The sequence below is a fragment of the Grammomys surdaster genome, unplaced genomic scaffold (assembly GCF_004785775.1).
Source record: "Grammomys surdaster isolate TR1022 unplaced genomic scaffold, NIH_TR_1.0 251, whole genome shotgun sequence".
Lineage (NCBI taxonomy): Eukaryota > Metazoa > Chordata > Mammalia > Rodentia > Muridae > Grammomys > Grammomys surdaster.
This window is the reverse complement of record NW_021604692.1, coordinates 1,577,214-1,646,999: the sequence shown is the minus strand read 5'-3', so window position 1 is coordinate 1,646,999 and position 69,786 is coordinate 1,577,214. Positions and strand designations below refer to the sequence as shown.

Here is a 69,786-nt window from a genome sequence, read left to right as displayed (position 1 = left end):
ACTCTATAGACAGCCAAGAATGACCTTGAACCTCTGATCTTCCTACGCCCAGGTGCTAGAATTCCAGTACTTCACTATAACTGTTTCCTCCGTCCCTCCGTCCGTCCCTCCCTCCTTCCCTCTCCTTCCCCTTCCTTCCTTGGGCAGCGTTTCATGCATCCAGGCTGGCTTCTAAGTTGATATACAGCTCCTCATTCTCCTGCCTTAGCCTGCTGAGTGCTGAGGTTACAGGGAATGTGCCATCATGCTCAGCTTGTGAAAGGTGGAAGCTCTGACCTTGAACTTAACTGCTGTTTGTAGAACATTCCTCACAATCGACAACACAAGGCTTTGTGCCAGGAGCTCCTGGAGAGGGGCACGTAACAGACAGGAGGCAGAGCTGATACAGGTCGCCCCCTGGTGTTCTTCTGGTGGAATCGCAGCTGCTCTGTAGGCTTTCCTACCTGGGAGGGAAGCTCTTTGTTCCTCAGGGAAGTCCTTCCTTCCCAGAAAAGCCAGCCAGAACAGAGAGGTGGGTTTTGTTTTGTGTTTTCCTTCTCTTTCTTTTAAAAAGCATTTATCCCTAGTACTGGGAAATGAATATAGACCTCAGGTATGCTGGGCAAACGCTGTACCACTGAGTCACGCCTGAGCTTTGCTTTGCCTGTTTAAATCAGTAACCGGAGCTCTGAACCAACACCCCACCTGCAAGCTGGCCCCTCCCACCAACGTCGTAAATCCAGGGGACTAAATTATGTCAGAGAAACACCTCTAACTCATCCCCAGTCCAAATAGAAAGGTTCATTTCTGTGAACGTGACTGGCTGGGAGCCAAGGAGCAAGAAAGCCAAGCTGGCAAAGGTAGGGAAGTTGGAGGGGGGGAGGGGAAAAGGGTGGGGGAGTCCAACACTGAAAGAGACAGAAACGAACAACAGGCTTTTCTCCCAAATCTTCCGTCTAGGGCCTGTGAGAATAAGCCAGGGTTAGATGCCATGTGAGGCTAGGGCATGTCTCAACCTCTCTGAACCCCATTTCATTTTTTTAATTAAAATGTTATTTTATATGTGTGTGCATGGGTGCCCACAGAAGCCAGAGAGAATGTTGAATCTCTGAAGCTGGAGTTATTCAATACCTGACACTGCACTCAGGTCCTCTGGAAGAGATCAGCTGTCAGTCTTCACCACTGAGCCGTCTCTCTATCCTCCTTATCTTATTTTCTGACAATAGCCTTGTTAAGTAGTTCAGGCTGGTTTGGGTCTCCATCCTCCTGCCCCTGAGTGCTGAGATTAAAGGCCTGCGCCCCCATGCCTGGCTGGGTGCACAATATTTTGCTGTTGATTTTGTTTTAGTTTTTCCTCTAAAAGAAGGACAAGGACCCTGAATCCTTCAGATTGTTTGGAAACCTGTTGAGTCTGGCACCTGAACCAATAAATGTAAGCTATTATGGAAAGCAAAAACCAAGCCACACAGACTAGAACTAGATGTGACACAGACAGAAGCCTGCCCTCCAGGGACTCGCAGTCTAGAGGGATGTCCTGTCCTGCCAACAGGACAACGGACTAGGCAATAGACCAAGGTAAACATTGTAAGGGATGATATAGTGTCATATCACAGGGGACAAACAGGGAGATTCAGAAAGCACGTGGGCTGGGGAATACAGCTACCTGGTAGAATGCTTACCCAGCGAATGCAGAGCCTTGGGTTGGATCCCCAGTACCGCGTAGGCGAAGTGAGGCTCATCTGTAATCCCAGTACTTGAGAGGTAGAAGCTGGAGGATCAGAAGTTCAAGGTCATTCCTGGATACACAGTGAGTTTGAGACCAACCTGGCATTTGAGAGAGAGAGAGAAAGAGAGAGAGACAGAGACAGAGACATAGAGACAGAGACAGACAAAGATCTGTGAGTTCAGGGCCAGTCATGGCTACATAGTGACACTCTGTCTTAGAAATAACCAATAATAGTGACATATACAACACCTGACTAGGTTAGGTTTTGTCCTCCGGAGCTTCTAGAGGTTTTTGTACATCTGTAGATCTGAAGGTGGTTACCACTGTCTCCAGCTCACAGAAAATGGAGCATAGTATATGTGCATCTAAGCAGCCTGCCTAAGATTGATCAGCTAGTGGGCTTGAAACTTGAATAAAACCCATGCAAGTCCAGAATGTTCCATGCCTCCAGCACCTACAGTACAGAAACTTACCAACCTGCCTGGGGTGGGAATCTTGCTCTCGAACACCACCCTGCCCAGGCCCACAGATAGAGGCAGCATGCCTGTCTACTTCGATGAACATCATCTCCTGCCCCTTACACATGCTCAGAGAACCTCTGAGTGTCACCGTGGAATGGTGTGCATTGTTGGAGGTGAACAGTAGCTCCATTTAAACTCCTAGACACACATGGATGGATGTAAATCAGATATAAGTTCAGTAAGCATGTTACATCCAGGATGCTCTTTGGTGTGCACTCACATGCACCTCACGTATTAGGATGAGGTCTGAGATACACTGACAGACTCCCTGTGCATTTAGTCTTTCTCTGTTACTGTTTTATTTGTTGTTTGTTTGTTTCCTAGTAGTTACACTGATAGAGCTGTATGAAAGTGAAGTGGCTTGGCCGATGCCACCCAGTCGGCTGGGGACCGGAGCCTGGCTTCTATCCATAGTCTCTACTGCTTTGCCTGTGTACCTGAGTGAACAAGTGTGTCGAAGTTGGGTTTCCATACTGACATTCCTTGTGGCCTTGGATGTCACATGTTCCTGTGAGCTCATGTTCACAGGTGCACTCCACGGTCACTCGTGGTGATAGGACCAGTGCCTCTACTTCCTCACATGTGTCAGGCAGGGTTGTTGTCAGCACAGTTGGGAGTTTCCTGTCCCAGCCTCGCCAAAGCCAAGCTCTGGGCAGCAGGCCACCAGGGACCTGTGAGGGAAGAACACAGAGGATTTCATAAGCATCCGATCTGGGACATGTGCTTAGGGCTGAGAGAGGCAAAAGAGAAAAACAGGATGTCCTTTGGGGCAAACACCTGGGCAGGGGCCAGACCTGATCTGGTTTGTCAGGGGAGGAGCTGCCAGGCATGGCTTCTGACTGTGTATGCACCAAGTAGATGTGTGAATGCGGGTGGAGGAGGGGTTTACAGGGAGGGAGCACTACACTGACCCCAGGAGGCCAGCTAACAAGGCAGGCCAGTGGGAAAGGCCAGAGGAAAGACTGGGGGAAGCATGGATTCATTTCCTTTCACAAGTCTTTCGTTGATGCTGGTGCTGTTTTAAGAGATGAGGTCATCTTTATGTTTGTTGCTCAGGCTGATCTGGAGCCTGGCGATCCTGCCTCACCTTCTGAGAGGCTGGAAATATAGGTGTGAGAGTTACCACACGAGGTAGCCTTTTTAGAGATCATAAGTGATCGAGCATTATAGACCAGCCCTTTAACTTAACCCAGCACTCTGGAGATGGAGGCAGGTAGATCTCTACAAGTTCAAAGCCAGTCTGGTTTACACAGTGAGTTCCGGGGCAGTCAAGGCTACAATAGTGAAACTCTCTCAACACACACACACATTTGGCTATCTGAAGTGGCTCTGGATGGGTGCTGTGGGTGCTGGGTGTACAGTATTGACATGACCCTGCCCACTGCCTGGTGACTAAGAGGACTCCAGAAACATGGAATGACCCAAGCCCTTTGGCCTTACTGTGACTTATCTAGAGGGACAGGTGGTGTGTATGTGTGCACGTGTGCCTGCACAGCCAGCTGTCTGCCACTGCATGTGCCCCGAGAACACAGCCTGGGCATCTCCCTCCCAGGCTTCCACCTCTGCCCGGCCCAGCAGCAACGAGGCCTGACCCATGTGAGGCCCAGCACCCATGCAAAGCTTCCTCCAGCTACAGGGCAAAGGTCTCCTCAGCATAGACTCCAGGACTCTTCCCAGCTCAGAGATCCCTGACCCCGTCAGCATGGACTTCTCCATTAGAAGACACAGACATGGGAGAAACATACATAGCCAGAGGCTACTCTTCTGGTCCGTGTACATGGGTTGTTCCAGGTATATCCCCAAATTTCTAAGCACTGACAAAGGCCTCAATGGTTCAGACAGATGTGCACATGAAACATTGGTCCCTCAGTCCACAGGTACTATGCTAAGTACTTTCATTTCTGTACACAGACTCTAGTGTAACCCAGGCTGGCCTCACTGTGTAGCCAAGGATAACCTTACATTTCTGACCCTTCTCCTTCTACCTCCTGAGTACTGGGATTACAATCCGACTATATCACACCTTGATGTGTGTTAGCAGCTTTGTGCTTTGGAAGCACAATGATCAACATGGTGGTCTTAATTTTGTCCTCCTCTGAGCCTCAGTTGCTTTTGCTGTTTTTTGTTGTTGTTTGTTTGTTTGTTTTTGTTTTTGTTTTTGTTTTGAGACAGGGTTTCTTTGTGTAGCCCTGGCTGTCTTGGAACTAGATCTGTAGACCAGGCTAGCCTTGAACTCAGATATCCGCCTGCTTCTGCCTCCCAGGTGTTGGAATTAAAGGCGTGTACCACCACTGCCAGGTGAGCCTCAGTTTTTGTTTGTTTGTTTGTTTGTTGTTTTAAAGATTTGTTTCTTTTATATATGTGAGCACACTGTTGCTGTCTTCAGACACACCAGAAGAGGGCATCAGATTCCATTACAGATGGTTGTGAGCCACCATGTGGTTGCTGGGAATTGAACTCAGGACCTCTGAAAAGAGCAGTCAGTTCTCTTAACTGCTGAACCACCTCTCTAGCCCTGAGTCCCAGTTTTTAATCTAAAATTTTTTGTTTTATTTTTATTCATGTGTACGTGTGTGTGTGCCTCTGTGTACATGTATGAGCATGTGGGTACCCACCCACCCATGGAAGAGCATTGGAACCCCCAGTGGGTACCCACCCACCCATGGAAGAGCACTGGAACCCCCAGTGGGTACCCACCCACCCATGGAAGAGCATTGGAACCCCCAGAGCTGGCGTTATAAAGCAACTGTGGGTTACTTGATGTGAAGTCTGGTCCTCGGGAAGAGCAACAGATGGTTATAACCACTGAGTCATCTCTCCTGTCCCTTTTCCTCAAAACCTGAGGCATAACGGCTTTTCGGGGCTGTGATCACTTCATGTGTTGCAACCTTAACCCCCTCCTAATGCACATGATGGTATCTGAAGGTGGGAGCTTCGTTGTAAGGCCCTGTTCCCTTATGAGGATTCTGTCCCCTTAAATGGATTCATCCTGGTGGGGGGATAGGTTCGTGGCTTACAGCAGAGTGGATTGGTTGTAAAAGGTCTCTTGAGTTGCTGCAATGCCCTCTTTAAGTTATGCTGAAACAAAAAAATTATGTTCCAAGCTCCAAGACAGAGCACAGTGACGCACCATGCCCTTGGACCTCACAGGCTCCAAACTTGAATCACACAAAGGTTCATTGTAAACAACTCAGTCTCTATCATTCATCTGGAGCTGTAAAGCCCAACCAACTTTGTTTTGGAAGAAACTCCATTTTGTGCGAGACCAGAAGCTAAACTACTTCCAGAAAGAAAAATCAAAGTCCTCCTGAGCAAGCATCCTATGGCAGCCCCCACTCCCCCTTAGCAACAGCCAGTCAGGCTACGCTAGCAGGGTCAAGGTACACATAGATGACTTAAGACATCCTGCTGAGAATAGGTAACTTAGCCATCCTGTTCAGCAGGTGGTTTTGTCCCCATGTTCAGTTCCTGCAGATTACACCAGAAGTACAGTTCTTAAAATATTAACTTGCTGACCTGTATGGAAATTCCCCAAGCGTACTGTACCTACAATTAATACTCTGTACCACTAGACTCGGGGCTCTCACTCTGACCCACTGCAATGGGGACAGTGAGAGACCTTCCTCAAGAGCTCTTAATAAAGATCCTTATTATTTCCATCAGAATCAGCTCCTCGGTTGTCTTTGAGATACCTGCAATTTGGGCATAACAGTAGCCACCAAAATAGCGGAGGCCTCTTTCCTGCTGCAGCAGCCTGCTCCATCCTCTGCTTCTCCACATTCCTACATAGCACACCACATGAACTAACTTCCCCAGGAACTAACTGCCAGGTGATGCTGTCTCCAGATAGATAACAGATAGATATCAGGGCTTATTTAGTGACAAGCAACAAGGGGAGTTATGGGATTCTCAGAATCCACCAGGCACTGCATTCAGCAGTCCTGGCCCAACACACCTACAGGTCCCAGGCCTGTGCGAGGCTTGAGAAACTCTTTGAGGTCAGGAGGGACAGACAATATTGCATGTAACACCTAAGAGACAGCAGGTCAAAGCATGACAAGTCCTCTGAGTGGGAGACAGAGGGGATGGGGAAGGTGTACACTTTGGGTGTGGGTCCTGGGAGCAGGAAATGACTGGAAAGACAGGACCATGGAGCAAAGGCTCAGAGGCAGGGAGAGCTGGGCAGGTTCAAGGGTGAGAACAAGGCTGTGAAGCAGAGTCTAGAGAGTAGGCTAGACATGGAAGGTGACTCAGCAGGGGTCAGCTCCTTTATCGCTCACTCAACTTAACAGGCAGGGGTCTTGATACTCTTGTATCTTGTGGGGCTGGTCCAGCGTCACATGGATAATTCTAGAGGCTAGAGTTACCATGGAGACACCCACTTCTGCCAGACACACCAGTATTCACATATTGATTCTGCTCCACAACTAAGAAGCTAGAGAGACTGCCTCAGAGTCTGTTCTATTAACCAGTGTCTTGTGATTGTGTGATTTGGACAGAAAGGCAGGGTATCTACCCAGCCCAGACTCCTGGAACCCCAGGGCCAAAGAAAATTACAGGAAGAGAGAGAGGTTTCCTATGGAGGAGAGGGTTTGGGGGGGGGGTGGAGTGCAGGGGTGTGGGGGGGGGTGACAATGTGGAGGTGTGAGAGGCCATGGACATGTGTGGAGGAACAGGGAGTCCTGGCAGAAGAAACAGCAGGCCATGGCCCCTTCCTCACTATGCAGTGTCTCCTCCCAACAAGTGTGCTCCTGTCACCAACATGGGTCCCTGCACATCTGCCTTCAGGGTGGTGGAATACAAAAGTTTCACTCACCCACCAGAACCAGAGAAAGCTCCAGAAAAGCCACACAAAGACGCTTCCATTTTTCCAAGTTGGCAGAGATGAGAAGTTTTGAGAACTGCCTCTGCTGTGGAAATCGTGAGTGAACAGGCAGAGGTGGGACAGAGGAGGGGTCCCTGGGGACAAACCCCATGGAGGAGTCTCTGTGGAAGCACAAGCGAAGGTTGACTTAGAGATGCTGTGTGTGGGTAATTGGCTCCAAGTGTTTGGGCACTGCACCTGCTTGAACACCAGCCTTGCTTGTACAACAGAAGCCTGGACATCCTGTCATATGGGGAGGGCAAATATCTGCATCCCTATTGGGCCATCTATAACTTGCAAGGACTCACAGGAGGGTCTTTCTGAACAAATAGCCAGTTCTCCTCAAGACATCTGGTTAAACCAGAAGGAATCTGGTGTGGTGGTACACACCTGGAATCCAAACACTGAGAGGCTGGCTGCTCGAGGACGTCCTCAGCTACGTCCTGAATTCAAGAACAACCTGGGCTACATGAGACATATGTCTCAAAACCCTAAAAGAGTCTGGAGAGATGGCTCAGCAGTTAAGAGCCCTGGGTCCCTGAGGGCTTGGGTTCAATTCACAGCACCCACATGGCAGCTCATAACAGTTTTTAACTGCAGTTCCAGGGCATCTGATGTCCTTCTCTGGCCTCCATGGGCACCAGCCATACAAATGGCCAACAAAGAGACCCTGCTGCTTCCTCTGCACAGGTTTCACACATCCATGGATGCTCACACCTCCACACAGTCACAACCCCACCCCTCCAGCCTACAAACACAGCTTCTTCTCCTCCATAGGGAGCCACTCCCTCTAACATACATGTAATCAAAACCACACACACACACACACAAATAAATTAACCCTAAAAAAAAAGAAGCCACCTAAAGGGCAATTTGTATGTGTCCGTATGTGTAAAGACAGGAAAACAAACAATTTATGCCAGGCATAGTGGTGCACACCTTTAATCCCAGCAGTTGGGAGGCAAAAGCAGGTGGAGCACTGTGAATTCAAGGCCAGCCTGGTCTACAGAGTGGTACCCTCCTCAAAACCCCCAACCAAACCAAACCAAAGCAAACCAAAGCAAACCAAAGCAAACCAAAGCAAACCAAAGCAAAGCAAAGCAAAGCAAAGCAAAGCAAACCAAACCAAACCAAACTAAACCAAGCCAAACCAGTATTTGTGTCATGAAGGAAACACAAGAAGATGGTTTGTTTCCAAAATGAGTAGCGGATCTGGGGACAGGAATGAGGGGGAGGTCTTACTTAACCTTAGAATTTTACCCAAACTATGAAATTAAAGTACTAATTAATGACTAATACAATGTTACTACCAATATAGTAAACTGCTTTGGAATATGTACTCTTGAAAGTGCCGTAGCCCCACAGGTTGCTTGCCCCCAGCTAAGTAAGCTCTGTTTCCACAGACAGAAATATCCAGGGAAGGGAAAACCGAGGTGGGAATCCAGGTGTGGGTCCTGACTCCATCTCTGGTCTACAGTGACATCACAAGACACCTCCCTTTTTCACTCACATGCTAGAGGACAGCCCCTCCTTCTAGACCTCAGCTTCCATCTACCTCCTTTGAAGCAGAGTCCCTCATTGGCCTGGGGCTCACTAATCAGGTTACAGTGGCTGGCCAGTGAGCCTCGGGGTCCTCTTGTCTCCCTCTCCCCAGCCCAGGGATTACAAGCACATGCCATCACATCCACCATTTTCATGTGCGTTCTGGGGATTGAACTCAGCTCCTCATGCTCATGAAACAAGGAATTTACCAACTGAGCCATCTCCCGCCTCTCTTCTCAGCATTAGGAAAGACTATTTATTTAGTTTAAGTCCTGTGTATGTAGGGGGTGGGGGGATGCGCATGTGAGTGTGTGTGCCTATAGATGCCAGAAGCATCAGATCTGGAGCTGGCACTATAGGCAATTATGAGTTGCCCCATGATATGGGTTCTGGAAACTCCCCTGCTAGAGCATGAAACACTCTCACCTGCTGGGCCGTGTCTCCAGCCCACTTCTTGTCCCTTAACTCAGTCCCTCTAACTAGACCAAACACCGACTGCACATGAGTCTCAGTCCCCCTACTTCTTGCCGTCACATCTGCTCCTGTTTCCCAAGTGCTGGGACTAAAGACCTGCTTTAAAAACTACAGTCTTAAAGATTATCTTTTTTTTTTTTTTTTTTTGGTTTTTCGAGACAGGGTTTCTCTGTGTAGCCCTGGCTGTCCTGGAACTCACTCTGTAGACCAGGCTGGCCTTGAACTCAGAAATCCGCCTGCCTCTGCCTCCCAAGTGCTGGGATTAAAGGTGTGTGCCACCACTGCCTGGCCTTGAAGATTATCTATCAACAATTCCCTCACAAATTTATTCAGCCACCACCCACTATCTATCTGTCTACCTGCTGTTCACTGTAAACCTACCCAGCCATCTTTTCTTCCTCTGTAAGCTAAAAAGTCTGTCATTAAGTCCAGTGGCTCTACCTCCTGTGCCATGGACAGCAAGATAGAAATTGGTACCAGAAGTGGGGTTGCTGCTGTGATAAATCTGACCATGTCATTCTTAGGCCTTTGGAACTAGTTTGTGGGAGGAATGTGGAAGAGTCTGGAACTTCACTGCAGGCCCCAGGTGCCAGACATGGAGCTGCAGGACCCCGTGGTTTCTCTACTGTACTTTGGTCTGATTATTCCTTGCTATGCCTTGATTTTCATTTTACAGTAAGAATGCTTACTTTGTAGCATCGTATATATCAGAAGTGTTGAATGTGATTTTTATATTTTAGGAGTTCACAGTTGAAAGACTTTAGACTTTGAAAGTATTAGAGTTATTAAAGACTTTAGGAACGTTTGAAGTTGAACTGAGTGAGAACACCTTGCGTTATGATACAGTTGTGAACCTTTGAGAACAGAGAGGAAAGTTGTAGCTCTAAAGTGATGGTGTTGGGTGTTAGGTTGACAAGGGATGGATTGTGATGATTCATCTTGGTTGTCACTTGGTTATATCTAAAATCAAGTAATATATATAAACCACTGGGCATATCTGTGGAAGGATTTCCCTGATCAGGTTATTTGAAGTGGGGAGACCTACCCTAAATGGGAGCAGCATATTCTGGTGGGAGACCTTAAGGGAAAACTTCTGCTTTTCTCCGCATCGCCTTCATGACTTGCTGGTGAGTTCACTTACCCGGTTGTTGCTGTTACTGCTGCCACCACTGCTGCTACATTCCTTTGCTGAAATCACAATCCGGCCTTTTCCGGCTTCCGATGTAGACTAAAGACTAGTGACTCTCCAGGAGTTCTCCAGGTGTTCGGCTTCAGGTCAGGATCACAGAAGCATCCAGACTCACGGACTGAGGTGCCCTAGGGCTCTCAGCTTCTCCAGTGTGAAGATAGCCACTCTTGGACTACCCAGACCATATTTGTAAGCCTATCTAATTCATCAAATTTAAAATATATATTCAGTCCGTTGGTTCTCTTCTCACCAAAGAGACTAATACCATTACTTTCAACACTGTTAAAAAGTAATACCCCCTGCTCCTTTTCTCTCGCCTTTGGCAGCCACGCTGCCCACTCTCCTGGTTTCCTCCTTCCCAGCTCACTTTGTTACTCTTCAGTCCTTCCAGTCACAGCAACTAGTCCCATAGCCGAAGTTTCCCCAGGTCTCACATCCGTGACTTTCATCTCTGGACCTTCACCAATGACATCCTGAACTTCAGGCCATCCATCCAAACAGACAGGCTCTGGCTTTCCCCAAACAGCTCGAGCCATCTCATCGAATGGCAAAACTCTGGACTTGCCTTCATTCAGGCCAAGAAGCTGAGGGGTGTTCTTGGTGCCTCTTTTTTTTCTCTTACCCACATTTAAAACCTCAGTAGGACCTGTAATTCCATTGTTCAGAGGCTCAACGGCAGAGCTCACACTTACACGCACAGGACCATGTAGTCACTCCCTAGCTCCAGAAATATAAATAAATAAATAAATAAATAAATAAATAAATAAATGGAAATAAAGCTGCAATCCTCTTGGTGCTCACTTTAAAATACAGCTGACTCTCATACCCAGTACCCTGGAAACAGGCAGAAAGCTCTCTGTGAGTTCCAGGTCAGACTGGTTTATATAGTGACTTCTCCATAATGAACCCTGTCTCAAACAAACAAACAAACAAACAAACAAAACATATGACTAACATACCCCCACCTTATGATGACTCAACTTGTACAGTGGACAAGAAAGGGACACACATTCATGGAAAGGGTCATGAATTCAGTGGAAACTGTGCTCACGATTTGGAATTTTGATTTTTCCCCCCTGAGGTAGTAAAATGTTGGTTGGCAGCAAAAAACTACAGCTCCTATAAGTTAGTGGTCATGATGGCAAGTCAGTGACACACTGTGTGTTTGTGTGTGTGTGTGTGTGTGTGTATGTGTGTGTGTGTGTTGTGTGTATGTGTGTGTGTGTGTATGTGTGTGTGTATGTGTGTGTGTGTATGTGTGTGTGTGTGTATGTGTGTATGTATTGTCTGTGTGTGTGTGTGTATGTGTGTGTGTGTGCTGTCTGTGGAGGTGCATGTGTGTACCATGGTACATGCAGAGGTTACAGGACAACTTTGTGGAGTCGTTTCTCTCCTTTCATTTTATGTGGGTTCCAAGGACAAGACTCTGATCATCGGGGCTTGCATTGTTTGGCCAAGAAGCACTTTTACCTTCTGAGTCCTCACGGAACCTAATAACAAGCTTGTGGAGAAGTAACTCCATCTAAATGGAGGTGCACCAATGTCCGCAGACCCCTTACCTCAGCACACAGCTTGGCTTATCACCGCTTCTGCTCTGTCTGCAGCCGTCCTTACTTCCGGTGGTTCGTTCCGAGCACAGCTCCCTCCAGGAGCCCAATTCATTTATTCAGCTTTAAATGTTTGTAAAAACATTTGTTCATTTATTCTGTGTGTAGAGGTACTTTTTGACTGCATCTATGGCTATGCACCACACACGTGACTGGAGCCCTCAGAGGCCAGAAAAGGGCCATCGGATGCCTGGAACTGGCATTACTGATGATCCTGAATCAGAAGCTGGTCTTCTGCAAGAGCAACATGTGCTCGTGGCCACTCGCCAGCACCCAGGAGCCTACTTTCAAAGTCAGACCATTTCCTTCCTTTGCTTAAAGCCTTCCAAGACCTCACTGTTCCCCAGTCCTTCAAAGGACTCCAAAGATGGTCTGAACTCTCTTCAGACCTCAAGTGCCACAGCCACCCTCTTGCCCTATGCCCACAGCTCTAGGAGTCTTTGCAGCATCTGCCCCAGCCTGTGTGGTTGCCTTCCAGGAGGTCTCCTGGTGTCCTTGCACTGGCCATTCACACCACCCATTCTATCTTTGCTGTCTTCCATTTCCCCACTAGCACTTGCCATGCATATAAGCACTGTTTTTGTTTGTTTGTTTTTTTAAAGATTTAATTATTTTATGGATGTGAGTACACTGTGCAGAAGAGGGCATCAGACCCCATTACAGATGGTTGTGAGCCACCATGTGGTTGTTGGGAATTGAACTCAGGACCTCTGGAAGAGCAGTCAGTGCTTTTAAGCTGAGCCATCTCTCCAGTCCATGTTAGCACTGTTTTTTTGTTTGTTTGCTTGTTTGTTTTTATTTGCTATTCTCTTTACAGCATCACCTACTTTTAGAACAGAACCTGACAAGTGGCAGTCAATGAACATTTAACAAATGAGTAAATGGATACATGGTATCACTGCTGTTGGAAAGCTGGATGGACAGATGCTCGCTGAATGGCATTTGAGCCAGAGGGGGATAGCGACTCTAAGCGAATGACAAAAGTATACATAATCTTGTTTATATAAAGTCTCATCATAAAAGAACAGAAGACTCAGGCTCTAGGAGAGAACAATGTGGTGAGGACTAGGAAATGACCAGCAGTGGGCAGGAACATGGAGGTGAACAGGTCCAAAAGCAGAGGGGAGTGCTTTACTCTTTACAGATCAGGGTAAGTAGGGGGCACAGTGGTGTATATCTAATCCTAGCACTCAGGAAGCAGAGGCAGGAGGATCTCTGTTAGTTCAAGGGCAGCCTAGTCTAAATTGTGAAATCCTGACTCCAAACAACTACAAACCCACAAAACAAAACACAAAACAAACAAACAACAACAAAAAACAAAACCAGAAAAACTTCCAGATGGTTGCACAGAGAAACTTCTAGACCAGGACTCCCCACAGTCTCCCCTAGCTTAGTGCTCCAGGGAGTACTTCCTGTACTGACTCAGCACCTGTCTAGCCATCCCAGAGCCTCTGCCTGACTCCGCTCTTGCTTCACCCTGTCACTTAGTCAGGAGCAGCCAGTATGTCCAATGCATGAGCTGGCTGCACCGTGGGGAGAGGACCAGCACATGGCAGGGTAAGGAGCAAGTGCCTGGCTTTTGGTACCCAGCCCTATGCCCTCTTGGTTGTGAGCAGGATGTCTAGCCCTAGAGTTGGTTTGTCTGAGGCTCAGTCTATAACCAGAGTCAAGAATTAGGGCTCAGTCAATGTCTAAGACACTGGCCTAGTCTCATTTCTCTAGAAAAAAGTTATGGACTGGGCTCTGGCTTTCCTGGGGAGTGTCTTACAGTTACCAGGAAGCCTCGGTCATCTTAACACTTGCCTCAACACCTTGCTCTCCATCACTTCTGAAGAGCTGGGCCTCCCTTGGTCACTCTCTGAAGACCACTTTGTCTTGGGGTCTTCCAAAGGAGCTTACAGTTCTTACTGAGGTCCAAGGGCTGCAGGGTGGGGTAGGGGCTGGAGGCAGGGCTGTCTATCCAGAAGACTGTCTTGTGCAAGGCTTTCTGACGCAACTGGCTGAATAGTTGTTCCCCCTCCCCCAGCTTTTCTCAGAAATAGAAGGGCTGGGCAGTGGCCAGGACTCAACACACAGAATCCTTTTGCTTCTCTGGCCTCTAGACAGGAAGAAAGGCTGAAAAGGGGTCAGGTGACTCAGCAATGAGTTCAGTCCTAGGACGGCAGGTAGTAGATGTGGCTGGAAGGTAAGGGAATTAGGATTCCTGGAAATTTGGAGGTCCCAGCATGTCCCAGCCACACCCACACCCACACCTATACCCACCCTCAACACAAACCACAGAACCAGAATTATACATAATTGTGTACATGAGCCTGGGGAGGAGTTGTCGGTGGCTCAAGGTCACCCCAAGTCAGACAAGGTCAGAGTCAGGACCAGCTCTTCCCTTGCTGTGATCTAGCTCCTCCCACAGGGAAGGAGATCAAAGCCCTTCACTCCTGCGGGAGCTGGAGGCTCCCCCCTACCCCCAATCGTTCCTCCACTTCAGTAGGCTCCTGAAATGGAAAGTGCTTGTGGTTTGGGGACATACAACCCTGGATTCAAGTCTTGGCTGCTTCGTGTGTTTTCCTGGGCATGTCCCTTCTGCTCTCTGCTCCCAGGCTCTCAGGATGGTCGGTGAGGATCATATGAGGATGCAGAGGAAGGGACCAGCAGAGGCCTGCTAGGGTGTGGCCCCGTGCCCCTGGTCTTCCTGCCTCATCCTGGATGCAGGCTGTGCAGGTTGTGGGTGATGACAGATCCGTGGGAAGGTCACAGGAGACTGTAGGAGGTCACAGGGGAGAAAGGGAGAAGTCCAGTCCCTAAGAGAAGGCTCCCTAAGAGGAACACAGGCCAGCTGCAACCCCTGAATCACTCACACACCCGCATCTTCTCTAAACTGTCTTCCCAATGTCCTGTCATGACCTCTCAAGTATTGGGATTATAGGCATGCACCACCCCACCCAGTTTATGTGGTGATGGGAATTAGACCCAGGTTCATGTATGATTTGCAAGCATTATACCAATGTAGCTATATCTCCAACCCTTCAACCTCTTTTTCAGGGCAAATAACAATTTTCAATCTGAAGTGATTTTTAAATGTCCACTTTAGGGCTGGAGAGATGACCCAGTGGTCAATAGTACTTCCTGATCTTACAGAGTGCCTGAATTTGGTTCTCAGAACTCAAACTGAACTGTGCACAACTGTCTGTAACTCTAGCTCTCAGGGATGCAATGCCATCTTCTAGCCTCTGCGGCGCACGCGCACGTGTGTGTGCAGGCACACACATACACAGAGTATACATGCACATACATGCACACACGCACACACACACACACAGAGCATACGTGTGCACACACACAAATAAAAAGATGATAAGGTAGATGTGACAAGAATACCATTGGTCCCAACATTTACAAGGCTCAGCAGGCAGAGCAATGTGAGCTTAAAGCCAGCCTGGTCTACAGAGCCAGACCAGCCAGAATTGTAGTGAGATCCTATTTCAGAAAAACCACTAAAAAAATACAATAAAATAAATGTACTAAAATACATTTTAGGGCCAGTGGAATGGCCTAGCAGCTAAAGGTGTAGCTGCTTTACCTGACACCCTGAATCAAATCCCTGGGACCCACATGGTGGAAGAGACAGACTCCTGTGGGTTGTCACAGTCTGACCTTCACATGGGGTGCTGTGGTACAAGTGTGTGAACACACACATGTAAACTAAAACAAAACAGTATGCACTTAAAAACAAACAAAACGTCCATTTTAAACTAGACTTGGCACACGTGTCTGTAATCCTATCTACTCAAGAGGCTGAGACAGAAGAGTAGCACATTCAAGGTTTGGGTTTGCTTTGTCGATGCAGTTGAGTTAGAGGCCAGCCTGGAAAAGTCAGTGAGATGATGCCTCTAAATTTAAAAACAATTAGGAAGCCAGGTGTTGGTGGCATACAAATTTTATCCCTGTACTTGGGAGGCAGAGGTAGGTGGATTTCTCAGTTCTAAGGTTGGCCTTGTTTACAAAATGAGTTTTAGGATAGCCAGGGCTACATAGAGAAATACTGTCTCAAAACAAACAACAACAACAGAAAAATAGAACAGGAAGACTAGGCATGCAGCTCAGTGGCAGAGTCTGGCCTAGATTCCGCCTCCAATGTCTGGGAAGAGCTCCTAGGCCAGGGTTCAGTGGTTGTGCTCTTGTCTAACAAGTGTAAGGCCCCAATCTGGTCCAAGCACGACAGAGGAAAAAAAGGAAGTAGAAAGCGGTCATCATAAAATTAAATACCAGAAGAGCAAAACAAGATTATGCAATGCCAGTTCAATCCAGTTCTGATTAAAGCCTCTGAGCTGGGCTCTGCTCTCCAGTTCTTAAGAGAGAAGTGTGAAACACACAGAAACTCTGAAGTAAGACTTTCTCCCCAAGGCACTGTTGGAGCAGCAGAGCCTCTTGGGAGGAAAACTTATGCCTCTGCTGGGGTTCAGTTTTCCCACTGCTACCCCAGGACTAGACAGAGATGCTTCCACTGACTTGTTCCAACTTTCTCTTCCAGTTTTCACTTTTTTGGAAAACAATTCACTTGTTTGTATGGTATACACTTACATATCTCTTCTCTGTGATTATGTGTAGGATGTGGAAGCCGGATGAGTTTTCTTCTTTCCTCATGTGGGGTGTGAGCGTCCAACGCACGCTGTCAGCCTGGTGACAGGAGCCCTTTACTTGCAGAGCTATCTTGTCAGCCCACATTTGTTTTGTTTCTTGAGATAAGGACTCTGTAGTCTAGGCTGAATTTATGTCAGTTTCCCTGTCTCACCTCCTAAACACTGGGATTACAAGCATGGCTACCACACCAGACTGAACCAATTATAGCTTAGTTTCCATGATCCTTTGGATTCAAAAGAAATGTCACACATTGGAGTGCCAGGAGTGGTGCCTGGGGCCTGTAATCTCAGCCCTAAGAGAGTTAGATACCAGCCTATGTTACATAGTGAGAAATTTGGATCAGGCCAAGTGTGATGGCATGTTCCCGTAATACCACCATGTGAAAGTTAAAGGCAGAAGGATCAAGAGTTAGAGGCCAGCCTTGGCAGCATTGTGAGTTTGAAGCCAGCCTAGGCTACATAAGATCCTATCTCAAAAAAATAGAAAAGAAGAAAAACTGAGATTGGGAATGTAATCAATTGGGAGTGTTTGCTAGGTACGTATGCACAGTCCCTAGCACCACATCAAACTGACAGTGTGGTACACACTGGCCACCATCACGTCTGAGGTAGAGGCAGGAGGATCAGAAATCCAAGGCCAATTTTGGCTACATACAGTATCTCAACAAAACAACAACGACAACAACATTCAAACCATACAAGATATAAAACAAAAGGAAAAAAACGATTCTAAGGTTATTAGTTTTAGAAGTTTACTGTCATTGGCAATTGTTTGATTATCTGTTGAGATAATATGTTCAGTATGTACTAAATATGATAGATTCATAAAGTGAACTCCTTTTTCATTTTTTTCAACCACAACTAAAAATAATTTTTTGGAACAAAAACCTTTTTTTGAGACAGGATCTTACGTTGACCAGGCTGGCCTCAGACATGCAATGTAGCAGAAGATGTCTTTGAATGGTTACCTCTATTTCCTGAGTACCCAGATTAAAGATGTACACCACCAGGCCTTGCTATTACCCCATTTAAAAATTATTTTTTAAGCTCAGTTTTGTTTATTTGTTTGTTTGTTTGTTTGTTTTGAGACAGGGTTTCTCTGTATAACCCTGGCTGTCCTGGAACTCATTCTGTAGACCAGGCTGGCCTTGAATTTAGAAATCTAATTGCCTCTGCCTTCCCAGTGCTGAGAGCAAAGGCAGCACCACCATGGACCCGAGCTATGACCTACTTTAAATTACTGTAGTTCTTGGTTTTATTTTTCTGATTTATAAAATTTGTGCTGAGAGTGGTCAGGGTGGCTACCTTGAGTCCACAGCATTTGAGCAAGGCCTGGCACAGCCAGTAAACTCTGAGCACTGGCAAGCACCCCTCACTCAGGCCTGGTGTCAGGCGGGTTTCTCACATGGCTGAGGCTCCCATCTGTCCTGCTTTCTGAAAAGAAGCTCATTCATCCCTCCCCAGCTGCCAGGTGGGCCGCATAAGGTTAGATCCCAGAATCCTCTGGGGTGTGTGGGGGTTGGGAGAGGGAGACACAAGAGGGTTGGTCCCCTGGCTTCTAGAACCAGAGAAACAGGTGTGTCATGGCCTTGCCTGTCTCCCTGTAGCTCTTCCTGGAGGAAGTTTGTTTTTGACTTGAATAAACTCAAGTATCAAGATATAAATTAGAGTATCGGAAAAGGCACTGGGCCTTTGGGACTTTGCCAGGGTGGAGGAATGGGGGTAGCTGTCACCACCATGACTAGTCTCACTCTACCTAGCTTCAGCTGTGGCTGGAATCTTGTTCTATCCCTCCACCTGCAGTGTCCAGCGGCTCTGCCCTACTTACTGAGTGCCTATAAGTCCATAGACTACACTTTTTTGTTATTACTGGGGATTGGACTCGCTGCCTACCTATGCTAGGCAAATGTTCTGGGCTGAGCTACAGCCCCCCCCCCGCACCCCCCCCCCCGCTTCAGCCCTTACATTTCTTTTAGATTGATAACAAGGCCTTCAGTCCCAGTACTGGGGGACAGAAGCAGGGACATCTCTGTGAGTTCTAGAGTAGCCTGCTCTACAGAGTGAGTTCCAGGCAAGCCAGAGTTACATCGTCAAACTCATCCTCCTGCCTTAGGCTTCGAGTAACTGAGCTTCTGGGTGTGCATCACACCCAGCTGCTCTAAGAGCTTTGTGCACGCGAACTCACTAATGCTCGCAGCAACCACGCAAAGAGAACAGCATGTTATGGAGCAGGGAACCGAAGCTCTGCTTCCTTTGGTTGTTTTTGGCTTTGTCCTCTCACAGAGCCACACCCCCAGCTAGACAGGGCTAAGTGGCTTTTCTGAGCTACAGCAGAGCTGGGTGCACACTTGAAAGAGTTGCTTTAGGCCAGGTCCCCAGGACGCAGAGCGTGGGGCTTCTAGCCCAGTCTGTAGTGGGGTGTGGAGGCGATATTTGTTTTGTTTGTTTTTTGAGCCAGGGTTTCTCTGGATAGCCCTGGATATCCTGGAACTCACTCTGTAGACTAGGCTGGCCTCTGCCCGACTACGGGGTAGGGAGTGGAAGGGATTGGCGAGATTTTTAAACAGCCTTCGTTCATTCTTTTTACCACTATTCTCATTTCATATATGGGAAATAGGTGTAAAGTACTACAATAAGAAGAGTCGGTGGCTTCAGAGTGCTACTTCAGGAGCTGGGGGTTTGGGGGTGTGTGGCCCCGAAGGTGAGGGCGGAGCTCGCTCGGCAACATGGGCGGGTCATGGATGGTGCAATCCCGGGCCGCTGGGCGTCATCGGCAGATTAGCTCAGGTTTACATCAGCCGGGCGGGGATCCGAGCCCGCGTCCCGGTGCCGCAGCACTTTAGCAGCGGAAGCGGCTACTGCCGAGTACGTGACGGCTAGGGTCTGGCACCGGCGTGCTGGGGACTCCGAGATCAGTTAGGCTGGCGGCGATCCTCCAGCGCGGCTGCGGGCGCAGGCGGCTCTGAGACCCCAGGAGACAAGGTACCCAGTAGGGAGCTGAGAAGGGGGTTTACCCGGGTCTGGCAAGAGGGTCACTGGTAATCCAGGCGTATTCATGAACACTCATATTCTCTCTCTCTCTCTCTCTCTCTCTCTCTCTCTCTCTCTCTCTCTCTCTCTCCCTCCCCCCCCCAACCCGCTCTCGCTTTCTTTGCTCACTCTCACTCTTCTCACTCTCACTCTCTTGCTCCTTTACTCCGCCGTCTGGGGGCGCCCTGAGCCTGAGCCGCTGCCCCCAGTTTATTATGCAGCCCAGGCTGGCCCGGGATTCGCCTCTGTCCCCAGGGTTCTGGCGATGCAGGGGCGCGTCCCTATGCCCAGCTTTCCTTTTTGCAGTATTAAGTCTTTCAGTCGTCGCGGGTGCGTTCCTTTTCTAGCAGTCCTTGCAATTGAGACCGCTATGTCTAGTGAGTTTCGGAAAACCCAGTGTGATGTTTCTCTATCCCGAGGGTCCTAGCAGGGAAGATGGGATACCAAACAGCCTTTCTTCCCTTCTCTCTAGATGCGAGCCACGCCTCTGGCTGCTTCTGCAGATGTTACCTGCAGGAAGAAACCGTTGGAGTTTGATGACAACATTGATGCCGAGTGTCCAGTCCTAAAACGAGTGAGAGATGAGCCCGAGCCTGGACCACCCCTCAGCCTGCTGTCCCCCAGCCCACCTCCCGCCTCAGACTTGTCACTTGCTGTGGCCCCTGCAACCCGGCTGGGGCCCTATATCCTTTTGGAACGAGAGCAAGGCAACTGCACCTATCGGGCCCTGCACTGCCCCACAGGCACAGAGTACATCTGCAAGGTACATTCTACCGGCTCTACCCTCTAGCATCCCAGGACCCTACAAAAAAAAAAAGGCCTGGAATCCAGAGACTTGCAGCTTTTAGCTTTGTAGAGTATCATTGGATTTCTGAACTAACATTACTCCGTGGAAGGCTATATATACAATGCACTTGCTGTGGCCAAAAAACAGACCCAAGCAGGGTATGGTGGCACATGCCTGTAATCCCAGCACTGGAGAGTCTAAAGCAGGAGGGTTGCTCCAAATTTCAGGCAATCCTAGAGTACATACTGAGAACCTGTCTGAAAAATCAAAACAAATCTAGACCCAGGGCTCTTGCTTACACACTTGTAATTCTGCACTGGGAACATGGCGACAGGCAGACAGATCTCTGGAGCCAGAGAGCTGGTCAGCCAGCTAGCCTCTTCATGAGTTTGTCTGGAGGTCAGTGAGAGACTCTATCTCAGGTAGAGAGAAGAGAGAAAGAATTAATAAAGGGGCTGGAGACACTGCTCAGTGATTAAGAGTGCTTGTAACTGTTGCAGAGACCCAAGTTCTGTTCCCAGCATCCACTTGAGGCAGCTAGCTCACCACTGCCTGTGACTCCAGGGCCTCTGACTCCTCAAGCATCTGCACTCGTGTGCACATACCCATACACAGACACAAGACAGACAGACAGACAGACAGACCGAAAACAGACACACACACACACATTCACACAATTAAAAATAAATCCTAAGACAAAGTGTGGGTAGCATCTGAGGACTGACACCAGAGGCTCTCCCCTGCCCTCCGTAAGAACACACACGTGCACACACCAGAAGAGGATAGGCAATGGGGGGCATTATGGAAATGAAACTGGTGTCAGAGGGCAAGGAGAAGCAAGAGAGGAGGAGACACGTAGGGTCGCAGGGGAGCGTAAGGAAGTCTGGGAGGGCCTTGCAGATGATAAAGAACAGTGCATGTCAGAAGCCGAAGGAGGCCTGGGGAGGAGGCTCTGAAGGCAGTGTGTCCCGGCTGCAGGTACAAGAGGCACAAAGGGCCAGCCATAGTGATATCTTTAATGGCAGCACTTGAGAGGACTATCTTTGTAAGTTCGAGGCCAGCCTGGTCTACATAGTGAGTTTTAGGAAAGCCAGGGAGACACAAAGACTTTGTCTCAGAAACCTCACCCCTTTTACCCTACCCCCAAAAGGTCCTGGGACAGGACCAAACTCTGGGGGAGAAAGAAAAAGTAGTCTATTTATTTCCTCTGTGCTACTCTAGCTCTGTCTTTCAAGATCACATGGCTTACATTTTACAGCATGGCTGAGTTTAAAGTCAAAAGCAACAAAGTGCTATATCAACTTTGTGACACTAGTCTCTAGCAGGCCTCGGTGTGGCCTGTCATAGGCCACCTCCTTTTCCCAAACTTCAGTTTCTTCCTCCAGCATACTGGACCCTCCTTTCAGGTGTTTGCACCCACAAACTCTGAGCACATTCCCCTCGTGGCCCACCCAGATGACTCCCTCCCTCCTCATTCTGACCACTGCAAGCTTTGTCTGCAATTTGAAAGCAGGTTGATGTCTTGATTCTTGATTACCTCAGGGCCTTTGCACTGCTTATGCCTCTAATACAGGGGAGCTTTTCATATGGGTACCTTTGGATCATTCAGGTCACTTTTCCTGAGTCAAGTGGGTTCACTCTTTTTTTTTTTTTTTTGAGTCAGAGTCTCACTGTGTAGCTCTGGCTAGCCTGGAACTACTTTGAAGATCAGGCTGGCCTCAAATTCAGAGATCCACCTGGCTCTGCTTCCTGAGTACTGGGATTAGACAAGTGCACTACCATGGCAGGCTTGCACTTTTTAAAATAGATGCTCATTTCTAAAATACCAGCCCACACTTGCCTAGCAAAGACTGGTCCTATGTTTTGTCTCTGAGATGGCAATATAAAATATTCTGGATTCTAGCATCTTTCTCATTTCTTTGGGATATATGGTTTGAGGCTTGCTTGTGCTGCACTGTGGACACCAAGAGGACAGGGGTAATGGCTGTGAGTCCAGTCAGCTGAACGGGGGCTGCAGACAGGCCACTGAGCTGACTGTTCTTAGGCTGGATGTGTGGCAGAAGGGGGGCAATGGTGGTGGTCTGGATCCAGGAGTGGTTTTCTATTTCGGTTACATCCTAGTTTCTGAAGCCAAGTCACACAGAGTGGCAGCTTAGAGCAGAGATGGGTGCACAGATTCTAGTCCCAAATGTGCTACTTGCTAGCCTTTTGGCCCTGGGGTCTCCTGATCTGTGATTTTGCAGAGGATGGGCTAATACCCGGCTATCAGTGACTTGCTAAGCAAGGGCCTCTGTATGTGTAGCTCACAGCTCACAGAGTTGGCTGTTGCTGGGACAGCCTGGCTTGCTAGATCCCTTGTGCTCACTCCTGACTCTGTCCCCAGGTGTACCCTGCCAGCGAGGCCCAGGCGGTGCTGGCACCTTATGCTCGGCTGCCCACCCACCAGCACGTGGCCCGTCCCACAGACGTTCTGCTGGGCTCTCGGCTTCTTTACACCTTTTTCACGAAGACCCACGGAGACTTGCATAGCCTGGTGCGCAGCCGCCGCGGTATCCCTGAGCCCGAGGCTGTTGCGCTTTTCCGACAGATGGCTGGGGCGGTGGCACACTGCCACAAGCACGGGCTAGTCTTGCGCGACCTCAAGTTGCGTCGCTTTGTCTTCAGCAACTGTGAGAGGTAAGTGTGGCCCCAGAGGCACACTCGAGAGGTGGGCCATGGTGGAGAAACTGCGGTCCCGGAGAGCAGAGTATTTAGGAAAAGCTAAGGTACAGCTCAGTAGTAGAGCATGTGCTCAGCATGCGCAAGGCTCTGGATTCCGTCCTCAGCAGCAAAAGAAAAGGCAGGGAAAGAAATCCTCAGCACGGAGTGATAGCTGCCTGTGCTGTGGAATCTGTAGCCCTACCAACTGAGCATGGGGGAGAGGGGGAGACACAGGTGGATCCCCAGAGATCACTGGCCAGCTAGTCTATTCAATTGGTAAGCTACTGGTTTAGTGACAGACCCTGTTTCAAATTAAATAAGGACTAGAGGAATAGCTGTGGGTGGTAGCATACACCTTTAAATCCTGGCTGAGGTAGAGAGAAGTGGATCTCTGTGAACTGGAGGTCAGCCTAGTCCACAGGGTGGGTTCCAGGCCAGTCGGGTCTATGTAGTGAGATCCTTTCTCAAAAAAAAGAAAAAAGTGGGGGATGGGAGAGTTGGACAGATGACTTAGTGGTTAAAGTACTTACTGCTTTTGCAGAGGACCCATGTTCAGGTCCCAGCACCCACGTGGTCTCTGACAACCACCTGTAACTCCAAGTCGAAGGCATCTGACAGACTCTCTGGCCTTCATTGGCACTGCATGCTCATGGTGCCCAAACATACAAGCAGGAAAAACGCCCGTTTGCGTAAAATATAATAAAAATTAATTAAAAAAAGAAAGAAACCAAGTGGTGATGGCTTACTCCTTGGATCCCTGAACTCAGGAGTTAGAGGCAGGCTGATCTCTGAGTTCAAGGCCAGCCTGGTCTACAGAGTGAGTTCTAGGAGAGCCGGGGCTATATAGTGAGACTCTGACCCATCAAAGCCAAAACCAAACCAAACAAAAAACTAACTGAGGCTCAGCATGATGGCCCACACATATAATCCCAGCACTCAGGAGACAGAAGCAGGAGGATAGTAATAAGCCCGGACTAGACAATGTGTAATGTAAGTGGAGAGATGGCTTAATGGCTTTTATTCCAGAGGACTTGAGAGGGATCTGATCTTTCTGTCCATTACCTAGAACGAAGCTGGTGCTGGAGAACCTGGAAGATGCCTGTGTGATGACTGGACCAGATGACTCTCTGTGGGACAAGCATGCGTGCCCTGCCTACGTGGGACCAGAGATACTCAGCTCCCAGCCATCCTACTCCGGCAAAGCGGCTGATATCTGGAGCCTGGGCGTGGCGCTCTTCACCATGCTGGCTGGCCGATACCCGTTCCAGGACTCTGAGCCAGCCCTACTCTTTGGCAAGATCCGTAGAGGGACCTTTGCCCTGCCCGAGGGCCTATCAGCCCCAGCTCGCTGCCTGATTCGCTGTCTCCTCCGCAAGGAGCCTTCAGAGCGACTTGTGGCCCTGGGAATCCTGCTGCATCCCTGGTTGAGGGAGGATCACAGCCAAGTCTCCCCTCCGCAGTCTGACCGAAAGGAGAAGGACCAGGTGGTCCCAGATGGGCCACAGCTGGAGGAGGCTGAGGAAGGGGAGGTAGGGCTGTATGGCTAGGGCCACTTTACTGGCCCCTCAGCTCCAAGGTGTGAGTTGAGTACCTGTGTCTCAGCTTTCTCCTGCCTTTCGGGCCAAGCTAAACCTTATGTGCCTTTCTGGAGGAAGAAACAGCCAGTGTGCCTCATACATCCCTGTACATAGTGGGGTGATGTTTCCCTGGGTGCCAAGCCCTGTTCTAGGTGCTGTGAACAGCAAAGAAAAAGAGGGAGAAATATACCTTGCTGGTCAAGTTGCCACAGTGCCACATGCTCCCAGGCATCTGCCCCTGCCTTGGGTACATTTCATACCAGGGCTGGTCTTCTCTGGGCTGGTCCTAGGTTCATGGGACATTCCCTTTCATCAGTGCCCCAGCTGCCTTCTGTCTTGTGCCTTTAAACAAAGGGAACATCTCTGTGCCAAAGACCAAAGTCCTCATTCAACTTGTGCCTCAGGACCACGCGTCAGGCCAGGCTGCGATTGTGGCCTCTAGGCAGGAGAACCTGCTTGAAGACGGGGCTGCAGGATTCAAGCCAAAAGGACAAGATTCCAATAAGGAAGCATCTGACTCAAGGAATGGTCTGGAATGAGGATCCAGGTCTGTTCACCCTGGTAGCCTCCAGCTGGAGCACCAAAGTTGGAGGGGAAGGACCAGGCAGGGACTGCCCTGTGGCCATACAGAGTCTCAGACCCTGTTCTGGGGACTCTTAGTACCCAGGCCTGCTGTCAGTTTGATGGCTTTGGTTTGGTTGAGGATGTATTTTTACCATGTGCCCAATAAAAGAGAGCTGTGTGGTTCTATATGTGAGAGAGTTCCACCTCCTAACATCCTTGGTGACTTTCCCTGCCTTCAACACTAGCCCCACCATGAAAGCCAGATACAACTCAGCCCCTATCAAGTGGCTTGTGAGAAAATTCTCCCACTGATCTTCCTGTACATACCATTTCTTCTAGAGACCTTGGATCTTTCTAAGCCAAGGGCTGGGATGTACCTCGAGTGTAAGTACATGCCTAACACACTCAGGATTAATGGGTTCTGTCCTTGGAACTTTGTATAAAGACAGGTCAATGAACAGGGTGGTTGCAGGGCAGGTCTGTAACTGCCCATTCTGCCCCACGTTCGGGGGCCACTTTGTAATGGCCCGTTCTGCTGCTCCAGTCCACAGGTCAGGGTCTAGCAAGAGAGAGGAGATGGAAGGGCGAGAGATGCAAAGAATGGAAACAAGACAGGAAGTCTGATCAAGTCTCTTTATTGGAAGGAAATCCTGGGTATTTATACCCTTTACCACGTGCCTTGCCCTCGTGGACAAGCACAGCTGAAGGCACTACGTCATGTGCCTTGCAGCGTGGATATCACGTGCGCCTAGCTAGCAGTGTGGAGACCACGTGCATCTAGCTGCTGGCGGCTCTAAACAGCAAAACAAAATATATGAGAAAAACAAGATGTTTATCAGAGTGTGCTCAGCTGTTGCGGGCTGTTGAAAACAAGTCTCTTGTCAGGGTATATGGCTCGAGATGGCTGTAAAGATGATAGCCACTTTCGGCTAGGAGTCGACTCACAACACAGGTCAAGTCTGGCTCTCCAAGCTGTTGTCAGAATGCCTGCTTTCTTGACTCTTTCAGTCCCTGGCTTTTCTCCATGGAGACAGCTGGCACTTATGTCACATTGCACAAAGAAAAGTGGCATTGTAGCACTTATGAAGCCAGCACTTGAGAGTCAGTCTTTCCCCAAGTATAATCTTTCCAGAACACACCAGTTGTTGGATGGACCCTCAGCAAGTTTCTTAACCATTCTATATCCCAGGCTCTTTATCTGGAAAAGGCAGAGAATAGGACCCAACCTACAAGACACCTATGGGTTCCTTTTTCCTTTTCCATATCATGTGTGTGTGCAAGTGCGTGCACGTGTGTGCGAATGTGCTCATGTGAGCATGCGTGAGGGCACCCAGAGATGGAGAGAGATAAATTGGATCATCCTTAATTACTCTTCCTCCTCCACCTTTTCCCTTAAAGAAGGTCTTTTCCCTCTCTCTCCCCTTCTCTCCCTCCCTCTTGTTCCAAGACAGGGTTTCTCTGTGTAGTCCTGGCTGTCCTGGAACTCGCTCTGTAAACCAGGCTGGCTTCAAACTTAAGAGATCTGCCTGCCTCTGTCACCTGAGTGCTGGGATTAAAGGCATATGCCACCACTGCCTGGCTGAGAAGGGTTTCTCAGTCAAACCCTGGTCTCCCTGATATGGCTAGTCTTGTCAGTCAGCCTGCTGCTCTGGGATCTTGTCTCTCACTTTCAAGGCATTTGTGTAGGATCTGGGATCTAAATGCTTTAAGCTCTCAGCCATCTTCCCACCACCAATAAAGCATTCAGAACAAGGGGGACCTGGCATCATTACCTTGCAGGAAACATTAGTTGATGTTTCCAAGGCTCTTTCTGGAGAAGCTTCCAGAAAGTCTACCTAACCATTCCCCACACTCTCAGAATGGTCCTATGGCTTCTCCCTGGCAATAGCCCGAAGGAAGTATGAGGCACTGAAAGATTCTGTGGCCTAGACCTTATAGAGGCTCTGTCCAGTTGCTGACCAGTCCTGCAGCATCCGTCAGAGGCTCAGCCATCATGCCATGTGGTGGTCTCTGGGTTCCAAAACACAACAAGAAAGGGCAAATCTGATACACAAACTGTCGCACAGCTTAGTTTGGTAGGCAGAAAAGTGGATTTCTTCTTGATGGGAGAAGCAGAAAATGTGTAGCTAATAATAAAAATATAGGTATATAAATATACCCGTGTATATATGTGTATATTGGAGCCACATGTGATGCTATATGCCTGTGATTCCAATGGAGAGAGGCAGGAGGATTGCCATGAGTTTGAGGTTAACTGAACTACATAGTGTGTTCCAGGCCAGGTGAGGCTGCATGGTAAAACTCTGTCTTCCTTTCTATCTTTTCTGATATACTTTATTTTTATTTATGTGTGTGTGAAGGTACCCATGGAGGCCAGAGAGGGAGTGGGATCCTTTGGAACTGGAGTCACAAGCAGTTGTGAGTCACCTCGTGTGGGTGCTGGGAACAGAATTCTTTTTCTGTAAGTCCTCTTAACTTCTGAGCCATCGCTCTAGCACAGAGTCTGTCTTTAAAAACACAGTGTGGGGATTAATAGGAGGAAAGAAGAAAGGAGGATGCAAGGAAAGGAATAGAGATTGGCCTGGGAATACAGCTTAGCAGTAGGTGCTTGCCAACCCAGCATTCATAAGGATGGATTTACCTCCCTCTCCTAGGTCACCTGTACTGCACCTCTCAGAGGGAACCGTGTGCTGTGGGGTGAGGTGGGGGGATTTCCTACAAATCAACCTGTAGCCTCAGTCAAACTCATTCCCAGCGTCAAGCCAGAACCACTAAGAAGCCTTTCTTTGTTCCTGACTCCCAGAAACGTTTGTTTTTAGGGTGTTTGAGACAGTGTGAGAGAAGTATCTCAAATTGGCTCTGAGTCTGTGTGATCTCCTTGCCTCTCCCTCCAAAGTCCCGAGGGTACAAATGTGTGCCACCATGCCCTGTACTTCTAACTTTAGGGTTATAGAATGTGATATATATCAGTAACCGGTCATTTATATAGATCCTTACAATAGCTATTAAGAGGGAGCTGTCATTACTATCAGTGTACAGAGGAAGAAATTGAGACCCAGGGATAGGGACCCTCTTTTTTAGAGTTACTCAGACATGGCACTGTCACCCTGATTGAGAACTAGGGTTTCAATGAATATTAGAGTCTACCTACTTAGGTGAAAAGTGCCCAAAGAAAATAACAGCTTGTCCCCTAAAGGGAGAAGGATAAGGTCAGGAAAAAAAATGAAGACTGCATCTGCCCCTCCCTTCACAGCTAATTTTTGCAGATGTCAGGGATGATGGAAACACCACTATAGACACCTACATGGTCCACAGAAGAAAATAAGGCAGTAAGAATGCAAATCCTCAGACACACACACCCAGAGTTTACCTGTCATCTGGCACACACAGACAAAGTGTTATTGCATGTAAACAGATAAACTGAAGCTTGGAACTACTGCAAAAATAGAAGGAAATTTCACTAAGTGGCACTGATCTAGATAATCTATCAGATATTTTAGAATAAAGACATACAACTATTACCAAAGGGCACACTTGTAATCCCAGCACTTGGAGGCAGAGGCAAGGGTTACTGCAAGTTTGAGGCCAGTCGAGTCTAGATATTAAGTTTCAGTCCAACCAAAGTTGAATCTCAATATTAAAAAACAAAACAAACGAACAAACAAGTCAAACTCCAAATAACATGTCAAACAGAATGATTAGACACAGGAAATTAAGGAGAAATCAAATATTACAGATTCAAGAAGCCCCATAAAATTTTATACAGACATTTCAGAGTGAAGTGTTAAAAAAATGTTTAAAAACATTTTAAAAAGCACTCAGAGGAAAAGAAGCAGAGGTTGTTTTCAAAGCAAAACAAAAAAGCTGTGGTAAACTCCTGTAATTCCAGTTCGTAGTAGGCAGAGGTGGGAGGGTCACACAGGTTGGAGGCAAGCCTGCTCTACAATTCAGACTTGGCTAAGTAAGTCTACACAGTGAGACTCAATCTTAAGAACAAAACAATCTGAGTGTGATACTTGTGCCTATAATCTCAGAATTTTGGAAGTATAAACAATGATCTTTTCTGTCAAAATCCAAGAATATTTGTTACCAGAAGATCCCAGGTGGAAATTCATTCATCCCTCCATCCCTCCCTCCATTCCTTCACAGCCTTCCACCTCCGTTGTTCCTCCTCCCCGGTCTCTTCAGAGACTCACGTAGCCAAGTGTCCTGCCTCCAATTTACAAGTGCTGGGATTTACAGACATTCCCACTGGGCTGGAAAATTATAAAACAGAAGCTCCCAAACTTAGCAGAGGAATTCAAGGATTCAAGAACCAGTGCTTCAGTGTGTAGTGAACCAAGGGGAGGGAGATAGTGAAGAATGCAGGCAAAGGTGGAAGCAGGTTTGGAAAGGTTCCAAGCAAGTTTTCCGTGTGTGTGTGTGTGTGTGTGTGTGTGTGTGTGTGCGCGCGCGCTCGAAGAAGTACTCCCATGTTCCTGTAGGGCACCACCCACCTTATTGAGACGGGTCTCTGCCGGAACCTTACTGATTAGGCTATCCTGGTTGTCTAGGGAAACCCAGAGATCTTCCTGTTTGCCTCCTCAGAGGTGGTTACAAGCTCCCACCACCCGGCGCCACTGAATATTGAACTCAGGTCCTCATGCATGTACAGCAAGCAAGTATTTAACCCATTGAGCTGCCTCCCATGCCTCTTTACCTGTATTTTAACAGGAGCCTCTAGGGCAGTTGAGGGGAAACAGAAGGACGGGCAGGATTAAGTCTGTGCCCAGGAGAAGATGCATTTCTGTTATCTATTCTGCAGGTGGGGGCCAGTGTATCTGCTAATCTGTGGGATGAAAGTGGGAGAAAATGTAAAATGAGTGGAGGCTGAAAAGAATTCCCAGCCTTTGCTAGGCAAATAGAAGAGTAGTGAACACGTAAAGACAAGTCTTCGGGCTGCCAAGGTGGGTTCCGGAGACTGCTACATTTGGATTCAAACTCCGTCAATGTGGCTTTAGACAAGTCATAAACATTCAAACTCTCTGTTTCCTCAAGTGCAAAAAAGGTCAAGAACTGGGGCTACCTATTGGTGTGTTGGCGACTTGGTGAGCCTGCAGGCTACGCACAGTGAACGCGACGCAAGCAAGGACAGCTCCCAAGGGGTGCAAGCCATTGAGAACAGAGGGCGCTGAGAAGCCAATCCTATACCTCGCCCTCTAGGCCCCGCCTCCAGGCCCCGCCCTCTAGGTAGCGCCCCCCCCTCCCCCGAGCTAGGAGCTGCTTGGTCGGCTAAGGGCAGATGGCGGGCACTTAGAACAAGTGTCTCTGGTCCGCCAGACCATGTGGTGGAGCGTGAGTGCAGTTCAGAGGCCTGCCCTAGCTGGTGACCTTGCACAGACTCGGGTGAGGGGACAATTTTCCGTTCCGTCTGCAGCACTTCCGGGACTGCCACTTTCACTTTCTCTTCCGGGGACGCTGCCCGCGCTGTCTTCCGGGTAGTGCGAGCCTCCGGGCTGGGGTTCCGGACGCTGGGGCGCCCGCGCCGGCTGGCCGGCTTCCCTTCTTTCCTCGCTTTTGGGTCGTGGTTACCCATCGCTCTTTGCGGGCTTGGCCCGGGGCCTCCTTCGCTTTCTGTGCCTCTCGCGGCGGTTCCATTGGTTCCCAATGCCGGGCCTTGGGCCCTGGGCAGTGTGATTCTGCCCGAGTGTAGACCGGGACACACGCAAGAGGCCGGCTAGGGCTGAGTCGCTTCTACCCTCCCGCTCTCTCTCAGGTTACCCCAAAGTAACGTTTCCCGGAAGCAGCAGCCCTTTCTGAGGGGATGGGCGCAGCCAGGCCAAATGGACGAGAAGACCAAGAAAGGTGGGCACCGATTGGAGCTGGTGGAAGTGGTCCCTAGGCCTAGTCAGTGCAGAAATAGGGGTCGGAGACTATGTGAACACAGAGCATGGAACCTGGAGAGCTCCTGGTTGTTAGGAAAACAAACTTAAGTTGACTAGAGTAGGACTGAGAGGGAACATACATACCTCTCTCCCTGGTCCTTCCACCCAGATTGGGAGAACTCCGATAATGTTACTGTTCTGTTTGCTGGAAACCCAGTCCTCTTAATAAAACCAAGCCCAGAGCTCTGGATCACCTTTAATGACCTCTTCTATTTTTTTATTTTATTTATTTATTTATTTATTTATTTGCACCCAATTCCCACCAGCCTCTTCTGTTCTGTCTACTACTGGGGATTGAACCCTGGTCTTCATGCATGCTAGACAAATGCTCAGTTATTGAGAAATGCCTCTAGTCCATGACTTTTCAGTTTTGATCCAACCACTTCTTCCAAGGCCTTTGTCCACTTTCTGGCCTCTTGGAACAATCTCCCTTATTGGATATTGGAATGTCCAGCAGCTCCTCCTTCAGGCCTCTGTTTTCCCTTACCTCCTAGAGGTCTCCCCTGACCTTCTTACTCAGTTATTGCTAGAATGGACCACAGTCTGATTTTCTTTTCAAGCTTTAAACTTTCTATTTTCTTGTTGAACTTAGAGGTTTATAAGGAGCAGGACGCTCTTCGTCTTAACCACTGTTAAAAAGTTTACTTTCTGGAATAGTGGGTGGCATACAGGAGAGTTCAAGAAATGCTTGTCAGATAAATGAGTGGAAGTGTGGAGGACTCTGTGAGCATGAAGAGAAAAGGGTATTCCATGAGCCCAGGGTACAGAGGAGTGAGGACCGAAAAAGCACACCCACCCCCTTCAAAAAAAAAAAAAGAACTTTTGAAATAACCATGTGCAGAAGATACAGTTACTCACTAGGGGAGCAGGACAAAGCATGCACCAAGGGTCACCTCTCCACCCTCCCCAAATAAACTGGTGCTAACCTGCTTGCTCTCTGCTGACCTTCAGCAGAGGAGATGGCCCTGAGTCTTGCCCGGGCAGTGGCTGGTGGAGATGAACAGGCTGCTATCAAGTATGCCACCTGGCTGGCAGAGCAGAGGGTGCCCCTCAGGGTGCAAGTAAAACCTGAGGTCTCCCCAACACAGGACATCAGGTGAGTGTGTCTCGCATTAAAGGGGACTGGAGGCTTCTTGAACGTCTGTGGACAGGTTATCTGTTTTTTCCCCTGCAGTGCTGGGGATCAAACCCAGGGCCTCACTGCCAGGTTCTCTTGTAGGATATTGAGCTTCAAAGCCTAGTGGCTCACTAATCTGTTGTGAGCTATGGAGTAGGCTGTGCTGGGGTTCATTTGTTCTTTTTTTTTTTTAAGGGGACCCTGCACAATAGGTGTCCTCTTGCACAGGGGCCATGCAGATCCTCCAGACTTAGTGTCTGTGCTGCTAGAAGCAAGGATGGGGTTTCTTCTGAAGTCAGAACAACTTTGAGGAGACAGTTCTCTCCTTCCCACCACAGGATCTGGAGCTCAGCTTGCACAGCGAGTGTTTTCGCCCACTGAGCCATCTTTTCAACCGTTATTTTAATTTTTTAATTTACTTCTTGGTTTTAGAATCCAAGCCTTACTCTGTAAAATCCAAGTTGGCCTATACATCACTATGTAGCCATGTTTAGCCTTTCAACTCAAGACAGTTTTATATTGGGAGTATTGGAATTACAGGCACAAAGTACCAAACTTGTCAATATAGATCTCTGAGAAAACTGATGCTTATATACTAGAGTAAGAACGCGTGGCCTCGATGGTAGAGTGATTGCCTGACATGCGTGAGGCTCTCTGGAATGATAGTTTGGCCTTGAGTCGCTGTGACAGTTACTGATTGCTTCTGCAGTATGTTTGTATCTGGAAAAGAATATGTCAGGGCCTGCCTCAGGCAGCTAGAAAGGATTAAGTGACTAGCATCGGGTGTGTGTTCAACATCAGATGTTGCTTGTTTGGCAGAAGAGAGGAACAGATGCAGCCAGGGCAGACCATAATCCCAACACTTAGACATTGGAAGAGAGGATCAGAAATTCAAGCTGGGCAGTGGTGGCGCACGCCTTTAATCCCAGGGAGGCAGAGGCAGGCGGATCTCTGAGTTCGAGCCCAGCCTGGTCTACAGAGTGAGTTCCAGGACAGCCAGGGCTACAAGAGAAACCCTGTCTCGAAAAACCAAAAAAAAAAAAGAAGAAGAAGAAAAAAGAAATTCAAGGGCATTTTCAGCTTAGTAGGGAGTTACATGAAACCCTGTTTCAAACAAAACAAAACCAAAAGAATCTTCCTTTCCCCTACAAAAGAATTTGCCCGGCTTGTCGACAGCTTCTTAGGAGACTGAAACCGATAAATGACAAGTTCAAAGCCTGCCTGTCTCAAAATAAAAATAAAGGGCTAGAAAATATATAACAAACAACAAACAACAAAAACTTTTGGGTTGGAGAGTTGGCTCAGTGGTTAAGAGCACTGACTGCTCTTCCTGAGGTCCTGAGTTCAATTCTCAGCAACCACACAGTGGCTCAGAACTATCTGTAATGGGGTCTGATGCCTCCTTCCGGTGTGCCTGAAGACAGTTACAGTGTACTCATATACATAAAATACATGAAAAATAAAGGGCTGGGACACAGCTCAGCTGTAGAATACTCACCTAGCACAAGGCCCTGTGTCTAATCCCCAGTACTGCTGTTCCTTATGCCCTCCAACTAATGTGAGCCAGTGAAGGGCTTAGGCAGTGCTTCCTGTTGGGTGGAGATCCAGAGAGGTTCTCCCCAGTGTGGGCTGTCCATGCAGGTTGTTCTGGTTTGCTTTCTATTGTAATAAACACCATGAGCAGAAGCACCTTGGGGAAGAAAGAGTCTGGCTTCTGTATTCCAGCTTATACTCCATCACTGAGGGAAGTCAGGTCAGGAACTCAAGCAGGAACCCGGAGGCAGGAACTGAAGCAGAGTCTGGAGGATGCTGCTTATGCTCTCCCAGGCCTGCTCAGATTGCTTTTTAATACAACCCAGGACCATCTGCTCAGAGGCGGCACTGCCCTCAGCCTAGCTGAAGGTTTGACTCAACAGTTAAGAGTGCTTGAAGACCCAGGTTTGGTTCTCAGCACCCACATGGTGGCTCACCACTCTTGGGAGTCTGACATCCTTTTTGACTTGCACAGGCTCCAGGAGTGCAAGTGGTGTAGATATGATACGTATATGCAGGCAGTCACTCAAACACATGAAATAAGATAAATCTTGTACAAATTTAATTTTTATAAAGGATAGAAAATGTCCCACAGGCTTGCCTACAGGTCAATTTGATGGAGACATTTTTTTCAATTGATACTTTCTTTTCTATACTGTCTATACTTTCTTTACTTATATATGTTGACAAAAATCTAACCAGCAGGTAGCATCTGCACATGTGCAGACTTGAACATTCCCACGCTGGCAGCCCCAGTCCTTGTCTCCCCTTGTTTTCCACAGGCTTTGTGTTAGTGTGGAGGACGCTTACATGCACACCGTCACCATTTGGCTCACAGTACGCCCGGATATGACAGTGGCCTCCCTTAAGGACATGGTAAGTGAAGAGCTGGAGGGAGGTGGGGTTCCCTCTGGCCTTCCCCATTGTCTCTGCTTCCCCCACACCATATTGTCTGTTGCTGGGGTCAAGTGCCTGACAGAAGCAACCTGAGGAGAGGCTCATTTTGGCTTACAGTCCAGAGGACACAGTGCATCACAGTGGCAAGGGCTGTGCTTGAGAGACTCCATCTAGGACTCAGGAACTCGCAGCTGTGGGTTTTGTTTTGTTTTTTTTACTGCCCCCCCCAAACATTCTTTAGAGTTACTTTTTACTTTATGTGTAGGAATGTTTGCCTGCATGTTCATGTTATTCCATGTGTGTGCCCGTTGTAACCTCTAGAACTGGGGTTGTGGATGACTGTGAGGCACCATGTGCATGCTGGAAATTGAACCCAGGTCCTCAGCAAAAGCTAGTAGTCTGAATCACTAGGCATCTCTCCAGCCCCCCCTCCCCATTTTGTAAATATAGGATTTCACTAAGTAACCCTGGGTAGCCTGGAACTTACTTTGTAGATCAGGCTGGTCTTCAATTTAAAGAGTCTAAGTGCTTCTGCCTCTTGAGTTCTGGGATTAAAGGTGTGCACCGCTACTCAGTTGTGGTTTTTTATATAGCTAAGGAGTAAAGAGCTGGGGCAAAAGCAGGGTAAACTCTGACCTTCAAAGCCAGCTTTCAGTGGCCCACCTACAGCAGCCAGGCCTCCCCAGGAACAGTTCAACTGCTTCAGAAAACAGTGCCTCCAACTGGGATCAAGTGTTCAAATGTTGAGTGTAGTGGTAGATATTTTACTTTTCAAACTATAACCCCACCCCTACCACACCCCCAAAGGTATTCCTGGACTATGGCTTCCCACCCAGCCTGCAGCAGTGGGTGGTCGGACAGAGGCTGGCACGAGACCAGGAGACCTTGCATTCACACGGCGTTCGGCGGAATGGAGACAGTGCTTATCTGTACCTACTGTCAGCCCGCAACACATCACTCAACCCACAAGAGCTGCAGCGGCAGCGGCAGCTGCGCATGTTGGAAGGTAACATCTTCTCTGTCAGTGATGTGTTGGAGGGCCCTGTCGGGGAATGAGGGTACCAGATGGGGGAGGGAGCTTTCCATAGAACTCTCAAGCATGGCTGGCTGAAGGGAGGGGCTGTGTAGTCCTGGCCTGGCATTTGCTAGCTGTGTGAGCTGAGGCAGGCTCACTGTTGTTTCTGGCCCTCGGTTTTCTGTGTTTCTATTTGTGTGTGTTGATGATGTAACTAAGGTATAGTACGGTTGCTTTTATTGCAGTATTTTAGACCTGTAGAGAAGTCGCACAGTTGTACAGAGAAACATTTTCCTTCTCTGTTTTGTTTTTTCAAGACGGTTTCTCTGTAGCCCTGGTTGTCCTAGAACTCACACTGTAGATCAAAGTGCCTCTTAACTCTGAGATCTGCCGCCTGCCTCTGCCTCCCGAGTGCTGGGACTAAGGCCCTGCTACTGCCACCTGGCTGCTGTTTTGTGTTGGTTTTTTGTTCATTTTCCTTCTTAAGCTTTACCTCTGGGTGCAGAGTGTTAGGAGTGATTTTAGAAGGAACTGTACATAGGCTCTCTCTTCCCTGAATACTGTGTAGTTCCTTAAAAAGAAAGGTCATTTTCTTGTGTTCCTCTGAACAACTCTCCAGAGCAGGAAATTAACATCAATGTAATATAGACTTTTTTCTTTTTTTTTTTATTAAAAAAAATTACATTTATTGGGCTGGACATGGTGGCACATGGCTTTAATCCTAGCACTTAGGAGGCAGTGGCAGGCAGATCTCTGAGCTCGAGGCCAGCTTGGTCTACATAATGAGTTCAGGGCAGCCAGAACTGTATCAGAAACCCTGTCTTGGAAAAAAAAAAAATAACCCTCACAAAGTAAGTAAATAATTTAAAGATTACATCTATCATCTATTTGTTTGCTTGTTTTCTGTGTGTATGTATATATGTATGCATGTATGTATGCATGTATGTATGTATGTGTATGTATGTGTGTGTATATGTATGTGTATGTATGCATGTCTGTGTGTGTGTGCGCGCGTGTGTGTGTAGCTGTGCATGTGCCACAGAGCACCTGGGAAGGGAGGAGGACAACTTACAGGAGACAGTTCTCTTTCCACTGTGTGGTCTAGGGGCTCACACTCAGGTTGTCAGGCGTGGTGGCAAGCACCTTTAGTCACTGAGCCCTCTCTCTGGTCTGACATTGACACGGTACAGTCAGTCTCATTTGGGTTTTGCCAGTTGTCCAACCAGTGTCCTTGGTGACAAAAGATATGGCATTCAGCTGCCACATCTCAGTCCCTCCCAGCTCTGATCCCCTTGGATCCCTGGTTATCATGTTGACTGGGGATGTTCAGGCCTCTTTCTTCTTGGTGGGCTTTCAGCATGATGGAGTCAGTGTTTGGTAGCTCCTCCTCTTAAAAGGGACGGAGCTTATGAAGGTGTAGTTATGGGTGGGGTAAAATGAAGCCTCAGGCTTGGGGTGTCCTGGGCACTTCCCTTAGGGAGGGGTCTAGAAACGTTGTTGAGTTGGGAGATGACTTGATGTGGGTTGTGCCTGGCCAGCTCAGCATGTGGTTACCTGGATACCACACACTCCCTCTGCAGATTTGGGCTTCAAGGACCTCACCCTGCAGCCACGGGGCCCCTTGGAGCCTGTCCTTCCCAAGCCCAGGACCCACCAGGAGCCAGGGCAGCCAGATGCAGCACCAGAGTCACCACCGGTAAGCTGCCTTAATACATGGGCACCTGTCCCCTGTCTTACCTGGCAAGCTCAACAGCTGAGCTCACAGCCCATCTGCACCTAGGTGGGCTGGCAGTGCCCTGGCTGCACTTTCATCAACAAACCCACTCGGCCTGGCTGTGAGATGTGCTGTCGTGCAAGGCCTGAGACCTACCAGATACCTGCCTCATACCAGCCTGACGAGGAAGAGCGAGCACGCCTGGCTGGTGAGGAGGAGGCGCTGCGCCAGTACCAGCAGGTAGGCACACAGGTCCAGGGACAGACACCTGCAGGCTGTGTGAGGAAGGCCTAAGCCAGAAAGGGAACCACCTGCATACTGCTGTGCCCCTGGCCATTGCCACTCACCTTGTGACCACACTGCTGAGCCATAACCTTGACCTTGACTGAGAGCTGCCTGTCCCTGAGGCCAATTCTCTGGCTGATGCTCATTCTCTGGTCCTGATGCACAGCTAGGCTCTTCACTTGCTCTGCGCCCTCGCTTTGACACCCCCTCCCCCCATGTATATAAACATCCCTGGCTATGCCGACTGTACTTCATCTGTGACCCTAACTCTACTATACCTCAGTCAGAGCCTCAGCCCGGCTCCTGTTACGTACATACTCCACCTCCTGTCTCTTCCTCTTGCATGGACTCCCTTCCTGTGCTTCTTGGGAGTGACTCTGTCCACCCTCATATCCCTAGAGCAGTCAGTTCCCATCATACACACTGATTCCATAGACACCTCACTCTGGTGCTCCCCCTCCAAGAGCATGCTCCTCCCCTCTGTTGTTCCCTTGGATTCAGCGTAGCCTGCCTCACCTTGACCATGACCCCACACCTAGCAAACATTGTGCGGCCTCAGTCTGCCCCCAGCCGTGACCCTCCTTGTACCACTTCTTCAGCACTGCCCTGCCCTCCAGAGTTGGAGCCCTGTGGACCCCCCCCACTCCCTTTTGTACCCTGAACCTTGTCTTTCTCTACCATCCTTGTCCCCTCATCTGGCTTTTTACTCTGCTGTAGCCCTCCCGGCCCTCTTGGCCTGCCCACGTTCCCAGCCCACCACTACCTTGGTGCCCCCAGCCTACCCCAGCCCTGTCCCACTTCTTATCTGACCAACTGAGACCCTGACCCACCTGGTGGCCCCGCCCTGCCCATGTGCCCAGCGGAAACAGCAGCAGCAGGAGGGGAACTACCTGCAGCACGTGCAGCTGGAGCAGAGGAGCCTGGTGCTGAACACCGAACCTGCTGAGTGCCCTGTGTGCTACTCAGTGCTGGCACCCGGCGAGGCCGTGGTGCTTCGTGAGTGTCTGCACACCTTCTGCAGGTGCGGCCCCACTCCCACCCAGCAACAGTGTTACCAGAGTAAAGTGTGTGTGGCCTTGTTCCTCTCATTGGATGCCCACAAAAACCTCGTTTATGCAAGAGGTATTGTGGCTTATGCCTGAAATCCCAGCACTCAGGAGGTGGAGGCAAGAGGATCAGAAGTTCAAGACTAGCTTCGGCTGTGTAGTGAGTTCAAGGCCAGCCAGGGCTGCTTGAGACCTTGTCTCTAAAATCCAGAAAGAAAAAAGAAAGGAATAGGCACAGAGAATCCAAGCATCCATGGCCAAGGCCACACAGCTTGCAGGGAGCTCAGAAATGAGACAGGTGTTGGTCCTAACTCCAGAGCCACTGCCTGCCTCACTACCTGTCACTGCCTAAGAGCCCACAGCATTCTGTCCTCTATGTATTCTTTCCCTTGGGTCTCCTGTGTAGCCCTTCTACCCTTGAGCTGGGAGAAGTTTGTTCACCATAGTGGACCCTGGTGGAGTGCTAGCTTGCTTCCAGTGAGGGGTCTGTGTTAATGTCTATGCGGCCACATGCTAAGTAACTAGGTTGTGAGCCTTGCTGGGAAGAAACCACGAAGGAAGTCATGCTGGAGCAGAGGCTGGAAAACTGTCTGAAGAGACCAGGGAGCACAGGGACGGTGGCTGTGGTGGGACAGGATAGTTGTGCCTGTGCAGGTGACAAGCTCTGAGCAGCAGTTGATCTGGTCCCCTTTTGGCGGATCTGCTGCAGTGCTGAGCAGTGGCACTTGGACTGGGTAGAGACAGAGACCAAGGAGGAGGTTACTGCAGTCACTTGGGCAGGGATGCCAATGCCTCAGACCAGAGCAACAGGGATGGTGGGGTGAATAGAAGTGGGGGCCTTTGTGGTGGGTTGAGAGGGATGGAAAGGGTGGGCCCTGGGATCAGGCCCTCCCGTCTGAGGGCCGAAGTCCCTATGGAGGTTGAAATGAACCTAACTGCCACCCTCCCCTTCCCAGGGAGTGCCTGCAGGGCACCATCCGAAACAGCCAGGAGGCGGAGGTATCCTGCCCCTTCATTGACAGCACTTACTCATGCCCTGGCAAGCTACTGGAGAGGGAGATCCGGGCGGTAAGGCTGTGGGAGGAAAGGCATTCTGATCCTGGGAGGTGGCCCTGAGCTCACAATAGGCACAGCTCAGAAACACGAGCTATTGCGTCCCCCAGTGGACATTTCCCAGGAGTCCGTTTGGAGCACCTGGGGCCTGTGCAGGGCAGTGGAGGGACCCGAGGAAACCTCAGCTGCTTTAGCTCCTTCCCCAGTGCAGCAGGGACGGCAGGTTACTGTGGGTGGGAGCTGCGGCTGCAGCGTGGCTGTGTAACCTCATGTCAGGCACTCAGCCTCTCTCTGCCCGTGTCCTCTGTCAGAACCACAGGTGGCATCTGCTAGTGCGCAGGCTTGTACAGCTGCTGTATCGGCTGCTTTTGCTTTATAGCCACTCACCCCAGGCCTGGCGCCCTGAGGCTCTGTAGTTTGTGAGTGGTAAGGCAGTGCTTCACCGGGTGGAGCTGGGGTTTCGGAATTGGATCCCGGATTGTCAGCTCAGTGGGATGAGATGGTTCATGATGGTCTTGTCTAGAATAACCGTCTACGTCAGTCCCCTCCACATGCAGGCTGTACGGGCCTAACACTTTGCAGCGGTTAGTGAGGTTCCAGTGTGCCAGTCACAACTGTAAATGTGCAAAGACTGGTTGGCTGTAATCCTGTTCATCAGTGCAGATTACATGCTCAGGCCCAGATTCCCTGTAGGGATCAATTTGGGTGACATCTGTGGTAATATGGTCATTCAAGGGTTGTTATGACAGTACACCCTGTCACCTCAGCACTGCTGAAACATCAGGATAAAAAACTTGAGGCCAGCTTGAACTAGCTAGCAAGGGTGTTTTACAAAGCTAAGGGCAAGTAGGTAGAATACAGCTTAGCAAGCGCCAGCACCTGAGTTTTACCATAGACGTAAGCAGGATTGCAGTGGCCAGGGTCCAGATGGGAGACCCCATGCATGCATCCCATCACTCGCGTCTTCTGACTTCTTCTAAAGTCCCCCAAAATATTATGAGATGATTCTCTAGCCCAAGGGGCTCTTCTGAGGTGGGAAGGAGATCTGAGAGAGTAACACTTGGGGAATTTCAATTCTATATTCAAAGCAGCTGTGTTTTAACCTTGTTGGGGGGCTTCTGAGTGGATCAGTTCCTGGGCATTGCTGAAGTATCCTGATTATGATCTGGAGAGACCTGTACACTGGCCCTTGTCACTGGCTTAGTTTCCCAAGAAGGCCACCCTGCCAAAGGCCATATTTATATAAGGAACTGCATGCAGGACACCCTAGACGTCCTCAGGCCCTGACTCAAGCCTCAGGTGTGGCAGCAAGAGGAAGCAGGTGTCAGTAGAGTGGTCTGGTGGTGGTGCTTTTAATAAATGGCAGAGAATAGAAATAAAAGAGAATAACTACCCCCAACTCTGTGAGCCCTGGACATCCTGGCATCCTCTGGTAGTATTTTGTCCTGTTTCCCTCTTTCTTGGCACATGACTTTTGTTGTGGTTGTTTTGAGACAGGGTCTCACTATGTAACCGTCTTGACTGGCTTAACTCACAGAGATCACTTGACACTGCCTCCTAAGTGCAGGATTAAAGATGTACTACTGCCCCCCACCCCATGTTTCTTTTTTAGTTACATTTATTTGTGTATGTATCAAGTGTGTGCCACACACAGAGTGTATGGAGTTCAGAGGACAATTAGCCAGAGTCAGTTCTGTCTTTTCAACCTTGTGCTTCTCAGAGTTCAAATTGAGGTCGGCAGGTTTGACAGCAAGCACTCTTGCCTGCTGTGCCGTTTCACTGGTCCCAGGCTGGAATTTTGAGGTTTTTGAGGTAAACATCTCACACAAGACAGAGTGTATATCTTACAGGTGTACAGGTATGTGAGTTTTGGCACGTGTAACTTCCATAAGCACCACCCAGCTAAGACACAGAACAGAGGCCTGATTCTCTCACTGACTAGCTTTGCCATTTGCCTGTGATCCTTTACAGAGCATTTCAGCTCTCTGGCATGCCTTCTCTGCCTCACCTCAGCTTAGCCCTGCCAGGAGGTGCAGCTCCCTAGTGCTGTTTCTGTGTGGAGTAGAGGATGGTCAAGTCTAGGGTTCTGCCACATTGTTTGCAGAGTGCAGTGTGCCTGGATACTGACTTGCCTTTGAGACAGGTCTTGCTCTCTCTATAGTACAGGCTGACCTTGAACTCTCAATGATCCTTCTGTCTCAGCCTTGGGGTTTAATGACTTCCAGATAGGATAGGAGTTGAACCTTTGTCCCCCCATCACTTGTGTCCCATATTTTCCTCATAAAATGTGACCTCTTGGCTGTTTGTCCACAGTTAAGTCCTTAGGTGTGTAACTTTGAGACACTGTCACCTAGCTTTATAGCCATCATGACTGTGTACTGTCAGCTTTGCCCACTTCCGGCCACAGCCTCTCAGGTGCTAGGATGGTAGGTTTGTGCTGTCTAAACACTCTGGGTGGAGGTTTTGAGTACTCGAGGGGCTCTGTGAAGAACAGAGCTTGAGTCATGTAGCTCACCTGTAAGGCCAGCCCTTGGGAAGTAGAGACACTTCAGGAGTTCAAGGCCAGACTTTATTACATGAAACCCTGCCCCAACCCCACTCCCCCACCCCCCCCCCAAAAAAACAGCACAGGTCAGGGCAGAGGCACTTGGGACAGGGTTGAAGTGCTGGGTTTCCTGGGACCATTTGATAGGAGGAGGGAATCTGCTGGGTGTCCTGAACCCCAGCAACAAAGCTGTGTCTGTGCAGCTCCTGTCCCCTGAGGACTACCAGCGTTTCCTGGACCTGGGTGTGTCCATCGCAGAGAACCGAAGCACCTTGAGCTACCACTGCAAGACTCCTGACTGCAGGGGCTGGTGCTTCTTTGAGGATGATGTCAACGAGTTCACCTGCCCTGTGTGCACCCGTGTCAACTGTCTGCTCTGCAAGGTGAGACAGGGACCATCTAGCTGGGTCTTGCTATGACTGGCTGTGGCAGGGGCTACAGTCTGAGCCTAGGGGAGAGCTGCTTTAGGGGTTACAATACCCATCAGCACCTAAAATAGGATTTATATTAGGCTCCTACTGATGGTCCTGGCTCCCTCCTCCTGAACCCTGTGTCTTCTGTAAAATGGGTATAAGCTTTTTAAGTGAGGGCTTCACTGATGGCGCCCATTGCTGGGGTTGGGCCTCTTCTGCCCCTCACAGCTTAAGGCCCTGGGGAATGTCTCACTCAGCGCTTCTTGCCCTCCAGGCCATCCATGAGGGCATGAATTGCAGGGAGTACCAGGATGACTTGACCCTACGGGCTCAGAATGACGTGGCTGCCCGGCAGACAACAGAGATGCTGAGGGTAAGGCACAGTCTTAGCACGGGCCTGGGGACTTATGTTCTAGATGCTTTTTAGGAAGGACTAAGGTCACATGTTCTTGAAGGCCCAGTCTTCCTCCTGGTCAAACCTCCATTTCAGGGCGTGTCTTCCAGTATGGTGTTATGTGTGGAACAGAAGGAAGAGTCTGGGTTGCGGAGCCCTCAGTAACAGAGTGGTGGCTAGCCCTGCTAGGCTCTGAGGGAGAATACACTGCAGAGGGCAAGGCCAGGGCCTCAATAGCTCCCCTTCCCAGGTGATGCTGCAGCAAGGCGAGGCCATGCACTGCCCACAGTGCCGGATTGTGGTGCAGAAGAAGGATGGCTGTGACTGGATCCGCTGTACTGTCTGCCACACTGAGATCTGCTGGGTCACCAAGGGGCCACGCTGGGGCCCTGGGGTGAGTCTGGGTACTGGAGAGCTGAAGGGTGTCCTTACTGGAGGGGGACTCAAAACTTCAGCTATGAACTCAGTCCAGCCTACCTGTACAGCTCAAGAGGAAAGATAGTTATTTTATTATTTAATTTCGAGTCAGGGTCTCATAATGTAGACCTGACTAACTTGGAAATCCCTCTGTAGACCAGGCTATCCACCAAATACGATAGCCATCTGCCTCTACCCCCAAAGTACTGGGATAAAAGGTGTGTGCCAGCATTGACTGGCTTAATTTTGTTTTTTATTTGTGCACCTGTATGTGCATGGGGGGTGGGAGCAAGAGTGCAAGAGTGCACACATGATCAGGGAAGATTTTATTTTTATTTTTTGAGACAGTGTTTCTCTGTGTAGCCCTGGCTGTCCTAGGACAGACCAGGCTGGCTGTCCTAGGACAGACCAGGCTGGCTGTAAATGCAGAGCTCCACCTGCCTCTGCCTCCTAAGGGCTGGGTTTAAAGTCACATGTCACTACCACCTGTGTGATTTTCTTTCTCTTCTTTTTTTTTTTTTTTTTTTAAATACTGCCTCACACTCTGTAGCCTGGGTTGTCTGGGGATTTGTGGCAGTCCTCCTGTCTCACCCTTCTGAGTGCTGGAGATTATAGTACCATGTGTCACCTTGCTGGGCTTAAGGGTTAAGAATTTTTTTACATCTTAACAGTGTTTAAAAGGTTATCAAAGGCTACTGTTTAGAAGTGTAGAGAGAGACAGTAAATAGTCCTGGAGCCACCAACCCCGTGCTCTTGCTTCCTGCCTCTGTGCTTATGCGGAGGGCTCAAGGCCTGTCAGGCTTTGGCCTGGCTTGTGCAGCAAGGAACAAGTCAGGGTCAGTCTGGAGTTGGACGGAGGCTTGCCAGTCCCTCCCTCTGGCACATCTTTGCCAGGGCCTGTCTCGGATTGTCAGAAACAAAGTAGTAGAGAAGTGCTCTGTGGGTGCATGTCACAGGATGTGAGTGCCATGTGAGTGGTGACAGTCAGTATTGCTGCTGTGTTGCTGGTGTCAGAGCTGGCATCACTACTGGTGGATGTAGGGGCTAGTGGTGCAGAGGGAACTGTACTTCTTCCTTCTGCCCACATGCTGGTCCACCTGCAGCTGGGTCCCCTTCTCTCTCTGGCCTGGAGGAGAAGACCATGGAGTTTAAGGGTGCTAGAGAGGTTGAGGTGGGGTTAAAAGGCCTTCATGGCTTCATGGCTGCTCCCTGAGGTTGCTGAGGCTGTTCTTTGCAGGTGGGCTTTTGGTAACCTCACTACACCTTTAGATGGGCTCTGCCTTTGGGCTGATAAAGTGACTCTTGGGGATAGCCTGTTTTTACCAACCTGATAACCTCTTTTCTCTATCCTTTAGGGCCCAGGGGACACCAGTGGTGGCTGCCGCTGCCGGGTTAATGGAATTCCATGCCACCCTAGCTGTCAAAACTGCCACTAAGTCGAAGGTGGTGGCTCTCATACTGACCCAGCCCCACATGTGTAACAGTGAACAGCAGGGTTAGGCCAGGGGCTTTAGCTCTGGTTTGACCATTATACCTTTAAGCTTGGCAAGGGAGAAAGCACGAGCTGTACTGCAGTCTGATTGCTGTGTTACAAGAACCCAGCTGAGCTGATGTCAGTTGCACTGCCTCTGTTGCTTCAAGGGGTTGCTGACCAAACCTCATGGGCCTGAGCTAGATACCCTACCCTGACTAGCCACCAGCCTTAATTAAACACAGCCGTGGCCTAAGGCCTGGCTGGCTAGTGCTCTGAGCCTCTGAGTGACGGTTTTACCTCAGCTTGCTCTCTGAAGACCCACAGCCTCATCCTTTGCCTTGCTGACTTTCTAGGAACTTCTTAAAGCTGATGTGAATCCATCCAGGACCCAGGGAGATTGGTAGGTCAGGAAACAGCCCATGGGGTCCAGCTCTGCATCCCCCTCTTTAAGTGAATTAAAGTGATTTTCCAGGATGGGAAATGTGTCATGCTTGAGGGAACAAACATCCTAGGCTGGGTACCACACAGACAGGATAGTGAGCTCTGGAGAGCTTGGAACAGAACCTGGAGTTGATCTGTTGGTTCTGGTGGTTTGGGGGGAATAAGGCTGGCTCAGCTCTGGAACTCATGTAGCAGACCTAGCACCACCATGCTCCACTCCTGGGACAAGGTTGCTTGGGCAGTGTTAGCCCAGACTGGTGAAATTTATCAAGAAGGGCTTGAAGCTTAGAGAGATGCTAGGGAGGGAGGCCAAGGCAGCAGCTGGAGGCTGGAAGAAAGGCTTGACTGCTCCCCCTCTGGGTATCTAAGAAGAAGAGCAGAGGAGTTTCTGAAACTGCTGAAACCAAGCAGGGGGGAGGTCCATTCTGCTTTAACTGCCGAGGTGAGATGGAAAAGTCAAACTGTGGTGGCTGTTCTGGTGGGTTCACTCCACTCTGGCTCATCCAGCGCCTTCTGAGATTATTACTGTCTTCCCACAACATGATCCTTAACAGTAAGCCCAGCACTTGTAGCCAAGGCCTCACTCCAGATGCTAGGGCATGTAGCTTTTCCAGGGTGAGTGTTTTCCAGCCCCTGGAGTATGTAGCCCTGGATGGACTCATAGCAGGTCAGAAAGGAACCTGGACAGTGAAGAATTGCTTTGATTTTAGATATAAGGTCTATGTAGCCCAGGTTATCCTTGAACTCATGACAATCTCTTTTCCTGCCTTGGCCTTCATGGTATTGGGAAAACAGACGTGCACCAAGCTTGGCCTGACCAAGACTTGTTATACATGTGCCCTCCCTTCATTACCCAGGTAACAAAATCCCACTTGTCCTTTGTGTTTGGTCCACATGTCCTCAGCTGCTTAGGACTTTTGCTACTCAGACTGCTCTTTAGCCTTCTTGAGCTCTGTCCCTGCTGGTCCTTTGAGGTTCACAGTTGCCATGTCAAAGTGCATCACAGGCTGGTGGCCTATTGTAGAGCAAAGATCAACAAATGCCTACCCAGCACCAGCTCCAGCCTTCTGGCTGGCTCCTCTGCAGAGGCAGGAAAGTAGGGGCCCAGCTACTGCACACTCTTACTGCCAGGAGTAGAGCTGTTCAGTGGCTAGACCAGTGGTTCTCAACATTCCCAATGCTGTGACCCTTTAATACTATTCGTCATGGTGTGGTGACCTCCATCCATAACATTATTTTATTGCTACTTCATAACTGTAATTTTTGCTGTTATGAATCAATATTTTTGGAGATAGGGCTTTGCCAAAGGGGTCATGACAGACAGGTTGAGAACCAGCTAGGCTAGACGCTGAGTGAGGCAGCTCTCATGTGTTCCTCAGTAGACAGAAACTAGTCATGCTGGGCTGGTTTTCCATTCACAACAGGCTCAGTTAGGGTCTGAATCCAAGTGCTAGTCTTCTGAGCTGAAAGCCTGCAAAGCAAAAAAGGCTAGAGCACCCTAGGCACGTCCTGTACCTGTCACCTAGCTGTGATGGTGTCCACAGAAGGTACAATATGAAGCCCACACTTCCTGTATGACTGGTACTTAGAAAACATATTTGCTGGGGCTGAAGAGACAACTCAGTGGTTGGGAGAATATAATTCTCTTCCAAGAGGACCCGAGTTCAGTTTCTCACATCTGTAACTCCCATCTTCTGACCTCTAAGGATACCTGCAATCAATCATATACACATAACTGGAAAACAAAAGAAGGTGGGGGGGGGGAAAAACCCCACCTTTGCTAAAAACCCTTACTGTACCCACAGAGACTAAAGGATGGACGAGAGCCTGAAGTCTGAGCCTTGATTTTGGGTCAGTCTCTGGTTTGCCTCTGCTTGGCCATGTTAACCACCTGTCTGCCCACCTAATCTAGCTTTCCTTGAAAGGCTGGAGGCAGAATATGCCCTTGTCATAAACCCCAAAGATGACTTGAGATCACTGGCCCTTTGCTCCATGTGCTGACTAAATTGCTTCCACTACTTATGTCTTAAGTTGGGTATCAAGCTAGGGGAGTAGCTAGCTTAGCCCTCGCTGGCTGCTAGAACCAGGACTTTTGCCCTAAATCGATTACACCTGTGTGTGAAACGAAACTGGAAAGGATCACTGTGCTGCCAGGCAAGGTTGACAAGTCTACAGACCGCAGGCCCCAAGTATCGGAGACTCACCAGGTCCATATCCAGGCAAGCAGTAGTGATGTAAAGACAAGTGATTAGGAATCACGTAAGGTCGTTTATTTCATACAGGGCTCTGTACAAAACATCTACACACATTTTTTACAGAGTAAGTAAATACCTGAAGGTAAATTGACAATGCTTTCTTCTCAGTGGCAGGGGAGTCCTGTTATGGGCACAGACCACTCTTCAGGTCAGCACAAGCCAGTGCCACCTGCTTGTTTGGATGCAGAATGTGGCTTGGACCCTGAACCCATGCCCCTCCCTCAGCCAGCAAGCTTCCTACAGTCTTCCAGCAGGCTAGAGGCATGAATGATAAGCTCCCATGGGAGACAGATAGTATTTGTCACCTTATCACTCTGGATCCTGGAATCCTCCTTTGTCCTGAATGAATTCCAATGAATCACTCACCCCAGGCAGGGCTCCTGTGTGGAGAAGGACTTACCACTCCAGCTTGACTTAAAGTGCTTTGTGTAACTCAGCCTGGACACCTATATATGCTCTGGCTTTATGGCTGCCCAGCATGCAGTGTCCCACTGCATACAATGGGCACAGGGGACAAGGGGATGGATGGGCAGGGGAAACATGGGGTGTGGACATGGCAGGACTAGAGAAGAGTGCCCAGGAAAGATTAGGAAACTAGCTTCCCACTACACACCCTAAAGCAGCAAAAGGCACTTTTGTTTTCAAGCCAGTTACTATAAAACACATCTGGCTTCACTTTTAACAAAGCCATCCTAGGAAGACCGAGTGATCCCATGGATGCTGTACACCTCTCCTGGAGGAGCCCAGGTATAGCGAGGCTGGTGGTGTGGGGTTCCTGCCAAACCCTCCTACATGCTGGCAAGTTTCCAAGGACATTCCCAGCCTGAGACCAGCAGCTGAGATCAACATAAAGATAGGCCAAGGCGGGTAATTAGAGGAAAATAAGAAAAAGTGAGACAGGAAGTGGCACTGTAGAGTATGAGGGTATTCACAAACAACTTTGGCTAAACTGAGCAGGGGGAATATCTCAGGAGCAATCCTGTCATCCCAGATAATGGGGAGCCGAGGCAGGAGAATCAAAAGTTCAAGACCAGCCTGGATAATTCAGGTAGACCCTGTTTCAAAAATAAAATAAAATAAAAACTAAAATAAAATAAAAAGCTGGGTCTGCTCAGTGGTAGAACACTCGCTTCGCATGTGAAAAGCCCTGGGTTCCACTTCCCTCCAAAAAGGAAAGAATAAATGCTAGCCCAGTGGAAGCTCAATGCTCTGATAGCTTCTCTCACGAAGGAACTATGAAAGAGGCTGAAGAGAGGGCTCAGCAGTTAAGAGGACGACTGCTGCTTCACCAGAGGCCTGGCATTCAGATCCCAGCACCCACACCAGGCTCCGGGAACCCGGAAGCCCACCTATGGCCTCTGTCTGTGGGCATCTGTACACACACAGATGTCCACACACGAGTAGTCTGTTTTAAAGTGAAGAGTACTTGTTATGTGAGGTGCAGTACACAATCATAAAAACAGGATTGAAAACATCTTTGCAGGTTTGTCGTGTGGCTTGTAGAGGAGAAAGAACAGGGAGACACAGGCAACACTAGCCTGGTGATTAACATCCTCAGCATGTGAGCTCTAGGCTGGGATCATAAAAATTCAATTAGAACCCAGCTCAAGTCTATCTCTTATTCTGACCAGCTAATAGGACCGGCTTTAAGAGGGTCCAGCTGACTCCCAGGCTAGAGTTCTCTCCCCTCGTTTTCATTCCAAGTCTGGACCATCCTGCCTGCTTTGTCTAAAGATACTCAAGACACGTGGTGCTGTAAGGAGGGCGTTTCTGAGCCCAACTTTCTAGGCAGTGAGTTGGGTAGCCAGGTGCTACAAGAGCCACTTCCAACAGGAGGAGAGGTGCGGAGAGCACTCAGGCTTGGTAAGCCCGGTCGATGTCACTAGCCACCAAAGCCAAAAGACAAGCTGCCAAGGGTGGCAGACAGGACACCCCTGACAGAAACCCTTTAATCACAGTAACTTCACCCTCTTTCTGGAAATGGGGAGAGCTCGGTGCCCTGGGTGAGGAAGTGGCTGCTGGATGACTTTAGGGGAATAGCTGCAGCTGGAACTTGGGGGCCCACTCCAGGGCACTCTTCACCACTGCCAGTGCTGCTGCTCCAAGGGCCACCGTTAGCCCCATCACTGCCAGTTTCACAAAGCGGTTGGTCCTTGGTTTGGTCAGGACGTCTTTTGTTCGAGCCTCGGGCCTCAGAAGTCCCCGAAATCGCTGCCGCAGCACCATATCTGGCCTCTGCTGAGTCGATGCCAGCTCAAAGTCTTTGAAAGTAGAGGCTGCCGTTCTGTGGAAGGAAGCAGAAGGTAGCACAGGGAGCAGAAGACCCCAAGCAGGCCACTGCTCAGCATGCTCTTGTGGTAAAGATCTACATGGCCTGCAGGGAAGACTCTGCGGCATCATGGAGCCCCATACCCTCCAGACAAGCTGACTCTCCAGGACGGCCTCACTTCCAACTGCCCCACTGCAGCAGCAGCAGCGGCTCGCCCACCTCACCTCTCAGCCTCCTGCTGAGCAGCCGCCTCCCTTGCAAGTTCAGAAGGGGGAAACTGAACAAAGAGGTCTCCTGCTCTGCTGATGAGCGTCTCATAGGGCAGGTCCTGAGGGATCTGGGACAACAGGTGGTGGACAGAGGCCATGTCACAGTCACAGTCCAGGACTTCCTGCTCCCGATACAGCACGATCTGATGAAGGCAGGCTTTGAATCAGACACCAGACTGGACAGTTGTCTGTCTGTCTCTGTCTCTCTCCTTCCCTCCCTCCCTCCCTCCCTTCCTCCCTCCCTCCCAACACACACACACACACACACACACACACACACACACACACACCCGTTAGATACAGACAACACTCAGCCCAAAGGTTCGGCAAATGCTGTGTCCCAATCCACCTATAATGTGAAAGACTACCCAATTCTCGTTAAGTCCTGACAAGTCTTGAAATAAGCTGACATTCTTTTAGGAAGAAGAAAAGGACACCAGGAGATTCTGAGGAGCCTTAGAAAAGCCTGACAGAGGCATCTTGCTTCCCTTAGACATCCTCCCGAGAGCAGGGCTCATGTTTACAGCTGCTGAAGGGCCAATGTGCACTCAGCCCTCTTGGGCATGAGCCCCACACTCTTCCACAAGCCATTCCTCTTTTATGTCTAACACCAGGCCTGCCTCTGACAGGCACACTGAACCATCCATAATGACGTCTACTAGCTAGAGTTCCAGGAGGTGTCAGGAGTTACTGACAGTCACATGGCACTCTGGTGCTTTGAAGGGTCTGAAGTCTTGAAGTGAGGACATTTCCTAATACTTTTCAGACTAGAGAATGGGCCCCATCATGGGCTCTACTGTCCCCTTCAAGAACACTGATCAAGCTCAACAGCTTAACAGGGAACTAAGACACTGCCTCCCAGTATATACCTACCACAGCTGCAAAGTAAATGGGCATGAGTGGGTGGCAGGCCAGGAAGAAGTCGTATAACCTCACAACGTGCCTGAAGTCCAACAGGACATGTCCAAACCAGGTGATAAGCCAGCTGAGGGCAAAGATGGTCCCCACCTCAGCACTAAGAGCAAAGGAAATCAGATGTTAGGTGTCCTGCCAGCTCATCCCTTCCCTTTCACTGAGCTTTTCTTTGTTCTTAAGAGCTGATGAGGAAGAAGTATTTGGAAAATATACTTCTTTCTTGGGAAATTATACCACTTAAGAACTTAGAATCTTCTTTAAAAAACACAAAATCTCAAAAATGTACCATGAAGCCAGGTGGTGATGGTATACTCCTATACTCCCTGAGGGGGTAAGGGTGGCAGGCAGAGGAAAATGGATCTCCGAGTTCAAGGACAGCCTTGTCTACAGAGTGAGTTCCAGGACAGCCAGGGCTTCACAGAGAAACCCTGTCTCCAAAAACCAAAACCAAAACCAAAACCAAACCAAAAAAGCACTCTGAGGATGGGGGAAGGAGCACACTGGTAGAGCACTGCCTCACCTTCCTGGGTACTTTTCTCATGCGCAACCAACCTCCATCTGAGAACAAGGAGCCGCCACTCTGAGAGTAGCACTGTGGTTTCCTCCTTGAGCACCAGGCACGGAGGCAAAGCACACATACATGTGAAGAAATCTTTATAAAAACGAGTTATTTATTATCTTTATATAGGTGTGTGAGGCTGTGTTGAGTTTATGGATACCACATAGGCACCTGCACAGGCCAGAGGGTGTTGGATACTTTAGAACTACAGTTAAGAACAGGTGTGAGCCACCTAATATGGGTGCTGTGAACTGTACTCAGGTCTTCTGCAAGGGCAGCATGGATTCTTTACCTCTAAGCCATTTTTCTATCCCCTTCTTGTTTTTTACTTTAAAAATTTTTTTGTTGCTACTGTTTTTGAAACAGGGTTTCACTATACAGCCTTGACTGGCTTAAAACTCAGTATCTAAACCAGGCTGGCCTCGAACTCAAGAGATCTGCCTGTTCTGTCACTGGCATACACCACTATTGCCCAGCTTGTTGTCTCAGATTGGCTTCAAAGTCATTAAAGAACCAAGGCTTGCCTAGAATTCTTTGCATTACTTTGTAAAGATTTATTTTTACCACTGGGTATGGTAGCACTGATAAGGCAGAGGGTCTTTATATGAGTTCCAATATGGCCAAGACTACATAGTGAGACCCCATCTCAAAAAATAAAAACTTACGGGAAAATAAAATTTTACTTTTCTGCGTATGTATGTGTATCTGTGTTTTACTGTGTGCATGGTGTATAGTGCCTAGGGAAACTAGAAGGTGGTGTGGGAAGGTGTTGAATTCCCTGGAGCTGGAGTTACAGACAGTTGACATAACTGAACTCTGCTCCTCTTCAAGAGCAGCAAGGGCCCTTACCTACTGAGCCATCTCTTTAGTCCCTGGCCTTGAACTCTTGATCCTTCTGTCTCTACCTTCCAAGTGCTTCACCATAGGCATGTGGCATCCCATGTGGCCTTCCCTTTCCTCCTCTAAGAATTTATGACATACCCATCAAATGCAAGCTCCTAAAGCCCTGAGATATCATCCCTACATGCTAGGATTGTGAAGAAACAGAAAGCCCAAAGAGCAAGGAGCAGGGCTGCCATGTGTGTCTTGTTCACACAAATGTAGATTCACCTCTGCATGAAGTCATGGAGTTCTGGGTTCACTTGGTCAATGATGGGCATCAGATAATTTAGGATGTGCTTGGTGTTGTCCATTGTGGGATCCATGAAATCTCTATGGGAAGACAATTCAGTCAATGCAAGTGGTCAGGTCCAACGTTGAGCTTAGGGCTGGTACATGGAGTGGAATGGGAGTGGACACCCATCTTGGCATGGGACCAGACGCACAGGTACCTGAGGTGGTGGGTAGACAATTTTTCTACCAGGGATGTTGCCAGCCTCTCACCCACCACCAGCAGAAAAGTGACCACGATGTCATGGTAGCCCTGGTAGTAGTGGAGCTGAGGGTTGCGATCCAAGACGAGGAGGATGATATCGATCAGCTCTTCCTGCAACCCTTCTCTCTGCTCGTCCGGCATGCCTGGGGAGAGGAGGTTCATCTGCATTGGCAAAGGAGCCTAACAACAGAATAGGCCAGCAACACTTTTCAGAGAAAAGTGTCCAGTGACAAACAGTGAATTACAAACACATTGGCCTTGCCTTGCAAAACCTACACATTGCTGATGACACCCAGCCCAGGAAAAGCCACACAGTAAGGCCTCTGGGAAAATCACCTAACTAAAATCTTACAGTTAGCACAGCCAATCATGAGGAAAGAACAGCATAGGCTTTGTACTTCAGTGATCTCCTGTCACCAGCATCACAGACATGACCCTAAACCATGAGCAAACAGCAGGCAAAAGCAGAAAATGACAGAGTTAACTGGCTTGCCATGCACACAAAGGAACTGTTGACAATAAAAGAGGCTCAAAAGAAGTTTAGGTAGCAAATCCAAGAATCTGTGTTTCTTTTTCTGATAAAAAAATAATTAGTAAATTATTTCTGATAAAAATCGATAAGTGGTGAAAGATGAGCTTTTGTATGGATTAGAGGTTCTGAACAAAGGGTGCTATGACGGCCGTTTACCCTTAAATAGTTCAGAAACAAAGTTATGTGTACATGAATCGAAAGAAACAGGCAATTAATGTGGCAAAGTGTGAATCTGCAAGATCAGCAGACTTTTGGCCCTTCTTCATGGAATGAAATCATATAAGGAATTATATAAAAACTAAAATTGTATTCTCTAAGCTACAGCCCATATTCTAAGTGGTCTCAATTTCTAGCAGCAGCTGTAAGCAGGGCCAGTCAGTCACAGTAGTAGACACAGTACACATCTGGTTTGGTGAAGACTTATGAACCTGTTGTGCCTAAAGCCAGAGCTCAAAGAGGAGATGGCCATACTCAGTCCATGTACCCAAAGGCAAGAAGGCTGGACAGTTCCAATTCTGCATCTACAAGGCACCCTGGATCTGAACATGAACTTGAACCTCAAGGCTCTTATTAAGGAAGTTAAAAAAACACAGCACTAAAGAACCCGAAGCTGCTAGTGGTTGGAAGGCTGTCATAATCTGTTCCAATTCTTCTACTAAAAATTGATCCAGAAAATGCCAGCTCTTACTAGTGTATGAAACAGAAAGTGGCCACTGAGAAGCATGTGGTCTTTACTGCTCAGCAGTCCTGCCTTAGCCAGACTGAAAAAGACACATGAAAAATAAACAAATTGCCCAAGAGCTGCACACTGACCGCCACCCATGCCCCTGTGGAAAACTGACAAATGGAGGGCGGCCTGTTCACAAAGATGCCCACAAGATGATATATATAGCAGATCAATGTGAACCCGCAGGCTGAACTGCCTGGAGTCTGTGAGAGTTCAAGGGCAATATGTTAACTCTGAGTTCCAAGTCTGAATTGTAAATGAAAATGACTGAGCACTTAGGGGAGGTAGAGGATGTCAAGCCTTGATCGCATGAAATATTTTAGAAGAACGTCACCCAGTACAGCTTTCTTTCTCGTGCTCTTAGCTTAGCTTTCAGTTAAAAGCAGGTATTGTGAGAGAAAATAGTAAGGTAAGGGCCCACACTGAACTGAATGAAGGTTCAAGGCAAAAGCAAAGGTCACTCCTTGCTCATATTCATTCCACCACTCAGAAGAGGTGTGCTGGAAAGAAAACAAACAAAAAACAACAACAACGCAAACCGAGCACTAAGTGAAACCATGGAGTAGTGAGAGCAAAGAGCTACTTCCTGTTTGAATTTCTGGTTTACGATTAGTCAGGCTAATCCAGAGGCCATGGATGGAAAGGGTTTAAAATGCCAAGGAGGATCCTGTGTGCAGGAAGATCACAATGGACTGGTGACATAAAGGTATTAAGGATGGTATTCATACCCCAACCCCTTTTAATTCCAGCTCTCAGGAGGCCGAGGCAGGCAGATCTCTGAGTTTAGGGAACAACAGCAAAGGAAAACAGGGCGGCACTTGCCCTAAATCAACCACCTCAACTGGACCAGCAGGGTGGGAAAGGGGACTGGGTCATGGGATATGTTGTATCCTATCCAGAAGACTGACTGGCTACCAGCCTGTGGGAGCCTTAGGAACCTCCACAGAGAGCAAAGATCCAAGTAGGGCAGAAGGCCTGTAACAAACATGTCCCAACCAAAAGCTTGCTTCAGCTAGGTGTGGCAAGAAAGTTAGAGGTTCCCATATCTCTTCAAAAGTCAAGGTGAACTTACAAGAGGAAGAAAGCTAGATTATATAGATGAGGTTTGCTGCCCAGTGTCCACCATTACGAAAACAGAAAACAGTCATTTTCCTTGTCCTGGAAGCAAGGGACAATTTCAGAACATACTCTGCAAGCATGCAGGAAAAGGGACCAGTAATCACGGGTAAGGCAACACTCACCAATGCAGACATTACTAGTTCCCATTAGGGAGCAATTCCAAACCAACCCGATCTCCAAAGTCAGTCCCCGGCCCTCCCAATCCCTACACGTCCCTCCAGGACACAAAAAGGAGGCTGCAAGAGCTTCTTTCACTTGTCCCCCCTGGGCCCCATCCATGTCTGAGAGCAGGGTTCTGCATGTGTGTCCCTGGTTGCTGGGAAACTCCCCCAACCTTGGTGAGTACCAATACAGGAAGGTAAGTGTGAAGGGACTGAAAGCACACTCCAGATGTGGCAAGTCAGGAGATCTGCTCACCAGGAGGGAAGCGCCGAAGAGACCGCCTGACGTCCAACAGCACTTGCTGGTAGTCCTTGCTCATGTCTCGAAGATCCTTCCCTATCAGCGGAAGAGGAACATGGTGTTATTGCAAAGAGGACTGGGAAGCCAGATAAGAAGTAAATTTTTCTTGGGTTTCCAGTATGTTCAGTTGTAGAAAGCTAACTTAGTGAGCTCAATGCTCAGAATTTAGACCCACACCACAAAGCAAACAAAGAGCAACAGAAACTACATCTTGAAGTGATAGTTGAGACCTAAAGGACACACAGAGCAGACTTCTCCTCAAGAGAACATGACTTAAAATGTAACACCGGGGGCTGCAGAGATGGCTCAGCGGTTAAGAGCACTGACTGCTCTTCCAGAGGTCCTGAGTTCAATTCCCAGCAACCACATGGTGGCTCACAACTATCTGTAATGGGATCCAATGCCCTCTTCTGGTGTGTCTGAAGACAGTGACAGAGTGCTCACATACAGAAAATAAATAAATCTTTAAAAAAAAAAAAAGGTATTATCCCTTGATCTAAGCACCATGTACACACAGAATCCCAGCTATGCAGTCAGGGACTGAGCTGGCTCACACTTGTAATATAATCCCTGTCCTTGGGTGACTGTTGGAGGGAGACTGCCTCAGGTTTGAAGCCCACCTAGACTACCAACAAGACCTCATCCCATCAGAAAATTTAAAAAGAGAATGAAAAAACCAAAAAAAGGATGGGAAATACTAAGAGGGTGGGGCTGGAGCATAGTTTAGTGGTTGTGGACTTGCCTAGGCCCAGAATTTGATCCCCACTGCCACTGAAAACAAAACACCAGTAAAGATACATTTCACAGGTAAGTTCCAAACACAGCTGTTTCATATAAGTCTGATGACACAGAGAGGAAAGAGACTGTCCTGAGCAATGTCAAGAAGAATGGAGGAGGGGCAAATGCTCAAGAGGTCTGGGCTACTGTGGCCTGCCATTGTCCTGACAAGGACCTGCCCACATCTGTAAAGTGAGCCTCTCCCTGTCCATGTGTACCTCTCAGTTACCATGAGGAGTGATAAGAATGAGGAATGTGATAGTGTGCGCTCAGCACATAAGCACTGAAGCTCTTGTATAGGGCCTTGAGCATCTGAGGATACGGAGTGGGAGTGGGTCTGGAGTAGAACTGCTAAATACTAACAAACAACCGCATATTAAAATATCACAGGGGATCAGGTGTGGGAGGAGATGGGGAGAAGTACAGAGGGTCAGGAATTTGAACAGAGGTGTGTAGCAGTGGGGGAGGGGGACCTGGGGGTAGCCACTAGAAAGTCCCAGATGCCAGGGACCCGAGAGGTTCCCAGGACCCCACGGGGATGACATGAGCCAAAATACCCAACAAAGGGGAGAGAGAACCTGTAGAGACCATATCCAGAGGATAAGCAAGGTCCCCAGTTGAGGGATGGGGCCACCCACCCACCTCAAAAATATTAATCCAGAATTCTCCTGTCAAAAGGAAATGCCGGGACAAAGAGTGGAGTAGACACTGAAGGAAAGGCCATCCAGAGACTGTCCCACCTAGGTATCTATCCCATCTACAGACACCAAACCCAGACACTATTACTAATGCCAAGAAGTACTTACTGACAGGAGCCTGGTATAGCTGTTCCCTGAGAGGCTCTGTCAGAGCTAGACCAATACAGATGGGGATGCTCACAACCAACCATCGGAGTGAGCGTGGGGACCCCAATGGAGGAGTTGAGGAAGGACTGAAGGAGCTGAAGGGGTTTGCAAGCCCATAGGAAGAACAACAATATCAACCAACCAGACCCCCCAGGACCCCCAAGGACTAAACCATCAACCAGAGAGTATAGACAGAGGGACCCCTGGCTCCAGCCGCGTGTGTAGCAGAGGACTGCCATATCTGGCATCAATGGGAGGGGAGGCCCTTGGTCCTGTGGAATTTCCATGACGCAGGGTAGGACACTGAAGCATCAGTGGGTGGGTGGGGGAACACCCTCATAGAAGCAGGGGTGACAGGGGAGGGGATGGAGGTTCGTGGAGAGGAAACTGAGAAGGGGATAACATTTGAAATGTAAATAAATAAAATAAGCAAAACAACAACAAAAACCACAAAAAACTCACAGGGAGCTGGAGAGATGGCTCAGTAGATAAGAGCACTGACTGCTCTACCAGAGGTCCTGAGTTCAATTCCCAGCAACCACATGGTGGCTCACAACCATCTATAAAGGCATCTGATGCCCTCCTCTGGCATGTAGGTGTGTACATGCAGCAGAGCACTCACAGAAAGAAAAGAAAAAAAAAGGACAACTGAAAAAAAAAATCACACTGCACCTTAGAAGTGTATCTAATTCCTCCATCCCTAGGATCACCCATCAACGATGGCCTTGAACACTTTTTTGATTTTTAAGATTTAGTTTTGGCCTGGCAGTGGTGGAGCACACTTTTAATTCCAGTGCTCAAGTGGCAGAGACAGTTAGCTCTCTGTAAGTTCAAGACCAGCCTGGTCTACAATGCAAGTTCCAGGACAGCCAGGACTACACAGTAAAACCCTATCTCACAAAGCAAAACAAAATCAAGAAAGGATTTCTTTTTCTCTCAGGTAAATGGGTGTCTTGCTTACTCACATGTCTGTACACTGCATATACAGAAGAGGGAGTCAGATCCCCTGGAACTGGAAGTAGAGTTACAGAGGTTTGTTACCTGCCCGGTGAGTGCTGAGACTTGAACCTGGGTCATGGGGAAGAGTAGCCAGTGCTATTAACCACTGAGCCATCTCTCCAGCCCTGATCTTGATTGAGCCTTTCCCCCCTTTACTTTTTTCTTTTTCTTTCTTTTTACTTCTTCTTTCTTTTTTGAGACAGGCTTTCTCTATATAGCCCTGGCTATCCTTGAACTCAAGAGATCCACCTGCCTCTCTCTCTGACTCCTGGGTGCAGAAATTAAAGGTGTGACCTAAAACTCTATAGATTCTCCCGTGCTTCGATCCCAGCACTAGGATCACAGGCATGTGGCGCTAGTTAGTTCTGTGCAGTGCTAGGACTGAACCTTGTACATGTTAAGCAAATGTTCTAATCAACTGTGCTGGAGAGGTGGCTTACAGATACAAGAATGTATGTTCCTTATCCCAAGCCAAGTGCTGTGTAAGTTGATTTTCCTCACAACCCACACAGAAAGCTATCAGAGGAACCTGTGTAAGACTTACATACCCACCCCCAAACCACACCCACACCCACTTTCTTCATGTTAGTATCAGTCGTGCAGTTTGGAATATGAAAGAAGAATGACTTCTCAGGGCAACGCACCTGACTCCCCCTAACACAAAGCCTACTGCTCTGAGGCAGCCAGTCTCAACCATCCATAACAAGTGTAACGTGCAGCGACCCGGCATCACTGTGCACTACATCATCAAACGTTTAGCACATGAATCATTTTAATCACATCCAGTATGTGGCACACACCAGGGGCACAAGGATTTGACAAATGACAGAGAAGTCTCAGAACACCTAACACACAGTCCACTGCCACATGAACAGGGTGGCAGAGATGGCGGGGTGGGTAATGGAGCTGGTGCTCTGAGCACTTTTCTCAGTGCTTTCCCAGGTCTCCTGTCACTACACGGCTTACAAAGTCATTAATCAACAGCTTTTAGCAGAATTAAAGACTTCTGGAACTCCAAGCACTTCTCTCTCTAGTGCTGTTGGAGGCCAGAAGGGGACAGTGGATCTCCAGGAACTGGAGTTACAATGGTTGTAAGCCATCTTAAATGTGCTGGAAACTGAACCCAGGTCCTCTGAGCCATCTTCCCAGCCACATAAGAGAATTCTTTTTTTTTTTTTTCCTAAATAAACTCTCTAGCTAGACAATATTTCAATCCCTAGCAGACGCTCCCCACCTCAGGATCTGCTCCCTTACTTGACACAGGCGGTGGCTCACTGGGGTTGACATTGAGGAGCTTAGGCCAGACTTGGCACCTGATCTCATCAGTCAGGAGTCCTCCCTCACTGATAGCCATTCGCCGGAGAGCAGCCACGTCGATGGGATCACTGTTTAGAGCCTGTTGTATCTCCGCCACCTTCTTTTTCCTTTTGGCATTAAAGTCTGCAGAAACAAACAAGCAAACAGTGTGTGGCACAAAATGACGCACACACTTATTAGCATGTGCACTTTTCTGTTCAGAGTCCCCATCTCCTAACTTGGTCTGAGGTACCTTCTCTTAGACAGCTTTGGCCCTCATGCTTGCTTCTTACAAACCCTACACATATTTTCACATGTGTAAAACACTTTGGCCATACCCCATGTTAAGTAACAAGGAATTACAGTACCAACTTTAGGAATTATCAGTGAGTACCAGCTACTGTCAATGCTTTTCTGTTCACATTTCGCAAAGCATAGATATCTCAATCTAAGTGGTTTTCTTGGGCTGGTGAAGTCAGTGGTACAGGACCTGCCTAGCATACCAAAGGTCTTGGGTTTAATCCTTAACACTGAAGGAAAAAAAAAACTCTTTTGTTTTTTTTTTGAGACAGGGTTTCTCTGTGAGCCCTGCCTGGCTATCCTGGAACTTGCTTTGTAGAGCAGGCTGGCCTTGAACTCAGAGAGATCCACCTGCCTCTCCCTTCCAAGTTCTGGGTCGAAAGGCATGTGCCACCACCACCAGGCCAGAAAAAATTTATTTGTTTATACTGGAAAAAAAAAGTAATTCAATGTGTCCTATCAGCATAGCACTTTTGTGTGTGAGGCCCCAAGTTCAATTCAAGACATCCTCAATGTTACATTTAACAAAACCATATGAAACACTCAAACACATAAAATAAAAATAAATCTTTTTTTTTTAAGCTCTATTCATCACTGGCAACCAGAAAGTAGTATGTTAAGTATCTTACAGATTTTTAAATTTTTTTTTTTTTTTTTGGTTTTTCGAGACATGGTTTCTCTGTGTAGTCCTGGCTGTCCTGGAACTCACTCTGTAGACCAGGCTAGCCTTGAACTCTCGAACTCAGAAATCCGCCTGCCTCTGCCTCCCAAGTGCTGGGACTAAAGGTGTACGCCACCACTGCCCAGCTAAAAAAATATTTTAAGAGATTTATTTATTTTTCTTTTCTGTATATTTGTTTTTTGCCTGCATGTCTGTAGAACTACCTATTGAAAGCCTGGGGCCAGCGCAGTCTGAAAAGTTTTAGATCCCCTGAACTGGAGTTTAGGTGGCTGTGAGCAGCCATCTGTATGTTGAGAACTGAATCCAAGCCTCTGCATGAGCAGTAAGGCTCTTAACTCCTGAACAATCCTTCCAGCCCCAGTCTTTTGCTCTCTCTGTAGCCAACAATGAGACCATGAATTTCTGAGCCTCCTGCCTCTGCTCCCCAAGTGCTTTGATGGGGTCTGTGATCCCAGGCCTGATTCTATGCAGCACACTGGATGGAATCCAAGGCTTCTTAGCACTCTTCCAACTGAGCTACATCCCAGCCACAAGCAGCTCACATTCATATGTAAGAGTCTTATTTACAGCCAATTTATAATACTGAAATTGTTCTTTTAGAAGCCAAGCACAATGGAGCATGCCTTTATTCCCAGCACTTGGGAGGCAGACTCGGAACCTTCACAAATTCAGAGCTAGCCTCTTTCTTCTACATAGCATATTCAAGATCAACCTGGGGTATAAAGTTATACTTTAAAAAATAAAAATAAAAATGACTTTTTATTTGGTGGGCAGCTGGGAGTGCTTTGAGACAGTTTCTCTTGTGTAGCCCTAGCTGGCTTCAAATGCAGAAATCTGCCTGCTTGCTTTACAAGTGCTGGTATTAAAGATGTGTACCACCATGCCCAGCTCAACTTTTTTTAAAAGATAGGATCTTAATGTATTCCAGGCTGGCCTGAGACTTGCTATGTAGACAAAGCTGTTCTCAAACCCACAGCAATCTGCCTGCCTCTGCCTCAAAAGTAGTTTTTTAGGGACTGAAAGATGGTTCAGTGGTTCTTCCTGAGGAACCAGGTTCAAATCCCAGCACCTACATAGCAGCTCACAACTGTCTGCAACTTCAAGATCTGACATTGTCACACAGACATACATTCAGACTAAACACCAATGCACAAAAAATGAAAAGATACACTAGTTAGCATTTTAAAAAGGTAAATATTTTAGAAAGCAGTATGAGTGTCTGAGCCTGCTATCTGTCCTAACTCTCCCATTACAATAAGACACAGCCTCTAGGTGTTCATATGGAACATCTACTTTTAGGAACCACAGATTGATAGCACTTGTTAAGATTTTAAGGGTCCCTGCACCATTGAGAAAATAAAACTACAAGAATTTCAACACAAAAGCACCAACCATCACAAGCAATTACACTATAACTGTCAAGAAAACATGTCTGCAGACAGTAAGGCCAAGAGTACAGAGAGACAATAGGCCAGGCCAACCTACATATGCACATACATCTACAGAACAGATACTAGACACTAGACACCAGGGTTAACGTAAATTGGGCACCACCAGAAGGAAGTTTAGACTTAAGTGGCAATATCACATGGTATATGAAGTTCTAGAAGAGTTACTGAACAGAGGACCTCAGCAATGTTCTATTCTGAGAGAACAGTCTACAACTGTGCTCATGACAAAGGTGAAATACAAACTGGAGTTAAGAGTCCTGGTGACTTATCTATGTGAGCTATGACATGAGCCACATAAACAGAGTTTTGGAGAGACATGCACCTTCAAGTCACACAGAAAGACAACAAGTGATTTTTGACCTAGGTAAACTTGTTCTCTTGTTAGATTGTTGTTACAGTCCCTAGTAGCACAGAGGGGGACCAGTGTCTGAGTCTTCTTGGTGTGGCTAGCCTCTGAGTATAACAGCTCAGAGTAAATTCAAACTGTTCTCTTTACTGTCAAGACTGGCTCAGGTTAATGTTAAATTAAATGCCTGCTTTATGTAGAAATAAACATTCAGGCTCTTCCTTCAGTAAAGGACCTCCCCAGCCAAATGCTTCTGAGACGTCAAGGTCTTGCCTCAGTTGTGCCCTCCGTCCCACCCATCCACTTAGTAGTCCATCACTGAGTCTGTACTGAGTACTAAGGTGAAGATGAACAATGACTCCCTGGAAGCTCTGAGCAGAAAGGGATACACTATCACACGGGGCATTAGAGAGCCCTGAAGACGATGAAGACCCAGGGGAAAGACTATTTCTAAGGTAATGAGGAAAGGCTTTTCCAGAAATGACACTGAACCCCATTGAAAACTTTGCCAAAGGAAGAGTGTGTCAAACGCAAAGCATTCCTGATAGAGAAAAGGATGTGAGCAAAGATCTGTTATGTAAGCAAAACATCATGACCAAGACACAGAGGAAGGATCCAGACACACAGAGAACAGAAATGATGACTGAAGTGGGGAGCCTAATTTTCAGGCTGGTTCTTCCTGCAGACAGTCTGAGCTTTCTCTGCAGGGCTACGTCTTTGAAGACAAGGCTGTATGCCTGCCAAGAGGATCAAGAAGGGTGAGAATTTTTTTTTCTTGCAGTGCTGGGAATGAACTCAGAGCCTAGCACACTACACAAGTACCCTACTCACCACAGGACCTACATATGCTGTCCTCAACAGCACAGGCTTAGCAGGAAACTGACCAGGAACTGAATTCGTTCCAACAGTGAGCAAAATATAAGTAGTGCACACGAACTTCTGCAGTAAGTACTCTTCACACTACAGGGAAGAGTACTAAGGTGACAGTCCCACGACTGCCTGAGGGAAGCTGACATTTCCAAGTTTTGTTGACCCTTCACTAAGAATATGAAAAAAAAAAAAACCTCATTTCTGTCCATTCCAATAGCTTTCCCATCAAGCTATTCAACGAACACAGTTTGCAATCTCCTGTAGTCCTGTGAGATCTGGGCAAAGTCACAGCCGTGAGTTACCTAATTCTGGACTTACTTCTCCCTGATGTTCTCAGCTTTTTGTTGTTTTTGTTTTGTAAGATAGGTCTCTCAATGCAGTCCTGGCTGTCCTGGAACTTGCTCTGTAGACCAGGCTAGACTAGAACCCTGCCTCCTGAGTCCTGAGATTAAAGGCATGGATTCCATGCCTGGCTGCTGTTTTAGAGACGGTCTCATTAGTCCCAGCTGGCCTGGAATTCAAGAGTTCTGTCTGCCTCTGCCTCCTGATTGCTTTAATTAAAGATGTGCCCACTGAGTCAACTCTCTCAATTTTGATTCTATAGAACTCAGCAAGTATATGTGTGGTAGAATAAATTACTTAGTTTAGTTTCTGCTCGTCTGGAAAAAGTTGTTCCATAGTAAGTGGCATTACCCCCCCCCATTACTGGGTGCCTGGCTCACTATGGAATACTGTACAATTTTGTAGATTTTCTGGCTTCCCTTACAGTTCTGGTGCTTCCCTGAAGAAGGTGCACAAATTGGATTGGGAGTGCTGTCTGGCCACTGTGGGACACTGCCTTCTTTAACCTTACTTCCCAGTAGGTAAAGCTGGCAGGGCCAGTAAGACTGTTCAGTGTGTAAAGGTGCTTGCATACAAGCCAGATGACCCAAGTTCCATCCCCAGATCTCACATGACTGACTCATGGACGTTGTCCTCTGACCTCCACATTTACTCATTCAGTCACAAGCTTAAAGCTTAATGGCAAACGAAGAAGTCATTCTTACATATGCCATCCCTACACATACTGTCTAGGGCCTATTATGTAGCATATCATTGTAATACAGAGAGAAAACAAGTCAGAGAACTCAAGTGAGCTAGTCACATAAACTATACGGGGAAGCCAATGGCCAGCCTACACAATAGAGCACCAAGGTCATCACTAACAACTAATTTCTCCTACCACCACAAACATCCTATTTCTCCTACAAAAAGAAAAGTCACAGTTATCCCTGGGGAGTTCAGGAAAAGATTAAAATGCATGCCTGCTATCAGTTTTATTCTAAGGTAAATTCTAACCACTTCACATAGAAGAGGGTGTATGATATATGCCAAAGTGGATTGCTTCCAAATCCCTCTGTGGATGAAGACTTCGTTATCATCACCATGATAAATCAAATGATTGTCCTAGAACTTTTACAAAATATAACAATGTCTATAAACAAACCCCAGATGCCTGAAAAATAACAAAGTCAACAAAAGAGAAGAATGATAATGGCACCCCTTTCTTCTGCTCACCAATAACTTTTTCATAGCACTGGGGCTGGAGCCTAGGGCCTTGCACATGACAAATCAGTGTGTGCCAATCCTGACCTAACCCCTGGCCTTAACATGCTTATTATTTTGGTTTGGGTTATAATGCTTCTAGAGAAATGTTAGGATTTTAAAATCCATCTAACTTCTGTTTAAAGACTGTTTAAAGCAGTAAAGGTCTCTTGAGACCAGTCTGGCCTATATTAGGAGCACCAGGCCAGTCAAGGCTACATATTAAGACCGTGTTTCCAAAAAACATTAGCACTGTGCTTGCTTCCACAGCACATACACTGGAACAACACAGACAAGAAAAATAATAGCACCAACAGGTGTGGCAGTGCACCACTGTACCCAACACTAGGGTTGGAGGCAGACAAAGCAACCCTCTGCTACAAAGTAAGCTCAAGGCCAGCCTGGGTTCCACAAGACCTAATTTCAAAAGAAACATTAGAATAAATAAATAAAGGGCCAGGTGGTGGCAATGCATGTAGAGGCAGAAGAGGCAGGCAGATCTCCAAGTAAGAGGTCAGAGTTCAAGGACAGCCAGGGCTACACAGTGAGACACTGTCTTGAGAAGCAAACAAACAAACAAAAAGTCTGAGCATCATGTCTGTATTTAAGACATGGACAGTGAACCACAAAATATTATACTTGTAGTAAAATTCCTGTTAAAAGAAAATGTAGCCAAGTGCCCTTTGTCTTTCATAGTACTAATTCATTTCTATAAAACATAACCAAACAAGAAGAAATTAAGTACTAACATAAAGATAGACTGAGGCAGGAAGATGGAAAGTTCCAGAGTAAATTATCAAGATCCTGTCTGAAAGTAACTGCAAAAGGTCCCTGGCCATCTAGCTTGGGGTTCTTGGTCGATCTTCTAATATTTCCTGCCCCCTTCAAAGATGAATATTTACTGAAAAAACGGAGAAAAAAACAGATCAAACCAATCCACCACGAATTCTACAAAGGAGGGCTCTTACAATTGATAATTTGGTCACCAATTTTCCAATATATTTAAAACCAATCTAAACTAAGAAAGATCCTTTGAATTTCCTTTCCATCTACACAGGCTGAAGGGCCGGAGATTTTTGCAACCAAGACACAGCTGCACTGCAACAGGTCACAAGACTCATGTCACTTGGGACACTGGCTATTATGCCATAAAGACAGATGTGGCACAGACACCAGCAAAGAGTGTTAAAAATATCAAAGAGCTCAGGAAAGTAGCTCACAGACCGAGCCTTAATTGTGGCATCAGATGAGAAAAGAGGAATAACAGAAAACAAGACATGGGCTGGTAACAGGGTCAGTTCTAATATGTGCATCACCTGTCAGAGGACGGGAATTGGATTAGCTCACCTGGTTCAGGAATTTTCACCAACTAGCATACCATGCGGGAAATGTATTCCAGAACACGTGCACAATAAAACCAAGATTTCACAGAAATGGGTTAAACTGAAAGAGTATGGAAAAACAGCACTGCTTTGTGCACAACTGAACACTAACACAGGTGGCCGAGAAAAGGACAAGAAAGTAGCTGAACAGGGAGGAAGTGTGAGGTAGAGAGCTCAACGACCAGAGTTTCTGGAATTGGACACCGGCGACTTTCCTGGAGTTTGTGTGTGCGCGTGCAGAGGGGAATTTTAGGGTCACGAGTACAGAGTGGAGGCTGGAGCCTGGGCAGCGGCCCAGCGCGGGCAATCGGCTCTGCGGACGTGGCTGGCGGCGGCCTGGGTGAGGCCCGGCTCTTCCTCATCCGCCGCCGCCCCCCTCAGGTCCCGGCCGCTCTGCGGCCCTCACTCGTCGCCCCAGCCCGCCGTCCTCCGTACCTGCCTTCCCTGCGCCGCGGTCCCAGCGGCCGGCGGAGCCGTCGCCCTTTGAGGGCCGGAGGGCCATCCCCGGGGGCCCGGGCCCCAGCCCGAGCCCCGGCTGGCGGCGGAGCCTGAGGCGCGGCTCCCACCGCGACCTAACCCCAGTTCGGCCGGGGCAGGATAGTCGCCGTCGGCCTGCGGCGCGCAGGCGCGCAGACAGCCACGCCCCCACGTGACCTGCGTTTTGGGGTTGGGCGGGGCTGGGGCGCGCGCATGCGGCTTGACAGCGCAAAGCTCCGGTGCGGAGGCTGGGCTCTGGGAAGCCGCTTGTATGCGCATGCGTGCTGGGTCATAGTTTTGCCACTGCTTTTGTTTTTATTCGTGAAAGTTATGAAAATAAAATATTGAATCCACGAGGCTAGATACTGCCAAGCTCCACGGTTATGCGCAGACTTTTGCTTATCAAGGACCGGTCATATTTGGCTTCCGTAGTTTAGCAGGTATATCTCCGGGGAAAAGTGGCTGTTCATGGAGATGGGGCACTGTTCCTTCACTGAGTTGTGCGAAGCAGTGATCCTTTGATCAAAATACTACAGGGTGGATCAGGTCTTTGAGCTCCTCCTCGCCTACGGTGTTTCTAACGACGCACACTCACACATTCAAGCTCAGTGACACCTTAGGGTCCATCCCTCGGATAAGTCATCCCCAAAGATTATTACCTCACCTCCCAGATCCCCAGTGAGGATGCTCTCCTGAGTCTAGTTGTTTGATTAGCTTCTAAAGCCTCCAGCTCAGTACTGCTGTTTTTGTTTTCCTTCTAAAAGTTTTGGCTCCTCCTGGTTCCATATGCCTTATCTCTAGCTCAGATTCCATGGGTCACATTTTTACTTCAAGACTCTTTTCTAAAGAGTCTTTCCACAGGATCCCCAGCCAGCCAGTCTAGTCAAGTCTAGTCAGGCCAAAGGATGTGGATGGGCATTCCTGAGGTTGTTCTCTGGCTCATGCAAAGACATTTACACACACACACACACACACACACACACACACACACACACACTTCCACAATTAAAGAAGTCTCCTGGGAAATTTTCATGAGCAAAAAATATTACTCTGAAACTACTTCTACTTTTAAAACTATTATTTAATAAACTTAGAAATCCCCAAATTTAACTCTTCCTTAATTTCAACTAATGAAGTCTAAAATTATTTTAAAATGTTATTCCTAATCTCCCATGTTATAATGATCAATTCCTTGATCCGGTTTCTAGGCTGTGGCACAACAGCAGAGCACTTGTCTAGCACATGAAGCCCAGACTGAGTTTAATATAGAAATGTTTCTTTTGGAGCCAAGACACCATACTTTCATGCACTATAAGAACATTTTACAATCTGAAGGTCTTTTATTTTTTTCTACACCTCTTAAGCTATGAATTAATTAATAGTGGCTGGGCTCCAGCAGCTCAGGTTCTGTTTGTTTCCACAAAGCAAGCTTCTTGAATGGAGTGGGCTAGACCAGGTTTCCTTCTCTTGGGCTTCCTTTATCTAATCATTTCTTTTATTCATTTTAGGAAACACAGCTCTTAGAGTGCTTAATACACTCAACAGACATACTAATTCTCAAAGAAAATATTTGTTGTGGTTTGCAACAATGCCAACAAAGCAACACTGCAGCTGCTCCCACTTTTGCCATGGCAACATTTTGGGGCCATTCTTGACTGAATGGAATCTAGTCCAATATTTTCTAAAGACCGTGTATCAGATGTCTCTTTGTGTTTGATAATTTGTTAAATTGCTAAAAGTAAGTTCTGGCCAAAAGGGAATAAGGTTGGTTGGTTGCTTGGTTATTCATTTACTTCTTTTGTGTGTGGAGGATGAATCCAGGGCCTAGCCCATGTTAGGCAACTGCTCTACCACAAAGCTCTATTCAGGGCTCGAATGAAATATTTTAATGTATTAATATAGTTTAAGGTTACAACTTTAAACTCATGAGTCTAAATTATTTAAATACACATTTGTCACTGAAACACAAATATAATCTGTAAATGGCCAGGCATGGTGGCATAAGCCTTTAATCACAACACTCTCAAGACAGAGGCAAATAGAGATCTCTGTGAGTTCAGGCTAGTCCAGATCACATGGTTTAATTGTCAAATAAATAACAATATGGGGGAGGAGTGAAAAATAGCTGAGCAGTTTTAGAGTACTTATGTATTGCTTTCTCAGAGGATTCCATTTCTAGCGCTTACATGGAAGCTCACAACTGTCTAACTCCAGCTGCAGAGGGGCTGATGCTCTTCTTGTCTCCAGGCAGGAATGTGGGACACATAAATATATGCAAGCAAAGCATTTACACACAAAAAAAACTTTTATTTTTATATATATATATGATGAGTACACTGTTGTTGTCTTCAGACACACCAGAAGAGGGCATCGGATCCCATTACAGATGGTTGTGACCCACCATGGGGTTGCTGGGAATTGAACTCAGGACCTTTGAAAGAGCAATTAGTGCTCTTAACCACTGAGCCATCTCTCCAGCCCACAAAAAATACTTTTAATTACATTTATTTATTTAGTGTGTCCATGTGTGGGCACAGAATGTTGTGAAGAGTGTGTGGAGGTCAGGGGACAAGGTCAGAGTTGGTTTTCTCTGTCCATCACATGAGTCCTGGGACTCAAATCCAACTCAGGCCGTTAGATTTGCTAGTAAACAATCTTACCCACTGAGCCATTCCTCTGCCTTCTTTTCTTAAAATTGGAGACAGGCTGGCTTTAAACTGGTTGCTAACTGAAGATGATCTTTTTTTTTCTTTTTTGTTTTTAAGGGAAGTTTCCTTCTTTCTTTTTTTCTTTCTCTCTTTCTTTCTTTTTTGGTGTTTTTTTTCTCTTT

At 48.0% G+C, this 69,786-nt stretch overlaps 3 protein-coding genes across 5 annotated transcripts; 2 read left to right on the top strand and 1 right to left on the bottom strand.

The window, feature by feature from the left end:
* The first annotated feature begins 19,314 nt into the window (after nt 1-19,314).
* On the top strand, nt 19,315-25,394 carry Trib3 (tribbles pseudokinase 3). Its single transcript, XM_028774953.1, has 4 exons — nt 19,315-19,521; nt 20,042-20,332; nt 22,740-23,032; nt 24,123-25,394. The coding sequence occupies exons 2-4, from the start codon at nt 20,042-20,044 to the stop codon at nt 24,601-24,603; spliced, it is 1,065 nt and encodes a 354-aa protein (XP_028630786.1). The 5' UTR covers nt 19,315-19,521; the 3' UTR covers nt 24,604-25,394.
* Nucleotides 25,395-30,454: 5,060 nt separating this feature from the next.
* Nucleotides 30,455-45,498, top strand: Rbck1 (RANBP2-type and C3HC4-type zinc finger containing 1). 3 transcript variants are annotated; one of them, XM_028774947.1, is made up of 13 exons: nt 30,455-30,582; nt 30,953-31,041; nt 32,073-32,217; nt 34,554-34,647; nt 35,476-35,674; nt 37,264-37,379; nt 37,464-37,637; nt 38,543-38,703; nt 39,685-39,796; nt 42,530-42,709; nt 43,014-43,112; nt 43,384-43,527; nt 44,906-45,498. In XM_028774947.1, exons 2-13 carry the CDS (start codon nt 31,020-31,022, stop codon nt 44,984-44,986), a joined length of 1,527 nt encoding a protein of 508 aa, XP_028630780.1. In that variant the 5' UTR covers nt 30,455-30,582; nt 30,953-31,019; the 3' UTR covers nt 44,987-45,498. The 3 variants fall into 3 exon arrangements, with proteins under 3 accessions (XP_028630780.1, XP_028630779.1, XP_028630781.1); XM_028774946.1 differs by lacking the exon at nt 30,455-30,582 and having other exon boundaries at nt 30,653-31,041; XM_028774948.1 differs by lacking the exon at nt 30,455-30,582 and having other exon boundaries at nt 30,699-31,041; nt 32,076-32,217.
* Nucleotides 45,499-47,713: 2,215 nt separating this feature from the next.
* On the bottom strand, nt 47,714-67,120 carry Tbc1d20 (TBC1 domain family member 20). The gene is made up of 8 exons (XM_028774977.1): nt 66,915-67,120; nt 59,823-60,008; nt 55,903-55,983; nt 53,064-53,250; nt 52,843-52,944; nt 51,132-51,273; nt 50,214-50,401; nt 47,714-50,004 (listed from the first exon to the last, which is right to left on the bottom strand). The coding sequence occupies exons 1-8, from the start codon at nt 66,979-66,981 to the stop codon at nt 49,749-49,751; spliced, it is 1,209 nt and encodes a 402-aa protein (XP_028630810.1). The 5' UTR covers nt 66,982-67,120; the 3' UTR covers nt 47,714-49,748.
* Between the last annotated feature and the right edge of the window lie 2,666 nt (nt 67,121-69,786).

What these genes read in the sequence shown, in the direction of transcription:
- Trib3 (XM_028774953.1), top strand. Translation starts at nt 20,042, where the DNA reads ATGCGAGCCACGCCTCTGGCTGCTTCTGCAGATGTTACCTGCAGGAAG. An exon ending in GCACAGAGTACATCTGCAAG is followed by an intron (nt 20,333 to 22,739) that starts GTACATTCTACC and finishes CTCTGTCCCCAG; the next exon opens with GTGTACCCTGCCAGCGAGGC. An exon ending in GTCTTCAGCAACTGTGAGAG is followed by an intron (nt 23,033 to 24,122) that starts GTAAGTGTGGCC and finishes TCCATTACCTAG; the next exon opens with AACGAAGCTGGTGCTGGAGA.
- Tbc1d20 (XM_028774977.1), bottom strand. Translation starts at nt 66,981, where the DNA reads ATGGCCCTCCGGCCCTCAAAGGGCGACGGCTCCGCCGGCCGCTGGGAC. An exon ending in TGAGCCACCGCCTGTGTCAA is followed by an intron (nt 55,984 to 59,822) that starts GTAAGGGAGCAG and finishes TTCCGCTGATAG; the next exon opens with GGAAGGATCTTCGAGACATG. An exon ending in GCTCAGCAGGAGGCTGAGAG is followed by an intron (nt 50,005 to 50,213) that starts GTGAGGTGGGCG and finishes TTCCTTCCACAG; the next exon opens with AACGGCAGCCTCTACTTTCA.
- Rbck1 (XM_028774947.1), top strand. Translation starts at nt 31,020, where the DNA reads ATGGACGAGAAGACCAAGAAAG. An exon ending in TCCCCAACACAGGACATCAG is followed by an intron (nt 32,218 to 34,553) that starts GTGAGTGTGTCT and finishes TGTTTTCCACAG; the next exon opens with GCTTTGTGTTAGTGTGGAGG. An exon ending in CGCTGCGCCAGTACCAGCAG is followed by an intron (nt 37,638 to 38,542) that starts GTAGGCACACAG and finishes CCATGTGCCCAG; the next exon opens with CGGAAACAGCAGCAGCAGGA.